The sequence below is a fragment of the Tachysurus vachellii genome, chromosome 19 (genome assembly GCF_030014155.1).
Source record: "Tachysurus vachellii isolate PV-2020 chromosome 19, HZAU_Pvac_v1, whole genome shotgun sequence".
NCBI lineage: Eukaryota > Metazoa > Chordata > Actinopteri > Siluriformes > Bagridae > Tachysurus > Tachysurus vachellii.
In genome coordinates this window covers 3,978,803-4,050,891 of record NC_083478.1, presented here as the reverse complement: position 1 = coordinate 4,050,891, position 72,089 = coordinate 3,978,803, and the positions used below count along the sequence as shown (strand labels likewise).

Sequence of the window (72,089 nt, the reverse complement as noted above, 5' to 3'; positions counted from 1 at the left end):
AAAATAATTTTTATTTATTTTTTACAGTGTCAGTATAAGTGCTAAGACAGGTAAATAACGTGTGATAATCGTTCCAAGCAAAGTAGTAGAAAGTCAGAATGCTCCGTGGCTCGACGGTTGAGAGTTAAGGATCTCGTAAAGGGCCCCAAAGTGGCTTTTTGGCAGCCCCTCACAACCTTCTGTTCAGATGAATTAATAAAACTATAACCAACGAGGTAGCGCGTCACAATACGTGCTAATCCACGTCTTTAGCTAACTGGATGAAAAGACGGACCTCGGCAGACTGGATCGTGCTGCATGTGGCTCGGTGGTAAAGTTCTGCATTAGTGAACCAAACCGTGGGAGTTCATAAGAATCATCATCATGTTTCCGTTTTCATCTGCATATTTATGATCGCTTGCACTGGATCTGACCATTGCCTGCTACCGGAACGATATTATGAGCCACGGAAGCTCAGAACATGCCTCAAAACATACACTGTGTACACCATTTGTACGTTAAACACTATGTAGGGTTTGTAGGGAGTCAAACACTATACTCCTGCAGGTTCCTTGGCAGGTTCCTTCTGTGTAGAACCCTTGGACAGTGATGATATTTAGTTTTATATTAAAACAGTTCTATAATTCAAAGAGTTCATGAGGTGAAATAAGTTTTGAAGGATGTGGCAGCTAAATGGTTAAGGTGTTAGTCTACAGATCAGAATATTGTGAGTTCAAGTCCCAGGTCCACCAAGCTGCCACTGCTGGGCCCTTGTTCTGTTGTATGCAGATGTACGTCACTCTAGAGAAAGAGCAAAGGCCATAAATGAGTAGTAATAAAAATGATAAAGTGGTTTATGAATGCAATATTTAAGAAAAGACCAAATAGTTGATTCAATTGTTGAAACACTTCAATAAACAGGGAGGAGTTTTTTTGTTTGTTTGTTTGTTTATTAATAGTACTATAGACAATTTAACCATACCACAGTGTTGTTGTTTTTGTGCTGTTTTGAATTTGCTGTATTTGATTGTCTAATCTAGCATAAATAATTTAGAACATCTGTCCCAGAAGTACTGATTTTATGCTGAATAACTAGCCATATTTGCTAGGAAACTAAGTGAGATTAGGATCCTGTTAAATTTTTAAACTGTTACTATAGCTAGTTTGCTAACAAGTTATTAAAAGTATTCGTGAATGAAACCTAAACTATTAGCTCACCTGTTAGCAAAAAGCAGCACTTCTGCCTAGCTAGCTCATCTGTAATGTTTATCAAACCTCTCCAGCAGCAGCAGCAGCAGTATTCGTTCATTCATTTCCAGCTTAGTATTCATTTATTACTCTTCAAACATATTATGTAGTCATGACTATGAATTATTCAGCAGCTCCGGGTTACTAGCGAGCTAGTTAACGTTAGGCGACCTGTCGTGGTGATGTGGTCGTGTAATACAATGCTGTTTGTGAGTGAATTCTCAAGCTTTACTCTTGTTGACCAAGAGACGACTGTGTTTTCCTGGTTTTCCTTTTTTCCTTGGTTGATGTAGTTCTAGTGTTTCCTACTTCCTTGTTTCTCAGTTCCTCAATCGTTAGAGTAGTTCCTAACTCATTGTGTTGTAGTCATGAGCATAGGCTGCTTTACGGATTAATGATGTGAATTTGGCTTCAGTGACATGTCAGTTGAGAGTTTTTACCCCTCTGTTGTGAATCATGGACGCTCAGCAATAAAAAAAACACACACAAGGCTTTTTTCTTTTGTTACTGCATCTTCACATGACACAGTCCCCTGATTCATAAAGTCCACGGGCCCCTGAGGGTCACTGATGAATAACTCAAATTTTCTTGATATGCAGGTCAGTTGAACTCAATAAAACACAAGCAGGTGTTCAGTTATGTCCATGTGGGGAAATAATCACATTCTGAATTTAATATTTTCGCCTAACATTATGTCCTGAAGATCGTTCTTCCTCTTTCACCACAGCAATTTAAGGATTAAATGAATGAATAAATATTTATTAAAGAATGGCACATACTTTTTATTAAATACGTTTAATGTTTATTGACATTTAAAGATACATTTAATTTAAGAACATCCAACAAATTTGTCTCTCTCTCTCTATCTCAGTTTTTCTCTCTCTCTCTCTCTCTCTCTCTCTCTGTATCAATCTCTCTCTCTCTCTCTCTCTCTCTCTCTCTCTCTCTCTCTCTCTCTCTCGGTTTCTCAGTTTCTCTCTCTCTCTCTATCTCTCTCTCTGTTTCAATCCCCCCCCCCCTCTCTCTCTCTCTCTCACTCTCTCTCTCTTGGTTTCTCAGTTTCTCTCTCTCTCTCTGTTTCAATCTCTCTCTCTCTCTCTCTCTCTCTCTCTCTCTCTCTCTCTCTCTCTGTTTCCATCTCTCCATCTCTCCCTCTCTCGCTCTTTGTTTCCATCTCTCTCTCTCTCTCTCTCTCTCTCTCTCTCTCTCTCTCTGTTTCAATCTCTCTCTCTCTCTCTCTCTCTCTCTCTCTCTCTCTCTCTCTCTCTCTCTCTCTCTCTCTCTCTCTCTCTAAAACAATAACAGTTAGCCTGATTTGAAGTAAATAGATGCACAAGGGAAGATGGGACAGATGAAACATTTTATTTTTTTTCTATTGCTTTTGTACACAGACATTTTATTTTTTCTTTTCTGAAGGCTTCGCATGTCAACAAATTCATTCCACAAAATTGGAACAAAAAGACTTTAATATCTGTGTGTGCTCAGAAAAAAGCAAATGTGTAAGATAAGGAAAAAAGGTTGTGAATGAAAAGCAAAACCAGCCACAGAGAGAAAGCGAGAGAGAGAGAGAGAGAGAGAGAGAGAGAGAGAGCGAGAGAGAGACAAAGTGGGGGATCGAGGTGACAGATGCTGTGTGAATGATAGAAAGCAAAGCGTAAGACCTGTCCCTGTCTTAACCTCTCCGATAGCACAGAGACACGTGAACGGACACACACATGCTCTGATACGGAGTGAAAACCCACACAGATTGAGCAGATAACACCAGAGAGGGGCTGAGAGACCAACAGAGGACAAGGAGAAGGATGGAGAGAGAGAGAGTTACAGAGACAGCTTGTGTGTTGGTGTGATTAGCCAGAGATTTGGACGAGCTTCGACATTCGTTTGTTTGACAGTTTGCTCATGAGAGAGCAGAAACATTTATACGCCAACATGTCAGAGACAGATAATAATTGATGAAAACAGTTTAGACGCAGGAAGCAGGTCAGAATGGTGAAGAAGTAAATTAAAGTCAACGTGCATCAAATACAATAAGGCCAAGTTGCAGAAGTCACACTCATTACAGTAAACTATCACTTCATCACATTATAGATATTTAAAGAGTCTTAATAAGCAAAGAACTTTTAGGATTACGTTCAAAAAAAGAAAAATGGCAGCTAGTTTCTTTTGTTATCTCAAAGTTGAAGTTAATATTGCACAACTGTGACATCTCACAACTACGAATTAATATTATCTCGTATTTAATTATTAATGTCACACAATTATGACTGAATGCTTCCGTTTCCAATACTCTGTGCTCTCATGAGATAAATAAAGTATAAGCGCATCATGATAACGGTGAGATATTAATTTACAGGATAAAAAGTCATGATAAGAAAACAATAAATCTGCAGAATATTTTCTCTTATGTGACAGAAACAAGCTTCTGCTGGGAGGAGGTGCAATATCACGGCTGGTCCCGAGCTTCTAAACAAGCTGGGACAGAGGACATATAAAGGCTACTTCTTCATCATCATCTTCTTCTTCTTCTTCTTCTTCTTCTTCTTCTTTATCCTCTTCTTTTTCTTCATCATCTTCTTCATTTTCATCTTCCAACGTTACATACATTCTTAAAGACAAGAAGCTCCATCTCGACTTTACTCTCAACTTTAAGCTCTGTCCTTATTCCAGATGATAACTTGACTCAATTTAGAGTTAAAACACTGATGGAGACTGATGAATATCTTGGTAAATAATTGAATTGTTATTGAATTGTTATGTAAAGACAGTAACAGACTGGTCCCCCTTGAAAATGAGATGCTGCATCTCAAGGGGTTTTCCATGAATAAATTCTAAACAATTCTAATAAGTAATAAGTAAAACGTTCTTGTGAAGTTAAAAAGCATTAAAGTAATACTAATGGATACATTATTATTATTATTATTATTATTATTATTATTATTATTATTAAAATTTATAAAAGTAATGATAGTGTTTACTCTAATATTTATTCATTTATTTATTTATTTACAGCATGAATTAAAGTGTATTGATTATAGGGTGTAATAAATTGTTCGTCTTCTTTACCTTTTTCTTTTGCCGCTTCTTCTTCTACTTATTATTATTATTATTCGTGCTAAGTTTTGCAATAATGATAGTCGTATTTCTTTTTAGCTATTTGATTATTTTTATTATTATGTTCACAGTGTTTTTCAAAAAAATGTAGCAAGATCAGGGAAAAATCTCATTATCACTTCATTTTTGAAAAATGTTTTCTAAAAACACCAGAGTTATGTAGTTATAGTGTGACACCGGTGACCTTGTCACTAGTGATACTGATCTCGATGCATGACGTCAGAGGGCTGAAACGCTTACATGTGACCGTAAAGTGACCTTGATTATCTCGAAATGTAATAATCTGAATAAGTCAGACATTCTGCCTGATCTACAAAATGACTGATACACTGATGAACAACATAAAGGCGCTCCGTTTCTTTGAATATCCGAGAAGGTAAAGACGACGAAGATGTGTGTTTTTTTTTTTTGTATTTCTCGTCCGCAGCGACACCTGGAACACCCTCTATTTAGAAGATGCACAGTCAAATCTAAATAAGCAGTAACCGGCACACAAAAATAAACACGAGCATTCATCATCTGTAATTCGCATGATGGTAGTGCATATATCAGTCTGTAAAATCAGATAAAACACACACACACACAAGCAGGTGGACCACAAAACTGGAACTACCACTACCATCCCTGGAGGAAGTTGATGATCCAGCGTACACAACCCCCCTCATCCCTTCATTTTTTTTTTGCACAGGCAAAACACCTCTGTATCATCAAAAGCTAAGTCAAACACTCCAGGCAGTGGTGGTGAAAAAAGTTCTGAGTGTCCCTGAGGGCAGGCAGTGAAAATCCTTCATTAGCAGGGAACAAGTGAGCTCTGAGCTGTTTCTAGGGTTGAGGCCTAATTAGTGTGTGCGAGCGTTGTATCCTGGTGCACTACTTCGTCTTGTGTATTAACCTGTCAGGATGTGAGCATTCAAAACACTTACGTCAACACGTTTCTGTTTTCACTTAACGACCATGCTAGTGAATTTTTCAGCACTGGTTGTCTTATAAAAACAAAAACACTATCACTAGCAGTCCAAGTACATTACAGCACAATGAAACATTATATATATGATTATATATCACCAAAAGTGCCTGACCATCACATTACATTGTGCTTCTCCTAAATTTGGAGGCACACAATTGTCTAGAACATCTCTGTATGCTGTAGTGTTACAATATTATTTTATTGGAACTAAGAGGCACAGACACTGTTCTCTATATAGTGTACAAAAAAAGACAGGTTGAGCTTTAAAGCCTAAATATCTATTGTCTTTCAATAGCATGTCATAAAGAGGTCATTTGGTTGAGACTAGAGTTGAGTAGATTAGAGACGAGTAGAGTCGAGTAGAGTTGAATAGAGAAACGTTCGGTAGAGTTTAGTAGAGTAGAGTTTATTATTGAGTGGAGTTGAGTAGAGTTTAGCAGAGTTGGGTCACAAATCACAAATGTGTCACAAATGTGTCACAAAAGTCACAAATGTGCAAGTCACAAGTAAGTCTCAAGTCATGAATGTCAAAGTCAAGTCGAGACTTTTTTTAATATTTGTCAAGCAAGTCTCAAGTCTCAAACTTGCGACTTAAGTCTGACTCGAGTCAAGTCGAGTCCCCCGTCTCTGAATCATTTAACACAAGTCCGAGTCAAGTCTCAAGTCATGAATGTCAAGTCAAAGTCAAGTCGAGTCTTTTTTTAATATTTGTCAAGCAAGTCTCAAGTCTCAAACTTGCGACTTAAGTCTGACTCGAGTCAAGTCGTGTCCCCATCTCTGAATCATTTAACACAAGTCCGAGTCAAGTCTCAAGTCATGAATGTCAAGTCAAAGTCAAGTCGAGTCTTTTTTTAATATTTGTCAAGCAAGTCTCAAGTCTCAAATTTGCGACTTAAGTCTGACTCGAGTCAAGTCATATGACTCCATCTCTGGAGTTTAGTATTGAGTGCAGTTGAGTAGAGTTGAATAGAGTAAAGTAGAGTTGAGTAGGGTTTTGGTGGAGTGGAGTTTTAGTATTGTGTAGAGTTAAATGGAGTAGAGTTGAGTAATGTCGAGCATAATTACAGCGGCCTGTGGATGGCATTGACTTATATAACAAATTTAAACATTCAAAAATGATATATTTTTATAATATCTGTATTATCTATTATATTTATATTTATATTCTATATAATATTTCTATAATATCTGTTCCGATTTTGGTCTACTTTCTATTTTTAGAATTCTGTTTTATAATGATTTCAGGAATATTCTTATACTAATTGTTATTAAAAGAAAATAAAAATGAATTTGTTGTACTTTTAGCAGTACTACAGCCTTATTTCTTTATTATTATTATTATTATTATTATTATTTAGTTTTATTTGATGTGATTCATTCATTCATTCATCTTCTACCGCTTATCCGAACTACCTCGGGTCACGGGGAGCCTGTGCCTATCTCAGGCGTCATCGGGCATCAAGGCAGGATACACCCTGGACGGAGTGCCAACCCATCGCAGGGCACACACACACACTCATTCACTCACGCAATCACACACTACGGACAATTTTCCAGAGATGCCAATCAACCTACCATGCATGTCTTTGGACCAGGGGAGGAAACCGGAGTACCCGGAGGAAACCCCGAGGCACGGGGAGAACATGCAAACTCCACACACACAAGGTGGAGGTGGGAATCGAACCCCGACCCTGGAGGTGTGAGGCGAACGTGCTAACCACTAAGCCACCGTGCCCCCCTATTTGATGTGATTTAGCAAGGAAATTCAAGTGTGTTGTGCAAAAAAACAAACAAATAAAAAATAATAATACATTAAAAATAAAGTAAAAAACTAATTAATTAATTTAAAGTTTTCAGTAATGATTATTAATTGATCAATGAAATTTAACAATGCTAAAAAAAAAAGATCAAAAATCTAAAATTTAAATGTATTTGTTGAAATAAAAAAAATGAACATTTCAGTGTTGGTGATTTATTTATTCAGATAAATTTGTCCATTTTTTTTTTTTTTACTTCACTAAAACAAACAAAAATCCAAACCATTTTGTCCTCAAATCTGTCTCGAATCTAATCATAGATTCATAGAATTCATAGAAAAATTCCTATTCCAAATTTCCAGGCAAATCATCATAATAAAAAATGACAACCTCCAGTACAAACGCTGACTCAACGTACGTGTACTCTCTCTTGAAATGTTCAAAAATAACATACAGCCATTATCTTTCACCTGATTTATTTTTTTACCCATAATGCTCCCTGATAATATTCCTGCGTCTGATCTCTGTGAGGCTTTGAATTCATTCTTTACTAGCTGAATTGCTATGTATTTTGTCTCTGACTTCTGAGAAGCTTGTACTTAATCTGTTCATAAAATAAATACTTTTAAAAAAAGGCAAAAAGAACCATTGACTTCCCAAATTCTGTGCGTGTGTGTTGTTTGCGAGTGTGTGTAGGCGTGTTTCAATGTGTGTCTTGCCATGGCTGAGGAGCTCCATTCACCCAGTGAAATAGAGCAGAATGAAAAGAGTAAATGGAACCTATTATTTACGCAGATACACAATCCCGCCACGCACGTCCAAAGTCCCGCCACAGACTCCCTGTCTCTTATTCTTTCCCTCTCTCTCTCTCTCTCTCTCTCTCTATCACACACACACACAAACACACACAGACACACACAAACACACACCCATCACCCTGGTGCCCCTGCAACCAGCCGCTGTCCAGTCTTTTATTATACTTTAAATGATGCTGACAGCAACAAAGCAAACACACTCACACACACACACACACACAATCAATGCAGGCCACCTGACATACTTAAAAAGAAAAAAATACTCACTGAATAAATCTTACACAAATCTCACTCTCTAATTATACACAGTGTATTCTGAGTATATTGTGGGAATGTTTTTACACACCCCATTTCTAAGAAATATTGCATGTGTGTGTGTGTGTGTGTGTGTGTGTTGGGGTGTAGCATGGGGATTCCTGAACACCTGTGCCCCTGATAAGAGTTATCACAAGTCCTGTTTTATAGTACTATTAAATACTAAACAAACACTACATCTACTCTATTACTCTACACACACATACATGCACACAAATACACAATGGGGAAATAGTGACTTTTTATCCACATTAAATTAACTAGAAATGTAGCTGAACGTGTAAATCTTTAACTACTAAAAAATACTGCGCTTTTATTGGACAATAATTCACTTCGTCATGTGATGCAATGCGGCCTAAAGTGACACAGGGTTACTGATACCACCCCAAACGTACCTACCTCCCTTCTCTTCTCTACTGTTGCTTGAAGTTAATAAGACAAAATTAAACCCAGTTTGTTGTGTTACAGAGAAACCAAAAAGCTCAACCTAATCTGTCACAAAGTCTTTCTTTAACCTGTAGATGTAGTTTTACATAATACATACATACATAGATACATAACTAATCTCTAACACTCCTTCTAAACATGCTAAACACCGTCTCCTCACAGAAAACCTCGCCATATCAGCTACTATTTCGTATTTAATATGTTAAGCATCAGTATGACTACAGGACTAGAGTCTGGTCTCAAGGTGTTTTTTTCGCTTTGGACTTTTTTCTTTGTCTTTTCTTTGCACATGCTCAAAGTTTAACAAGACGTATCACCTTCCTCTTGAAAATCTTTGGTGTGATGAATAAATGACTCCATACTAAATCTTGATTTCACTTTCATTGCGATTCTTCACTACAGACCAGACAGACTACAGTCACTGTGTAATGGTTACTATAGACTCGCTAACCTATTAAAAATAGCACATTAGCAAAAACCTGTGATTTGATTATATATATATATATATATATAAGGATCTATTATTAACGGAAAACAAAATCCAAACCCACATGGCCCTGTGTGAAAAAGTGTTTGCCCCCCTGTTAGGGTTTATCACACCTGAGTTCGGTTTCTCTAGCCACACCCAGGCCTGATTACTGCCACACCTGTTTACAATTAAATAATTAAATAAGACCTGACTGCCAAAGTGAAGTAGACCAAAAGATCCTCAATATCTACACATCATACCGAGATCCAAAGACATTAGGAACGAATGAGAAAGAAATTAATTGAGATCTATCTGTCTGGAAAAGGTTATAAAGCCATTTCTAAAGCTTTGGGACTCCAGCGAACCACAGTCAGAGCCATTATCTTCAAATGGCGAAAACATGGAACAGTGGTGAACCTTCCCAGGAGTGGCTGTCCGACCAAAATTACCCCAAGAGCGCAGTGACGACTCATCCAAGATGTCACAAAAGACCCCACAACAACATCCAAAGAACTGCAGGCCTCACTTGCTTCAGTTAAGGTCAGTGTTCATGACCACCATAAGAAAGAGACTGGGCAAAAATGGCCTGCATGGCAGAGTTCCAAGAGGAAATCCACTGCTGAGCAAAAAGAACATAAAGGATCATCTCAGATTTGCCAGAAAACATCTTGACGATCCTCAAGACTTTTGGGAAAATACTCTGTGGACTGACGAGACAAAAGTTGAACTTTTTGGAAGGTGTGTGTCACATTACTTACTGTATGGCGTAAAAGTAACACTGCATTTCAGAAAAAGAACATCATATCAACAGTAAAATATGGTGGTGGTAGTGTGATGGTCTGGGGCTGTTTTGCTGCTTCAGGACCTGGAAGACTTGCTCTGATAAATGGAACCATGAATTCTGCTGTCTACAATCCTTCCTGAAGGACAATGTGCGGCCATCTGTTCGTGACCTCAAGCTGAAGCGAGCTTGGGTTCTGCAGCTGGACAATGATCCAAAGCACACCAGCAAGTCCACCTCTGAATGGCTGAAGAAAAACAAAAAGAAGACTTTGGAGTTGCCGAGTCAAAGTCCTGACCTGAATCCTAATGAGATGCTGTGGCATGACCCAATGTGGCTGAAAAACAACAATTCTGCAAAGGACAGTAAGAGACTCATTGCAAGTTATCGCAAACACTTGATTGCAGTTCTTGCTGCTAAGGGTGGCCCAACCAGTTCTTAGGTTTAGGGGGCAAACACTTTTTTAAACAGGGCCATGTAGGATTGGATTTAGTTTCCCCTTAATAATAAAAACTTTCATTTAAAAACTGCATGTTCTGTTTACTTGTGTTATCTTTGACTAATATTACATTTGTTTGATGATCTGAAACATTAAAGTGTAACAAACATGCAAAAAAATCAGGAAGGGGGCCAACATTTTTTCACACCACTGTATATGTATTCCAGTATATATTTGGAGTCTCTGGAACTTCACAGTCACAGAAAAACTGTAATTTCATTTTAAATATAATGATAATATAATAAATTATCTGGATGTTACACACACACACACACACACACAAATACATATACATACATACAAATATATATGAGTGTGGATGGAAAGATAGATTTCACCAGAAGTGAGTCAGATCTGTAGGAGACCAGGCAAAAGGTGAAATCTCTTTCACTGTAAGCAAAATATGAAGGTGTTAGAAAGACTTCATAAATTTTACTTAGTGTGAACACACACACATACACACACACACACACAAACACACACACACAAACACATGAAATGAAAAAGAGAAGTAGTGTGTGTGTGTGTGTGTGTCTCGTCAATGGTTAGCGTAAGAATGCTGGGGTACAAAATGAAAACAACTTGCAAGTCACTTCCCCTCAACACACACACACACACACACACACACTTAAAATCTAACCATTAGGAAACAATTATAATACATATAAAAACGGCACAAAATCCAAATGTTCTGATATTCTGATATATTTGGTCTGCACTGTACACTGTGTGTGTATGCTCACAGTTTTGTGCAAATGTCTGTGTGTGTGTGTGTGTGTGTGTGTGTGCGTGCGTGTGTGTGTGTGTGTGTGTGTGTGCGTGCGTGCATGTGTGTGTGTGTGTGTGTGCGTTGAACAGAAGCTCATTTTAACAATAATAACTTGTCAGTGTTAAAGACCACAGATGAGTATTTTCTGTTCCGTGTTTAGGGAGCATTATACGAACTGAGACATAAAGTGAGTGAAAGAGAGAGAGAAAGGAGGGGAAGAGAGAGAGAGAGAGAGAGAGAGAGAGAGAGAGAGAGAGAGAGAGAGAGAGAGAGCAGAGAGAGCAGAGGGTTGATGTTGGAGAGAGTGTGAAAAAGATATGCTGATGATTTAACACCACAAACACAGCAGTGAGAGAAACAGAGAAAACTTGTAATGCAAAAAAAAAAAGCTTTATTACATCCATTCACTTGTCGAAAACCATCTTCATTGTTCTGTGCAATGTGTCATAACACAAAGTGGAGCTGAAAATGTAACATCCTTATGTATAAAGAAAAAAAGTTCCCCTGTGCCAGGTGTTGAGTCAGAAATGAGGCTTGTGCAAGGTCGAGGAGAAAGCATCGTGTTTGTGTGTGTGGAATATTATACACAGCTGAGAACATGTTTTTTAGCATCTTAAACAACTCTTTTCTGATCGTTAACACAAAACATCCTCCTATTTGTAATATAATTATAATATAATATTCCCTAACGTAGAAGTTTGACAGATGGAGCTGCAAATGCAGTCGAAGGAGACAGCGTCCTGTTTACGTAAGGAGATTTCAGATGCTCCTCTCTCATGTTTACAGTGACAACATGAGAAACTCTCTCGGTCGGCGTCAGCAAGTGGTCTCAAACTCTCACAACACACAAACACTTAAGCACAAAGAGTGGAAAGTACAGCCGAGCACCCCCTCCCCCCTCACCCCCCTTTACCACAGTGCAAAAAAAAAAAAAACTGGGAAGCCACTTCTCTGGGTTCCCCTTCTCGTGAATTAAGAGAAAGAGAGAGAGAGAGAGAGAGAGAGAGAGAGAGAGAGAGAGAGAGAGAGAGAGAGAGAGAGAAAGGGAGGGAGGGAGAGAGAGAAAGGGAGGGGGTCTGGCATTATCAGAACTCTACACTTGGGTATTGTGAGTTGGGTTATAGACAGAGTTAAACAGAGATAAGAACAAAAACCACAGAGAAAAAAGCGAGGGCGAGAGAGAAAGCAAGTGTGATAGAGAGCGAGAGAGAAAAAGAGTGAGCCCAATGGAAAGGATTGAAAAAAGTCCAAGCACAGAAGGTCGAAGAGATAAGGCCTGCACTTCTTATGTCTGAAGATGATTTGTATGCAAGTATGAAAGAAGAGACCAAAAAAAAAAATTGCAAATAATTATTTAAGATTAAGAAACCCGATCACTTTGGTTCTTTGTCACTTTGCTCGAAAACGGTGCAGAAATCCGAAAACACGACGTTACATCGATGTTAGCGGATATCCGATGCTAGTTGTGAAAATGGCATTTAAATTGTAAAAGTGAATTCAGTTATCATGCCATTGATGATTATCTGGTTTCAGGCGAGCGGTGGAAATGATTCAGTTTTGAATCAAGTTGCTAAACATCCTAATTTGGAAACATTTGTCGTTATCAAACTATCTGTTCAATCCCTAACATGTTTCAGACAGATTAAATCGAGAGTTAAGCTATAATATACTGCTAGACTTGCTATTTTTAATTTTTCACTGAAGGTCTCGTTAATAAAATTGCTACGTTCACTCTGAGGTAAACTTACCTCCTCATCAGTCCTCTTACGTTCTAAAGAAACACAGAAACGTTCATTAATACATCAGCCAAAATCCCTACAATCCTTGTACTGTAGGTAGCATAAACAAACCCACGATTTCCTCAACACCTCACACGTCCTTTATGTCCTACAGACCATGTTTGACCCACAATCACACACGTACACAGTCCTAGTTGAGAGCGAGAGAGAGAGAGAGAGAGAACGGATGACCATTTGAGCAGCTGGTGGAAGAATTTACCTCAGAGTTATGCAAAACACGTCCAGCACCAGTTAACACTGGAGCTAATTCACTGCTCACTGAGAGTCAGGTGGCCATTTTGACACACTACATGAGTTCAATCTTAAAAAAAACGTAAAGCATAATTCTGCTTAAAAAAATGGAAATGATGCTGTATGATGGGAAGATTCGTTAGATTGGTGAATTAGCATGATTTTGTCCCAGCTAGCAAGTCAAGTCGGGCTTTTTACTTCCTGCTAGATAAATTAGCTATATATGCTAGAACATTGCTTGTAAGGTCTTAAGGTTAGGCTACGAAATGAGGAATATAGTGTGAAAAAGTAATCATGTAAACTAGCGCATGTACCTGCTAATGTAAATGTGAATGCTGTAGAACAAGGATTTTCAAAAACCTTATTCACAGAGCTGAGTTTGTGCTTTATAGAAGCAGCAGCTCCTGTAGCAGATCCTCCCTGCCATGCTGCCTCAAAGCTGTGTTAGCTAACTAGCTACATTATGAGACAACTGAGAAGCTAATCTCAGCAGCAAGGGTTATCATAGGAGCGTGTGGTACCCTAGTGGTTAAGGTGATGGGCTACCAATCGGAAGGTTGTGGGTTCGATCCCCGGGCCGCTAAACTGCCACTGCTGGGCCCCTGAGCAAGGCCCTTAACCCTCGGTTGTATAAAAAAATGAGATAATGTACAGTAAGCTGCTCTGGATAAGATCGTCTACCAAATAATGGAATGGAAATTACCATTAGCTGAGATAGAATTACCCTCGCTATAATGACAAAGGTTTTTTTTTCTTTCTCCTCCCGATGACTCAGCAGTTCTGGGGAAGTAGATATCAGATCTTGGGCTTTGCCAAAGCGCAGTTTATTTGTTTCTATAGCAAGGTGAGTAATTGTAGCCATCTTACTCCTCTAGTTACACAGCTAGTGTAAGCTAAAAAAAAATCACATGCTAGGTTAAAATTAATAAATTAATTGGTTAATTAATTTAACCCATTTAATTCATATGACCAGGCAATTGTGCTAATAGCTAGAATAACAACAAAAATAATAATAAAAAATAGCAATAATTGTGTGCACAAATTAGTGATTATTGATTAGTTTTTGCAGCACTTTCTCCAACACTCGCGTTCGATTCTTTGACCCAGAGGACAAAAATAAAATTTGAGCTTGTTTTATTGTGTCCATATTGATCATTAAACGTATTTGTCATGTTTTACAACACAGTGGTGGTTAATATGATGCTCATATGAAAGTAGACACTCAGGACTTTAAGGATTTGTAGTTTTTCGTAAGTATTTCTGTTTTTCTCTAGAATACTTGGGGCAATATAGAGGGCGTTATCTTCAACCACTAAAATGCTGTATAAGGTTATACACAGAGATTAAAAACACATGTCTCACACTGAAAAGCCTGAATCATTTTATATCAGTTTTATGGGTATAAAATAATTCATTTGTTAATAGTAAATTAAAATGTTTGCCAGCAGAATGGAATGTACTGGTGTACTGGTAAGAAGGGCTAATTGTGGTCCTACCCATTAAGTTAAAAACTTTCAAATGAACCAGTTTGGTTAATTTAAATGAATTACTTTTAAATTAACAGTCTGAAACTAAAAGGAAAGCTATTCTTAAATGACTCATGTTAGATATGAGGATTTATTTCCTCTGGCGCATCGGTCACACTAATCATGTTCTAACAACAGTAGTGTTTCTTTTTCCTAGATGTTCAACATGTTGATGTCGATGTTTGTGAGTGAGTTGACAAAGACTGGACCTTAATACTATTCATTCATTCATTCATTCATTCATCTTCTACCGCTTATCCGAACTACCCCGGGTCACGGGGAGCCTGTGCCTATCTCAGGCGTCATCGGGCATCAAGGCAGGATACACCCTGGACGGAGTGCCAACCCATCACAGGGCACACACACACACTCATTCACTCATGCAATCACACACTACGGACAATTTTCCAGAGATGCCAATCAACCTACTGTACCATGCATGTCTTTGGACCGGGGGAGGAAACCGGAGTACCCGGAGGAAACCCCCAAGGCACGGGGAGAACATGCAAACTCCACACACACAAGGTGGAGGCGGGAATCAAACCCCGACCCTGGAGGTGTGAGGCGAACGTGCTAACCACTAAGCCACCGTGCCCCCCTAATACTATTTAACAAATCTTAAATAGATTTCTTTCAGCATTTAAAGTATAGTTTAAGGTGCATTATGGATGTGGTATCTTAGTGGGTAAGGTGTTGGACTATTGTTCGGAAGGTTGCGAGTTTGAATCACAGGCCTGCCAAACTAAATTTCCTGGGCCCCTGAGCAAGGCCATTACCTCTCAATTGCTCAGTGAGATAAAATGCAAGTCCCTCTGGATGAGGGGGTCGGCTCACTCACTCACTCATTTTCTACCGCTTATCCGAACTACCTCGGGTCACGGGGAGCCTGTGCCTATCTCAGGCGTCATCGGGCATCAAGGCAGGATACACCCTGAACGGAGTGCCAACCCATCGCAGGGCACACACACAGGGGGTCGGCTAAATTCTGTAAATGTAAATCGTTTATTTATGACCTCTATGATTACATACTTCAGTCTGATTAGTTATTTGATACATATAAAGGATTAAATGATTATAATACAGTGTGAAGTGGTTTAAGAAATCATCTGTCAAATGAATATAATAAGCACAAAATTTAATTATACTCTACGTTGCCTGAAGTATGTGGACTCCTGACTGATTGCACCCATACAGTATGAGCATACATTTATACATTTAATCCCTGCTTTGCTGTTATAATTATCTTCACTCATCTGGGAAGGCTTCTAGATGCGGCCATGCATCCGTGTGGATTTTTGTTCATTTAGCTACAAGAGCGTTAGTGAGATCAGACTCCGATGTTGTAAGAATGAGGAGGCCTTGGGTTTAGTCGGAGTTCCAGTTCATTTCAAAGGTCTTCGGTGGGATGGAGTCAATGTCAGGTCTCAACGCAGGACATTTGAGATCTTCTATTCCAACCTTCACACAACATGTCTTCATGGAGCTCTGTGCTTTGTGCACAGTGGCGTTGTCATGCTGGAACAGCGTTTAGGTCTCTTAGTTCCAGTGAAGAGAAAGTGTAAAACTACAGCATGCAAAGATGTTCTAGACAACTGTATGTCTCCAAATTTGTTGCAACAGTCTGGTGAAGAAACACATATAAGTGTGTGGCCAGGTGTTCACATACTTTTGACCAAGTGTAAATAATACAGTAATAATAATAAGTCTATTGAAATATAAAGTGGCTCAGCAGTGAGGGCAGAGAAGGACGGTAAAAACCACAGAATAAAACCACAGAAAAATGGTTTCATTTCCTAATGGGTATTGGCCTAGTAGTTTCCATTAAACATTTTCCCATCAGGGTCTCTCAACATTAACGGTTTCTACATACCCACAGTCACATTTCTGTTACAAATGCAGGACTTTATTACGTGTGTAATTAAATTAATTGTCATTTCACACCTGGTAGCTATAAACACTAAATGACCATGTTTGTTTTTTTGTTGTTTTTTTTTAATTCTGGAATTACTGGATTTGTGAATATCATAGTCGTGAATATTTTTCACAGGACTGTTGAAATTCTCTATCTGAATTGCCTAGAAGTCATTGGTTCATGGTCTATAACTGTGGCTTCGACTGTGGCGTTGACTGTCATTCAGATCAGTAGTTTCAGCATTTTTGCAGTATCAGAGTACATAAGACTGACATAGAATCTAAGCCTAATAATTACTCAGTTTAGGTTTTTAATCTTTCTGGTTATTAAAGAAACGTTTATTTAACCCTTATGAAAGGAGTTTTTTGCAGTACCGCAGACTAGTAACACAAGTAAATAAGGTCCATATAAATGCATGTCACTGAATATTCAATAACAGTACACCTCGTTGTTGACTCTCTAACACAACATCATCATCATCGTGGCTCTTGTAGGACACCTAAATATTCCTATTGCTATTTAAAACCATTAAACACGTCTATAAGTGCTTACATTTCATTTCACCTGGTAAATCGAAACCTTTTACTTTGGGATTAATGGTAAAACTAATCAAACACATACACACACAAACACACACACACACACACACACACATAATTGCTTTACTATATACAGTACAATAGTAACCTGTAATTGGTTTCCATGACTTTATTCAGAAGGAAAGCAGAAGTGAGTGTATGAACAATTGGAAGACTTCTTGGTTAAAAAAAAAAGAAGGAAGTAAATATAACGAAAAAAAAAATTTTCTCTGAAATACTACATCTACTGGGCATCAACAACAACAACAGCATATACACATACACACATACACAGTCAGCTTATTTAGTTGTAGTATACACACATAACCTCACATGCATACACATACTGTATGTCTGCCCCTGGGCACAATCCCACTGTGTGCCATCCCACCCAAGACCACAGACACACCCTTTACCACATCTTCACACACACACACACATACCCACACTGATCTCTGATACCACACCCAAACCCAGGGCATCTACTCACATCACACTTTTATTATAAAAAAATAAATAAAACACACACACACACACACACACACACACAAAACTGAAACCACAAACACAAACACACTCACATCACACACCTTTCTGTCCAATTCACATGTTCATGACTGTCCTCCATAACAAAGCCTTAAGCAACACAATTACATCATGAATTGTTATGACCTCATGTTATTATTGATTATTTCGTTGCGGTTTTTCTATTCCGAAAACACTTTTTTAAGGAGTAAACAGACTGGCAGGGGCTTATCAACTACAGCTGATTAAAGTTAAAGTAAAACAACAGTATCGTTACATTATCGTTCATCATTAATTGTGATATTTGATTGACATCTAAAGCATCATCATGAGGTTCAGAGAGACGAAAGGAAAAGTGATAACATGGAGGTGGATTTATTATAAAACAAACGAATAAATAAATGTCTGTGTTTTTGGTGTTTTGAAAGTTTGGTTATGAAATTAACCCTGGTGCTAAGAAGTTAGTTGCCGCTAGAGTAGCTATCAGTATAAAGGAATAGAGGAATAAGACAGTGTAGATATTAGCTTGAATGTCTGTCAAGTTAGCTGTGCTGGATAGATAAAGTTGGGCTCACATGTTCCTGGTTAGATAATAAACTTCATGATAGATGTGGTAGAAAAACAAAAAGTTTTTCCACAGACGAGCTCACACCGCGCAAGCTGATGTATCACACAGTGGATAAATAAGTGGGTGAAATATATAGATGTGTTTTTAGGTGTTTTTAGTGCAACATGTTTGTGTGGAGAAAAGATGACACTACGTCTGAATTCTGGCAAAAATGAAGAGAAATCCGGGTAAAAGTGCCGTGTTGGTTTTTTTACACGCACCGTTATTGTGTTTTAATGTGTGTGATTTTTTTTTTAACTCCAAGCTTGGGTCACGTTGCCGGATATCCGTGTGCCGTTGTATACTGAAATGGATTTGTATTGAGGTTGTGATCAAATAACGGCTGCCAAAATTGTGTCCCAACCACGATGAATTTTTAATTTCTGCCATTTTCACTTTTAGGAAGAAAAAAAACAACACAAACATATTTTGGTGTAAAAAAAAAAAAAGCTGGGTGGACACGGTGGCTTAGTGGTTAGCACGTTCGCCTCACACCTCCAGGGTTGCGGGTTCGATTCCCGCCTCCACCTTGTGTGTGTGGAGTTTGCATGTTCTCCCCGTGCCTCGGGGGTTTCCTCCGGGTACTCCGGTTTCCTCCCCCGGTCCAAAGACATGCATGGTAGGTTGATTGGCATCTCTGGAAAATTGTCCGTAGTGTGTGATTGCGTGAGTGAATGAGAGTGTGTGTGTGTGCCCTGCGATGGGTTGGCACTCCGTCCAGGGTGTATCCTGCCTTGATGCCCGATGACGCCTGAGATAGGCACAGGCTCCCCGTGACCCGAGGTAGTTCGGATAAGCGGTAGAAAATGAGTGAGTGAGAGTGAGTGAAAAAAAAGCTGTAGGACTAAATACAGAGGAAAATACTGAACACTCTCAGATCACCACAGGTACGGTGGGAAGCAGGAGCTCATCATAAAGATTAGTGGACAAACAAAGGGCCCAAGCCCTTTTTCAAAAAGCCCAAGCCTTTTAGAAAAACATCAGCTATTTAGGAGCATGTGATACTGGATTTATTTTTTTTTTTTTTGGCCGGCGAGCTTTTGTTTTGTGTTATTGATTACAATAAGGGGTTGGTGGAGGAAACGTTGTTTTGGGAACGCAGCAAATGGTTGTGTGGTTCTGTTTAGGATAAAAGAAAGGAATCTGACATCAGCTCTGTGAAGAAAAAAGTAAATGTTGGAAAAATGCACTTTTATATGGGAATGGAGCAGTAATTTTCAGTTTTTGTGTGAACAAACCAAGGAAAACTGATGACAGGCCACGTTCTCAAAAAAAGAAGAAATGCTGAAATTTTACAGGAAACAACCCATACACTGGGGGTGAGGGGAAGGGGGCACGGTGGCATGGTGGCTAGCATGTTTACTTCACACCTCAAGGATGGATGTTCATTTCCTGTCTCTGCCGTATGTGTGTAGAGGTTGTGTTTGTTCTCCCGGTGCTTCAGGGGTTTCCTCAGTGTTCTCTGGTTTCTTCCCAAAGTGTTGTAGGCTGATTGGCATTTCTTAATTATCCTCTGTGTGTTTTGCTTCTCTTTTTCTACCCATCCTGAGGCATTCAGAGATTGTACCAGCTCCAGTTGTGTTCCGCTTCATGAACATTTTGGGCATTTAAAGAGAAGATACCAACTTCATGTGGTGTTTGAGGACAACGACCTCCTAATCACTACACAATTGTCAGACTGTATCTGACTGTAGAAGGGACATTATTCATAATAACACACTTTGGTGTTTATAACAGTTTATAATCACACCCTCCAGTGTCACCCAAATGAGGATGAAGTTTCCTTTTGTGTCTGGTTCCTCTCAAGGATTCTTCTCAGACTTGTTCATTGGGGATAAATGCAAAAAAAAAATAAAAAAAATAATATAAGTCTAATATTAATCTTGCGCTTTTGTCTAATGATAATCATAAATGTAATATGATTCATTATAAATCAACTGCTTTAAAAAAAACCTTTTCTACACCATCATCATCATCATCATCATCATCATCATTACCATCATTCATGAATCAACAGAAAAAATCTCCCACAGATCGAGAACTACGATCAATAAAGCATCTAATCCTCGTCTGAACTGAAATAGTGTCGTATTGTAGCAGATTGGTATCATCACGTATCAAATCATGGCCTTCTGAATGCTGGTACGGAAAATAAACAAGGTAAAAAAATCCGGTTGTCTTTCTGATGTTTTTAGTGTAATATGTTTGTGTGGCGGTGGCTTAGTAGTTAGCACGTTCGCCTCACACCTCCAGGGTTGGGGGTTCGATTCCCGCATCCGCCTTGTGTGTGTGGAGTTTGCATGTTCTCCCCGAGCCTCGGGGGTTTCCTCCGGGTACTCCGGTTTCCTCCCCCGGTCCAAAGACATGCATGGTAGGTTGATTAGCATCTCTGGAAAATTGTCCGTAGTGTGTGATTGTGTGAGTGAATGAGAGTGTGTGTGTGTGCCCTGCGATGGGTTGGCACTCCGTCCAGGGTGTATCCTGCCTTGATGCCCGATGACGCCTGAGATAGGCACAGGCTCCCCGTGACCCGAGGTAGTTCAGATAAGCGGTAGAAGATGAATGAATGAATGTTTGTGTGGTGGTCTAGAAAACCTTTGGAATGATGCAGCACCTGAACTCTGACAAATACATTCTGAAAAATAAGGTTGGGGCCAAAATAAAATGTTTTTTTTTTTTTTTTAAAGAAAGCAGAAATATATTATTCCCAAACATTGAAAAGTTTACATTTAGGTTTTAATCTTTCTTTTGGATGAAGTAGTCCCAAGGCCTATTCTGGGAACACAGGACACACAAATCCACACGTTTCCAGGGACGCTGGAATTCGATTGTATAGATTAAATACATGATTGCAATAACATGTCATTGTCTCTATGCTGTTTCTTCCACAAATACACAGTTGTCTAGAATGTAGCTGAGTGTTACAATTACACTTCACTGGAACTAGGACGTGATGGTCCAGCGTCAAGGTGCTGGGTTCCTAATCAGAATGTCGGGCTTCAAGCACACAAGCTGCTGAGACATTTATGCTGGGTCCTTGAGCAAGGCCCTTAATGAGATGATGGCTGACACTGCGCTCGACATATGCGAAAACTTTGGGGAAAGTCGTGGCCTAATGGTTAGAGAGTTTGACTCATAACCCTAAGGTTGTGGGTTCGAGTCTCGGGCCAGCAATATCACGACTGAGGTGCCCTTGAGCAAGGCACCGACCCCCTCAATTGCTCCCCGGGCACCGCAGCATAAATGGCTGCCCACTGCTCCGTGTGTGTGTTCACAGTGTGTGTGTGTTCACTGCTGTGTGTGTGCACTTTGGATGGGTTAAATGCAGAGAACGAATTCTGAGTATGGGTCATCGTACTTAGCCGTATGTCACATCACTATAAACTAAGTAGTCCCAACCCTGTTCCAGCGTGACAATGTGTCTGTGCACAAAGACATGGTGTGTAAAGGTTGGAGTGGAAGAACTGGAGTGTCCTGCACTAAGTCCTGACTCTGAATCAACACCACTGAACATCTTTGGGATGAACTGGAGCACCGACTGAACCCCAGACCTTCTCACTCTTACAACATCAGTGTCTGATCTCACTAAGCCTCTTGTAGCTGAATGATCACTAATCCCCACAGTGACTCTCCAACATCTAAAAGCCTTCCCAAAAGACTGGAGATTATTATTATTATAATTATTATTATTAACAGCAAAGCAGGGATTAAATCTGGAACGTGACGTTCATTAAGCGTACATATGGGTGTAATAGTCAGGCGTGCTCAAACTTTTAGCCATAGATGGTCATTTTTGAATGTTGTTTTTCCATTTCATTATTGTTAGTATCCATTAAATAAGTAGAAAGAACTCTCTGAAGAATCCTCCTAAATATACCCAGTTCCTAGGAATTTTTCAAGCTTCATCATGATGTGTGATGACTACCGAGTGACGACCAAAGTGACTGAAAATATACCTGGAATATATAAAAATACGACTCAAGTTTAAACATGTGTGTATGAGGGATTTATTAAACATCGCGTCCTGAGTAATGGGGCTTTTTTTTTAGCCGTGACACAAAATAGAAACATTCCCCAAAGACAAATTGAGTTAATCGGTGTTAAAAGTGTTCTTTGAGTTGCTTGTCCTGATGTCAGAAATGTTGTGGGTCCTGAGTAGAAATTTTGGCAATTTTATATACTCACTCTCATCATTCATCTTCTACCGCTTATCCGAACTACCTCGGGTCACGGGGAGCCTGTACCTATCTCAAGAGTCATCGGGCATCAAGGCAGGATACACCCTGGACGGAGTGCCAACCCATCGCAGGGCACACACACACTCTCATTAACTCACACAATCCGGACAATTTTCCAGAGATGCCAATCAACCTACCATGCATGTCTTTGGACCGGGGGAGGAAACCGGAGTACCCGGAGGAAACCCCCGAGGCACGGGGAGAACATGCAAACTCCACACACACAAGGTGGAGGCGGGAATCGAACCCCCAACCCTGGAGATGTGAGTCGAACGTGCTAACCACTGAGCCACCGTGTCCCCAATTTTACATACAGTACTGTGCAAAAGTTTTAGGCAGGTGTGAAAAAATGCTGTAAACAAAGAATGCTTAAAAAAAATGGAAGTGTTAAACATTTATTTTCATAAATGAACAAAATGCAGTGAATGAAATCTAAATCAAATCAATATTTGGTGTGAACGCCCTTTGACTTCAAAACAGCAGCAATGCTTCTAGCTACACTCGCACACAGTTTTTGAAGGAACTCGGCTGGTAGGTTGTTCCAAACATCTTGGAGAACTAACCACAGATCTTCTGTGGATGTCGGCTTTCTCACATCCTTCTGTCTCTTCATGTAATCCCAGACACACTGGATGATGTTGAGATCAGGGCTCTGTGGGGGTCGTGCCATCGTTTCATGCTGGTTTGAAGGCAAAAGGTAGTAACACCAAATATTGATTTGATTTCGATTTTTCTTTCGTTTGCTCACTTTGCATTTTGTAAATGAACAGAAATAAACACTCATTATTTATATTTCTGAAGGCATTCTTTGTTTACAGCCTTTTATTCACACCTGCCTAAAACTTTTGCACAGTACTGTAGGTCTCTGTATTCTGTGCTACTGACGTGTGTTTTTTCACCCTGTTTATTGGCTCGACTCTGATATTATATCACGTTAATGTCGTATATCTTCATAAGGAGTCATCTTGAGAGACTGTTACAGTCACTGGATAACATTTAACATTTACACCAGGAGCTCAGTAGTGGTGCGTGAGCTGCCAGGATTAAATCCGGATCCTGTTTGGTCCGTAGCCAGGCTCTCTGTGCCTGCGGCATCCACCTCAGAGCAGGAGAGGAGAAGAAGGATGATGTAGAGCAAAAGGTTACTGCTTTTCTTTCAGTGTAATATAAGTGTAGTAACAGGAGTACACAGGTGTGATGAGAAAAAATGAGATATCTAAATCAGATCAATCAGATAACACAAACACACACACACAAATTCTGTAAAAATACTTTAGCAAACACAAACTGTGAGGATGTGATGCAGTCAGGACATGAGACATTTCTCCGAGGACATGAGGTGACGGGGGATACAGGATCCTGGAACCAGGAACCAGGATCATCATAAAGCAAGAGAAGGAAGTGTGTGTGTGTATGTGTGTGTGTGTGTGTGTCTGTGTGCGTGTGATGCGCCTTAACATTTACAAGAAGAGAAAGGAAAAGAAGGGAAGAGAAAGGAGAAAAGAGGTGATGTCCTTTGTGGTTCATGGTAAGAGGAGTACAATGTGATCGGACTGGTGGAACCGGGTCGGGATCAGGGGTGAGTCAGAGAGGGTTTGGCTTTCCTCTGCACCCCGGACTGTCCCACACCACTCCTGGATCCGGGAGTAGTCCAAACATGCTCACACACATGGCAACCCCGTCACACACGACTAACCTGTACATCCAGCCTGCCCCAATAACAAACACCATGGCTGAGAGAGAGAGAGAGAGAGAGAGAGAGAGAGAGAGAGAGAGAGAGAGAGAGCATGGCAAACAGAACAGTGTTAGAATGCTCAGTAAGTATAAAATCCAACATTCCATAAATAACATTACCACAATGGTTTGCTTCACACTGTGATTAGTGTTAATGTTATGGAACATTAAGGAAATGACATCCATGACATGAAGAAATGTTGCAGCAATTTTGTAGGAATGAGTTTGTGAACGATACATAAAAGTGTGCAGAACAATCAGAAAACAAGGCAGATGTGTAATGCAACTATAGCGTGCAGGTGTGTGTGTGTGTGTGTGTGTTTAGTGTGTGTGTGTGTGTGTGTGTGTGTGAGTGAGAGAGAGAGAGAGAGACGGAAAGACAGACAGAGACATACAAAATGACAGAGAAAGAAAGAAAGAGTGAGAAAGAGAGAGAGAGAGAGAGAGAGAGAGAGAGAGAGAGAGAGAGAGAGAGAGAGAGAGAGAGAGAGAGAGACAAATGCAGAGATAGACCGATAGACAATAAGACAGACTGACAGACAAATAAGCAGACAGACGTACAATCCAAGAGACAGACAGAGAGACGGATACAGAGAGAGACTTTGTGTGTGTTTGTGTGTGTGTATCTGTGTGTGTGTGTGTGTGTTTGTTTGTGTGTGTGTGTGTGTGAGTGTGGGTGTGTGAGTGAGAGAGAGAGAGAGACAGAAAGACAGACAGAGAAAGACAAAAACACAGAGAAAGAAAGAAAGGGTGAGAAAGAGAGAGAGAGAGAGAGAGAGAGAGAGAGAGAGAGAGAGAAATGCAGAGATAGACTGATAGACAATAAGACAGACTGACAGACAAATAAGCAGACAGACGTACAATCCAAGAGACAGACAGAGAGACAGATACAGAGAGAGACTTTGTGTGTGTTTGTGTGTGTGTGTGTGTGTATCTGCGTGTGTGTGTGTGTGTGTGTGTGTGTGTTTTCTCATGTTTACGATATTAAATGTAAATTGAGTTGATTCCCATGTAGTGCCACTCAAATGAAGACATGTAAACATACTTATAGCTCCACTTCTAAACAAAGCAATGTCTGTGGACACCCCTGAAAACACCCCCCACTTGCCTGTACACACACACACACACACACATATATGTTTACACAAAAACATGCAAATTAGTGCAAAGAATTTGGATCCTAGTTGGAGATAAGCACTCCTGGCTTTTGAGATCACAGGTCTTTGTCAGCGAGTTGTAGGATGAGTATAAACAAACAGAACACAAAGAGTGGAGACAGAGACGAACGAGACGGGGAAAAGTGAACACACACACACACACACAAACACACACGCACATAAACACACACACACCTATACTTTTTCAGTGCATGCTGGTTATGGTCTTCCTTTATAGACATGACCACGCTTCTCCCCTCAGGGTTCCACATCTTGGCTGATGGTAGTGACGTCCTCTGGTTTCTCCCCTACTTTAATCACAGCTGTATTTCAGAGCATAGTAATTATACATCCGCCTCTGAACAAGCACACGGTGACATGCAGCCATTCTCTGCATTTTGTTGCTCCTGTACAGGAAGTATAAAGTCAAACAATGAGTTCAGTGATCTACACATTGTACAGATGTAAGCCACTTCCCTCGGCGGTGTACGCCTAAAGATCACAGGGGCTCAGATCTTGATTGTTACTGTAACCTCAGGGATTTCCAGGCACAAGATAAGCCACATCTTAATCGGAGAAGGTTCCCTTTATAATTCTTTGTGAAGGTGCAAATCTGTGTCCAGAAAGCCCTGCTATTATAAATACAATACGATCATAAAACATCTGAGTTTAGCTTTGATTTTTTTTTCTTTACTTTTATTAAGTGTTTGTTAAAATGTTCAGGAGTCACGGATTGCTCCACGTTCGGGTTTAAACATAGCGTCGGAGAAGTGAGCACTGACTATAACAGTGAATACCATCTCATTGTATCTTGTTTGTTTTCTTTCTCCTGTTTTTTTAATAGCCGGTTCTCCTCATAACACTAGAGCAGCGGTGTCCAACCAGTCAGAGTCACATTTTTTACTGTGTTACCGCAAAGAGCCACATCATACACATGGGCACACGTGAACATCACCTTTTTTTCCCTGCCATTTTGAGAGCAAACTTGACACAAATTGTTTACTCAAATGAACTTGCTCCTACTGGGAACCTTTGAGGTATTTTCATCCCACTCACATGCGCGTTTGACGAAAATACCGTATTGAACTGAAGCGAAGCGAACACACACAATAAAAAGACAAAAATACAAACTTCGATACGAACGTAAGAGCCGCATGAAACCGGGCAAAGAGCCGCATGTGGTTCGGGAGCCGCGAGTTGGCCAGGCCTGCACTATAGCTACACATGCTAACACCTAAAACACTGAACAGCTGAACATGCTTGGACAAAAGTGCACTCTGCCCTCTTCCGCATGCATACGTGTAGTCGCTGACTGCCACAGTTATGTCACTTATGTCACTGTGATTGACAGGAAAGAGAGGTACGTAGTCCACCTGTACAGTGCGATTATTCATTCATTCATTCATTTTCTACCGCTTATCCGAACTACCTCGGGTCACGGGGTAGGATACACAGGATACACCCTGGACGGAGTGCCAACCCATCGCAGGGCACACACACACTCTCATTCACTCACGCAATCACACACTACGGACAATTTTCCAGAGATGCCAATCAACCTACCATGCATGTCTTTGGACCGGGGGAGGAAACCGGAGTACCCGGAGGAAACCCCCGAGGCACGGGGAGAACATGCAAACTCCACACACACAATGCGGAAGCGGGAATCGAACCCCCAACCCTGGAGGTGTGAGGCGAACGTGCTAACCACTAAGCCACCGTGTCCACAGCGCGATTATTTGTGCTCTAATAGACTCCCAGATTCTTCTCACAATCTACTGCATTACTTCAGGAGCTCAATGTTTCTTTTATCTGAGTCATGTGGATAGACACGGCCAAGCTTACAGACAGACCTTAGCAAGTCTTTTCATGTATTAGTTTTTAGAAAGCACCTTATCCACGTCAGGTTGCAGCGGATCCAGGGAATATCGGATGCAAGGTGGAAATAAAAACCCTGGATGGGACATCAGGTCATCATCGGAGCATCAAACACACACTCGCTCACACTCTCCTTCACAGATAGCGGATATTTAGCCTAGCAGAACTGTCTAACTGCATGCTTTTTGGAGATGGGAGGAAACCACAGAACTTGGAGGAAACCTGCACCAACACAAGGGGAACATGTGAAACTCCACAGACAGTAACCTGAATTCAGGAAACCCTGGAGCTGTGATGCTGCAACGGAACCCATTGCAACACCGTATCATACATTTGGGCTTACACTGAAAACGAAATTTGCCATTTAAAAAAAATACTGTAGTATCTTTCCCAACGAAGTATACTCTGATTTCATGACGTTTCCGAGCGTGTTATTTCCTGCTGTCTCAATTCTGGTTTGACTCTGACCTTCTTTACTGGTTAACATGCTCTGCTTTAGCTTGTACATCCTGTTCATCTGACTTAAATCTATTCCTGAGCCTGTTTTTACTTACTGCATTTGCATCTGTCTCATCCATAAAGACAGGTAGATGATGAAACCAGAAGATGCTGTGCACACACAAGCAACTGTAGGAACTTGGATGAAAAAAAATCTAAACAAATAGACACAGGCTTACAACTAAGATTTACTCATTAATGCTTCCAGAAACGAATAAACGTCTTAAATCTGTCACGTTATGACGGTGACAGCAGTGAGGATGTTTATGTAAGGAACTGCAGAAGTACCAGGAAGTGCAATCATAGGTAAAAAAGGTAGAAAACAAGAGAGCTTGTGTGAGATCTCATTTTTACATAATTCTTCTAAACTTCCTTCTAGAATCATCTAATTGCAGTTGATGTTCATTTACAAACCAAATGACCTCAAATGAAGGGTTATGGTATGATGATGGCCATTTCGGTATTCCTACATTTAAGCGACGGAAGGAGGCTTTCTTTAGATGCTGATCGTCTTTCTCTGGGTAGAAATACTTCGGATCAATGTGGGAGAGTTCGCTTTGTTGTTGCTGTCTCTTGGAGGACAATTAAAGCATGATCTCAGACGATATTGAGACAAAATTACTCACTTCACAAAGAGACCTGGGTTTCCGGCTCTTTTTTTTCTTTTTTTCTCAATATTCACGTGGCTTATAGGTGTTACAGAAGATCATACAGGAGAAGAGTTTCAATGGAAGTGAACAAAACAGGATTGGTTGCTTCTTTAAACTTTATTGTCATGTGTCTATCACGTCAGCTCCATTAGGTGTATCGAGCATACTTTCCCATACATCCAGGGTGCTGGATATCGCAGCGCTGCCGGCTTTGTACCCTCATCCCTGAGCCTCGTTTTTGTACATCGCTCTGGATAAGAGCATCTGTCAGCTCACTCGGTGCAGATATCAATCCCAAGACCCTCAGAAAAGCAGCGAGGTCAAGAGTGTGTTCTCGTGGGAAAGGGGCAGGCCGATACTCCCGCAGCCGGGACACGGAGATGGAATCCCGTTATTCCAGTTCCTGTTCTCTCCGTGCACTCCGAGTTCTGATCCTAACGTGTCCGGACTCGCCTGTGGGAAGGCTCGCACGAGGACTGGAGCATGAGTGTGCTGCAAACCTTGCTACGGTTCATGTCAGTGCTAGCAGTTCCCTACAATCAACTCGAGTCTTTGGTATCAAAGCGCCACGTCATTCTATTATGCCATTATTTGTTTATTCAGAAGGGGAAAAAAATGCATTTTGTAAGACAGGATTGAAGAAATACTGTACATAGGTCCATGGGCTGGTATCAGAAAACATATCTGAGCAATTTAAGAGTTTAATCCTAACATTTCACCAAACATTTTCAAACATCAGACCCAGACATGCTTGGCTACGTTATTAAATACAGGTACACCTGCTCTGTTTTATGGTTTGTTTTTTTTTTGTCTCCATCTCTTCCTCTTTTCTTATATCTCTCTTCCTCTCTCCTGCGCTTCTCCTTTCCTCTAAATTCCAGAATCTGAGAGGAAAGCGGGGGCAAACAAGACAGACAGGATTTTACACACAAGTTTTGCCAGATGACAGAAATGAGGCTCCCTCGTGCCAAGCACAGGAGGTTTTAGTGCCAGGAGGTTTCTCGAACCAGCCGACGTTGCATAAGGTTGATCAGAAGAAAAACACAAATTAGCTTTCTTCCTTCTGGTAAATGAACTCAGAAATATAATCCAAACAAAATATCTAATCACAAATGATTTACATGTACGTAATTAATACCATACAGTATATGGTAAAATATACAGCCTTTTTACCCAAACAACTTTTACCCAAAGGGACATGAATAGCAGAAGTCATTTGTTGTTTAAACTTTTAAACAAAGGTTAGAGATTCTTTATATGGTTATAGGTTCTAGCGTTCCTAAAGGTAAGCTCTTGTTCTTTGTAGAATTTTGGAAAATTCGCCCATAGAGAATGAAACTGAAGAACGCTCCAAAGGTTTTACATACCAGAGTCATTCCTGATACCAGAAATCAGAATTAAATCGTCAGTGATGTTTATGCAACAACAATAAAAAACAATGTGAGAGCTAAAGAAAGCTTTCGCCAGCACTCGCGCACTGGAACGTGGAGGGATCTCGATATACGTCTTGTCTTAATAGTGTCTTGAAGGACAGCAAGTCAAACCCAAGCTCAGTTGAAGTTTGTGCATTGCTACTGTACAGTATGTGATTTATTTGTCTATAAATAAATGATCGATAAAAAAGGTTTTAAATTGAATGCGAGGTGGAACGACTTACAGGAATACTGAAGACTCGGTGTGCTCTTTTCTCTGGTTGAATTTATGGCACGTGCAAATACCGTAGGTTTGCGTTTAGACGCACTGGAAGTTGCTTCTGCGATACCTGGCTGTAGTACTTTTGTGTGTGTATCAAGAAGATGCCTTTATTTTGTCACATATACTGTACATTACAGCACAGTGAAATTCTTTCTTTGCATATCTCAGCTATGGAGTTCGAAGGTCAGAGCACAGGGTCAGCTATGATACAGCACCACTGGGGCAAAGATGGTTAAAGGGCCTCTGTCAAGGGTGTAACAGTGGCAGCTTGGCAGTGCAGTGCAGTGCCTTGAACCCTGATCCTTCAATCAGACCGCTAGAACTGCCACTGCTTCATATCGCCTGTGTGTGTGTGTGTGTGTGTGTGTATGTGTGTGTGTGTGTCTTTTGCTGCCTTCTTGGCCAGGTCTCTCTTCTAAAAAGAGATTTAAGCTCAATGAATATTTACCTACTTAGTAGTTAAAGTTTGGGAATTGACCAAGACTCAGGTCTAATTTTGACTTTGATAAATCTACATGACTTTAGTTTGCTGGAATGAAGATGACAGATGACAAGGTAAATCAGTCGGCTATATCCTGGATCCGTTAAAATAAACCAATGCCGCTTAAGTAATCAAAAGTCTGAAACTCAAGAATGACTGAACAGACACCTGAGTCTACTGCTCTGGATTGAAGCTCCCAGGTTATATTATTTATATCTTGTTTAATTACTCTACGCATGCATGGAACAGTTCCAGTACTACTTTACCGGTAGTTCTTGAAAGGTGCAACTGGCTTTCCCAAATATTCAGCCAAAATCCTGGTTTTTAGAGTAACAGCCCAGACCTGAGGGGTGATGATATTGGCTGTTCTCCCAGACAGGACCTGTATTAATTGTTCTATGCCTCGTACCCATGATCTCCTGAGGCCCTTATAAGCATCGCTCCACTTCTGCAGTAAGTCAATTATTAGACAGCTGTGCTGAGTAAGCGAGTAATAATTAGATCAACTTTAAGCATCGCGGATCTACAATGGTGTTATAACAGTACTAATAATTTCACTCGTGGTAATTATTTCTTTCTTCACACTTCACGTTCTGGATTAAAGTGGTGATGAAATTATTTTCTGTGCTCTTATGTGAATGAAACAAACAACCAGGTGGTGTGTTGAGACCTGATTCCACTGCAGAATTGGTTATTTTCCTTTAACAGTATATTCCAATGTGTGTTATTACTCTTATAACTTTCCAGGTTTGACTTTTCTTTTTTTTTACATGCTTTGCTTCTTCTTTGGTTCTTCACTGGAACTTAAGAGAGTTTTGCAGAGAAACCTTCTGTTGTGGGCTTCTACATAAAACCTTTAAGGGTTCTCCACAGGGAGAAGCTAAGGAACCTGTAAATCTTTTATCCTACACATTATGGGTTCTACTAATGGTTTTATGGGTTTATTAGACATTTTTTATTATTCATTCATTCATTCGTTCATTTTCTACCGCTTATCCGAACTATCTCAGGCGTCATCGGGCATCAAGGCAGGATACACCCTGGACGGAGTGCCAACCCATCACAGGGCACACACACACACACACTCTCATTCACTCACACAATCACACACTACGGACAATTTTCCAGAGATGCCAATCAACCTACCATGCATGTCTTTGGACCGGGGGAGGAAACCGGAGTACCCGGAGGAAACCCCCGAGGCACGGGGAGAACATGCAAACTCCACACACACAAGGTGGAGGCGGGAATCGAACCCCCAACCCTGGAGGTGTGAGGTGAACGTACTTACCACTAAGCCACCGTGCCTCCCACATTTTTTATTGGTATAAAGAAATTAATTAATTTATCGCTGTGAGTCTGATCTAAATTAAGTCAAGACTCTGTTGGCTTTCAGTATGAGACGTGTGTTTTTCCCTTACACTGAATTTTAGTGGTTGAAGTCAAACTTTAGATGATTATGAACAAGCACTTGGGGAACCTCAGTGAGCAGAAATGGGTCTTGTATTTTGCCCCTAGTATTCTAGGGAAAACTTAAATGCTTAAGAAACACTACAAATTCTTAAAGCTCTGAGTGTCTATTGAGCTGCACGAGCAGTTTTTAGCCTCTGGGGAAAAAAAATTCTCAGATCTCTGAACTTGTATCCCAGACTATTAGTAAAATGATCAGGTTCTATTGGTCCTAAAAGGCTTCTACTTTAAATCGTCTGTGATAGCAACACCTTCTGCTGCAGGTTTCTACATGGCTGAAGGTGAAGTGAAGTGACATACAGTACAGCTAAGTACGGTGACCCATACTCAGAATTTGTTCTCTGCATTTAACCCATGCAAAGTGCACACACACAGCAGTGAACACACACTCACCTTGAACACACACCCAGAGCAGTGGGCAGCCATTTATGCTGCGGTGCCCGGGGAGCAGTTGGGGTGGGGTCGGTGCCTTGCTCAAGGGCACCTCAGTCGTGGTATTGCCGGCCCGAGACTCGAACCCACAACCTTAGGATTAGGAGTCAGACTCTAATCATTAGGCCACGACTTCCCCAGGTTCAGCTGAAGACCCAGTGAATGGTTTCTAGATTTGACATTTTATCCTCCATTCTTTCTTTTTTTTTTAATTCCGCACATTTCTTTCCAAACAAAGAAACCGTCTAAGGCGTCATCCTCAAGGGTGAATAGTTAATAGTCCTTCTGGTCCTAAAGAAATTCTGCTTAAAATCCTGAAATGTGAAATCAAAATTTTAAGAGTTTTTAAGAGTTAAGCTCAAAGACTCTTTAATCATTCTTAGACATTTTGTCCTGCATTCTTTTAGGAAACAAGAGTCCTTCAAGGTATCTGGACAATGAAGAGTTTGTCACTTCCTGTTAAGGTTATAAGTGAAAGATTTGGGTTTTAGATTCGACCTTGACAAAACTCTTCTCAAGGTGATTTTAACACCTTTATATGACTTTTTTTCTTTTTTTACTTGCAAAGTTCACAACAAACGAAGAGGAACTTCTGGAAATTTCCCTTTTCTATTCTCCATGTTCAAGATATCAGCCTTGAAGTAATACAATAAGCAGACTGTGTTGATGTAGCTTTTGTTTAATGGTAAAGAGAACAAAAAGCACACACACACACACACACACACACACACACACACACACACACAAAACCCCCTTGAGCTCTTACTGATTAAACCAGACAGTGTTAAATGTTTAACAGGACACGTTAAGGAACATTTTAACTTCAGCAAAAAAAAAAAAAAAGTTCTCTCTTCAACAGGTCAAGTATAAGTGATACACCTTTGTTTTACACACAAACATACACACACACAACACACACACACACACACACACACACACCTGGCAGCCCTGCCTTTTAGCTTATTGACACACACTCTCTCAAATCACTTATTTGCATAAGCGTTTGCAAGTCAAACGAGTCTCTCAGTGTAGATGTGCAGGGGTCCCACACTCCACACGTTCTGACACAGCCTCTCCTCTCACTAATGCCAACAATAACTTTACGACACCCAACAAAAAACCCCTTAACCCACAGTAGTAACACACAACCATAAAAACAAACTATACACCAACATAACAAACTAAACACGTAAACCACGTAAACCACAAATAAAACACAAAGCTCTAAAATGCTCAACCACAAAATTAAACAAGCCACGTGACGTGAAATCGGCGCAGGAGTCGTAGGACAAGGTGCCCGGGCTGTTCGGGATGAAACGTGTATACACAGAGTGTCTACGGCACACGCCAAGCAGAGTTTGTTTGTATCAGGAGATGTACTGAACCATTGTACAGTACAATCTGATCTGTAGTTGTAGTGTGTATTAATTATTTTTTTTTTTTTTCCTTCTTCCATTCATGTGGTGTGGAAGAGGGCGAGGAAACGCATTCCTCTCGGCGCATGAGATCTTCTCGTCCAAGGAAGGTCCTTTTGGATTGCCATTCTGGGAGTGAGCCGAAACCAGCGGTAACGTGACTGAACGTGTAAAAGAAGCGCAGTTCAGTTTCAGGCTCAAAAAAAACACACGCACGCACTCGTCTTTTTGGATCTGGCGCACCTGGCTGACACACGACCACCTCGCCGGCACGCCTTCGCCCAGAATCCCTTCATTTGCACGCGGATTTGCAAGTCAAATGATATGCTGTGTTCCCGGTGCCAACTCAAGGGTCGTGGAATGCGAGTTCCCTCCTCAGTCTCCACTGGTGTGCAACAACACACACACACACACTCACTCATAACACAAATAAAAGATCCGGTGTGTTGCCTGGCATAGGACCACGCGCACTTGTGGGTACTTCATACAAGCTAAACTTCTTAATTCTTAGTAGAGCTGTTTGGAAGTAACAATTGTGTATTAGCACAATTTAATAGTATTTTGCTCTTCATTTTAAGGCTAAATCACATGTCCAAAACACAAGGATAGAAATCTTTGACAAATTTGACCTTGTGGGAAACATGTTTTTGTTTTTTACTGTTTCCTTAAAGTTAATGAGGTCATGATTAGGGTTAGTTTAAGGTGTAGGCATAGTGTTAATTAGCTACATTAATAATTATGTCACTGGTGGGTCCACACAAAGATACAGAGACAAACATCTGTGTGTGTGTGTGTGTGTAAGAGAGAGAGAAAGAGAGAGAGAGAGAGAGAGAGAGAGAGAGAGAGAGAGAGTGATCATTTGCAATGAGGCTAATATTATGAGTCGGTGTGACGCTCCTTTAATCATTGTTCTCTCCTAAGGCCTTGGGCTCTATGACACTTTATTAAAGATCATTACAGCAGCCAGCTGAGAAGCAGCCAGACGAGCTGAAGGATAGTTCGCCCCAAAAGCTAACACTGCTAATGAGCGATATACAAACTAGTTAAAAAGATGCAAATGTCGTCTGTGTTGACTGATGTTTTTATCTCAGGACCTTTATTTATCTTATTTCTGTTGCAGCTGCTCCTGTGGTAGGAGGATGACCTTGGGTGAAGAATTGATCAGTGTCTCAGGGTGACATCGATCAATGTCTCACATAAAGTGTTGGGGGTCTGATTCCTGCCAGTGTGTGTGTGTGTGCATGTGTGTGTGTGTGTATACTGTAGTTTGCATGTTCTCCCTGTACGTCAGAAGTTTCCTCAGGGTACTCTGGGTTTCTCACCCAATCCAAAGACATGCTTTGTAGGGTGACTGGTGTGTGTGTGTGTGTGTATCTGTGTTTGTGATGGATGCCAGTTTGGGGAACTTTGAGGCTGAGTAAGTGTGTGTTGTAAGGTGCTGTTATTAGAACACAAGGTCAGCTATGATACAGAACCACTGAAGCAGAGACGGTTAAGGGCCTTGAACCCTGATCCTTCAATCAGAGTGCTAGAACCACCACTGCCATTGCCTCATATCCCCTGGGTGTGTGTGTGTGTTTGTGTGTGTGTATGTGTGTGTGTGTGTGTGTGTGTGTGTGTGTGTGTGTGTGTGTGTGTGTGTGATCGTGCCCTGTGATGAGTTGGAAGTCGGAAGATGTTTTTTTTCTTTATTTTTAATGACATTGATATTGATGGATGAGCTCACATTTAACAAACACCGAATGAAAGCAAAGTATGTTTTAAAAAACGAATACTTTATATTTACTCCACTTATCCACTCTTATCCAGAGCGACTTACACTTATCCCATTTAATACCACTGAGCATTTAAGGGTTAAGGGCCTTGCTCAGGGGTCCAGCACAAGGCTGATTGCATGTTAAAAACTCAACCGTGTGAAACGCAGCCTGCGTCAGCAAAGAACGGCCAGAGATTGTTGCATGTTGCACGGGTCAAGACGTATTTTTTGAATTTAGAGAATTGAGTTGAGATGAAATGAGACGAGATGAGACGAGATGGTGGGAGTGAGAAATTAACCCTTGCCTTCCCAGAATCGTTCACTTACTCATATAAGTAGTGAAATGACTCTTACTGGGAAAGTCCCAGCTCTGAGCTATAAAAAAAAGGTTATACAAATACACTCACGCACACATATGGATAAAAGTGAAATGCGACCGATCGATTCTCAGACAACGATGCCGTTGTGTCATTAACAAAAACGAATAAAACCCGTTTACATTTATACCCTTAAACGCACAGGACCCGCAGATCCGAACGCGTCGTTTTTCTTCCCTCTCTTTTAACTCCACACACCATGAAACTTCTCTGAATTATTCATAATAATTCATGTCATGAATAAATAAAAAGCTTTAAGAGAAATAAGTGAGTAATAATAAAAAAAAATATTAAATAAGAAACAGTTTCAGAAATGCACAAACTCCCCAAACCAGCACCCGAACTCATTTGCATATAGATCTAATCGATTCGAATAATCAAGATGATTAAGTAGTACAAAAGCTGTGAATATCGGAAGGCGCAGGTTGTCAGGATGTGTGAGTCACGGTGTTATCGGCGTGTTGGTGCTACAGGGAGCAGTTTGTCATCCTGTCAGGCACCTTTGAGAGCTTTGTGTCAAGTGTAAATATTTAGAGTCTAATATACATACAAGCTTACTAGCAGATTAAATCACTTAAAAAAAAAAAGTTTGAGCCGTGTGAGGAGACTTTATTAAAAGGCTTGTGGCCGTACAGGAGCTGCGATTAAACGCTGATTAGCATCGGATTGTTGTTTTGCAAAATTGTGTGTGGGCATGTTTGGTGGTAACCATGGAATATGTAACAGTTTTGACGTTATGGTGGGAAAAATGCACCTTTAATTAAGAGAGAGTGGTTTATTCTTGGTTTAATAAAAGCACATGTACTCACACACCCCAACACACGCGTGCACACACACACACACTCCAACACACGCACACACACACACACACATACACACACACACAAACACATACACACACACACACACCCCAACGCACGCGTGCACACGCACACTCTCACACACACACACTCACACACCCACACACACATACACACACACAAACACACATACAAACACACATACACACACATACACACACACACACCCACACACACACATACACACACACAAACACACATACACACACACAAACACACATACAAACACACATACACACACATACACACACACACACCCACACACACACATACACACACACAAACACACATACACACACATACACATACACACACACACACCCCAACGCACGCGTGCACACGCACACTCTCACACACTCACACACACACATATACACACACACACACTCACACACGCGCACGCACACACACCAACACACGCGCACGCACACACACACACACCCAACACACGCGTGCACACACACACACATACTCACACACACACACTCACACACAAACACACATACACACACACACCCCAACGCACGCGTGCGCACACACACACTCTCACACACACTCACACAAACACACACTCACACACACACTCACACACACTCACACACACAAACACACATACACACACACACACACACACACACATACACACACACATTTGTCTTACTATCATTGTAAGTCAGAATTAGGAAAAGAAAGCACACAGCAGTTGGATTTAAAGTCACATGTCACTCATTTAAAGTCGCTCAGTTTATTTTCAGTCCTATATTTATTATTTATTATTTTATTCCTGTCTCATTCCAGTAGCTTTATGAAAAGCTCAGAGTCAATTCTTTGGGCCCTGTGGCACCACATGTTCTGTAAACAAGAGCGAGAGAGAAAAACACACATCAAACATCTAACCAATCAGGACAAAGAGGAGTCTCTACTGGTTTGTCAATCATGTTTCCTAACTTTCTAACTACATTGTGAAGCACCAGGAGAGAACTGACAACATCACAGCGCCGAGCCGAGCCGGATAACACGGTGTCTGATAAAGGTTCGGTGTTCAGGATGCTCAGGTCACGTTATTCCACTCAAAAATATTGGCACCCAGCAAATTCAATAATCATAGTCATTATCTTTACACAGGAAATTTAAATGACATCTTTTCCGTCCATAAAAAAAATATATTTTATTTATAAAAACTGAAACAAATATGGATCACGTATTTCTAGTCTTTATATAAAAAGATATCGATATATAAATCATAACAACCGTTTTGCAGTTGTGCCATCCTTGTGTGCATTAATAATTGTGTTAGTGCTGTTTGTGTGTGAGTGTCTGTGTGTGCGTGCATGCGTGTGTGTGTGTGTGTGTGTGTGTGTGAGTGAGTTCGAGTGTGTCAGTCACCTTTAACCTCTAATGTTTTTTTTTTATTATTTATTTACAGTGTCTTCTCCACCTGCTACTCAAACACCCGGAAGGCCACTGGGGTCTCTCTCTCTCTCTCTCTCTCTCTCTCTCTCTCACACACACACACACACACACACACACACACACACACACACACACACACACACACACACACATATGACAGGTAGTGAACCCCTACAGGGAATTCTAATTCAAAGCAAATGTTCATGAGGAGAACAAAGCCCGGGTCACGTGATCTGATGATTTTCCAGTCGCCCCTCTCAGAACAGTCGAAATCACTAGGTGAGATTTGGATTGCAAATGTGCTCATACAGGTATGCAAATCCTGCTAATACCAAGTTAGCAAGTCTGTCTCCTCCCACCGACCCACTTCACTCTAGTCTTGTCATCACATTGTCTCCCTTCAGACATAAACTCTGTAGCTGTGACTTAAAAAATTCCCTAACATTCTTAATGGTGTTTGGCGCCATCTACTGGTGGACGTTTTTGTCACTTATCACTATTTAAATATCTGCAATTCTGAATTCTGACGTCACATATTCAATATTCAAACGAACTTCTGAGCATTATTTAAACCATTTATTTTAATGTGTTAGGATCGTCCTGACCAATCACACTTGCTTCTTTGGATCACGTGATCTGAAGCTTTCCAGGTCAAAACCTTTAAACTGTGAACACAGATATTTCACTCATGGGTGTTAAGTAAGGAATATAACACAACCGGCCATGCAGTTATAGGTAAGTAATCAACAACAAGCTGGTGTGCGAAGTTCATTATTGTCACATGGATGCTGAACTGTTTTATTTCACGTATATTAAATAAAGAACCACACACAGTAAATAGAGAAAGTCGTGGCCTAATGGTTAGAGAGTTTGACTCCTAACCCTAAGGTTGTGGGTTCGAGTCTCAGGCCGGCAATACCACGACTGAGGTGCCCTTGAGCAAGGCACCGAAAACCCCCAACTGCACCCCAGCATAAATGGCTGCCCACTTGGCTGTCCAGGTGTGTGTGTTCACTGCTGTGTGTGTGTGTGTTCACTGCTGTGTGTGTGCACTTTGGATGGGTTAAATGCAGTATGGGTCACCATACGTCACGTCACGTCATAGTACTCTTTATCTGATTATAACTACATTTAATTTTGTGGACAGTTTCCATCAAATAAATTCCTCCTCCATTGTTGCTGTCTACCATACAAGTTAAAGAGTCTATACGTTGTTGTTATAGTCCACCGTCGTTGTAGTTTAATGCTTTGTATTTATTCATTTGGCTGCTGTTTTTATTTGGAGTCACTTGGGGTAGAATGAAAAGTATGACCCGGTGCTGAAAGGTCCGACTACGACACTTTGACATTCCTGAGATTTGAACACAACCTCCTAGTAACTAGGACTCGACATTATTCCATAATCGTCAATCTTAAGATGTGAACATAACACACTTCTTATCTTCACAAGCCACAAGCAGACTGATATGCAAATGTGAGATTAATGTGAGAGAAAGAGAGAGAGAGAGAGAGAGAGAGAGAGAGAAATACAGATGCACTACTAAACTTAAACACAAAACAGCTGACGTGAGCAGAACCCAAATCTTTAAATAAGAACGTTCCATCACGAAGGCACTTCTGACCGACTGACAACGCAAGAGATGGAGCGGAGGATTAATCAGATTTTAGCGTGTAACCATTTCCTGTCTTGGTACACCAGTATATCCTCTTCATGCTAACCTTTAGTGATTGCAAGGATGTGGTTTACAGAAACAAACAGCACACGCCACACAGGGCATTTATTCCATTACACCCCCAGCCACACACAAACATACACACAGATCACAAACACATCAGTGTGCCACACTTGATCAGTTCAGGGTCAAGTACAGTGTGATGTATTTCTGAAGGTACTTTTGCCCCCAATAAAGATCAGGTGTAGGTCAAATATTGCTTTTTACACTCGACCTTGTGCTATCGACTATGTGCGATTATGGTGTTAATTAATTAGTAAGAAAAGATACAACAGCTAATGTGTTCCTTTAAATGTTCAGAGTAACACTACAGCTCCTGATGGCTGGCATTTTCAGTGTCACTAACTTCTTAAAATAAAGTCTTGTGCATTTGCTCAAGTCAGAATCCAGCATAATGCACAGCAATGGGATTAAGTAACAATCGCCATTAAATACAGGCTCAGTTTATTTTCAGTATAAATATACAGTATATTTCACAATTCTTGTCACATTCCAGCAGCCTTAAAAAAAAAAATCTGTGGTAAAACACGATACTTTAATCCCCGTGGCACCTCAAGTCAAGAAGAGACGAAGTCAAGAAGCTTTTATTGTCATTTCAACCACATATAGCTGGTGGTGCTGCATAAAACAACACCGAGCTAAGGACTGGAAGTAAGTTGTCCTGGCTACATAAAGTGCATCGTGTGCAACCAGTAAGTCAAAAGACAAAGACAGTACGAGACAAAAGACATTGCAGACAATACAATACAGAGCATTCATTCATTCATCTTCTACCGCTTATCCGAACCACCTCGGGTCACGGGGAGCCTGTGCCTATCTCAGGTGTCACCGGGCATCAAGGCAGGATACACCCTGGACGGAGTGCCAACCCATCACAGGGCACACACACACTCTCATTCACTCACGCAATCACACACGACGAACAATTTTCCAGAGATGCCAATCAACCTACCATGCATGTCTTTGGCCCGGGGGAGGAAACTGGAGTACACGGAGGAAACCCCTGAGGCACGGGGAGAACATGCAAACTCCACACACACAAGGTGGAGGCGGAAATCGAACCCCCAACCCTGGAGGTGTGAGGCGGACATGCTAACCACTAAGCCACCATGCCCCCTCAATACAAAACACTACAGGGCATTGTGCAAAAGTATAGGGTCGTAAACATTATGCAAAAGAGCGTTGTAAACACAGAGGGTTCCTGCAAACATATATACTCTTCTGTTCTACCAGCAGTCGGATGTGGTATTGAAATGCGGTGTTCAAAAGAACCCATAAATTGGACAAAAACAAACATCTAACCAATCAGGACGAAGATGAGTGTTAATGTGCGTGTCAATCGTGTTGTCGAAGTTTCTAAGTACTGTACATTCTGAAGCACTGGATGAAAACTGACATCATAGCATCAGCGTCATAGCAAGATCGACTAATGACTAACAAGGCTCTGTGGTCAGTTTGACAATGTCACGTCACTCCACTGACTTACAGTGGATATCGGCACCCAGCAATCATTACTCATAATCATTTTCTTTTCACTCATATTTGCAACATTTACAGCATTTGGCAGACACCCTTATATCCAGAGTGACTTACATGATCTCATTTTTATTCAGCTGAGCAATCGAGGCTTAAGGGCCTTGCTCAGGGGCCCAACAGTGGCAGCTTGGTGGACCTGAGATTGAACTCACAACCTTCTAATTGGTAGTCCAACACCTTAACCACTAGGCTACAACACTATGTATTTAGAAACTACGTACTTAGATATTTTCTTCCTAAATGTCACATTTTCTGACACAAAAACAATATTTCTAATAAATACAAACACAATAACAATTCTTGTATGATTAAAATCTGTCATCATCTTCATCACACACGCACACACACACGGCCAGCTTTTGCTGCAGGTGGGTCAGGTGCTCTTGTGAAGACTGATGACATCTTTCTGGTGACATGAAGGTATTGAGCAGGAAAAGGAATAAGTATGAACCTAAGAGACTTTCTCTTACTTTTTTTTAATATTTTTGCACAATCAAACAGACAACAGGGGGCACGGTGGCTTAGTGGTTATCACGTTCGCCTCACACCTCAGGGTTGGGGGTTCGATTCCCGCCACCGCCTTGTGTGTGTGGAGTTTGCATGTTCTCCCTGTGCCTCGGGGGTTTCCTCCGGGTACTCCGGTTTCCTCCCCCGGTCCAAAGACATGCATGGTAGGTTGATTGGCATCTCTGGAAAATTGTCCGTAGTGTGTGATTGCGTGAGTGAATGAGATTGTGTGTGTGTGTGTGCCCTGCGATGGGTTGGCACTCCGTCCAGGGTGTATCCTGCCTCGATGCCCGATGACGCCTGAGATAGGCACAGGCTCCCCGTGACCCGAGGTAGTTCGGATAAGCGGTAGAAGATGAATGAATGAGTGAGTGAGAAACAGACAACATTCGAAACAAATGGTAAAAAGCAAATTTGCAAAATACACCTCTAACTACGTGATCATGTAGAAGAGCTGTAATGATGAGCACAAGCAGGACAGCCAGGAGAACTTGTTTATTTCTTTTTGTTCATTTTGAAAATGGGGTCATGGCTGAATGCTACATGGTTGGAAATGAAAAAGAGACATTATCTTACATGAACGGAAACAAGTCCACATGTTCACACAAATACACACACACACAAATACAGCAAGCAGTATCATATTTGCTACTTTCAAAACGTTTGTGACGTCAGTCGAACGCTGAAACATTACACGAAGTAGAACAATACGCACATGGAGTATTATTGCTTTTCTGAAAAAAAAAATAAAAACAAACAAACAAAAAAAAAACAAGAAGAAACAGGCCAAGCAGTGCAAATACACAAATATAAAAAAAAAAATCAAATCAAACAATATAAAACATTTAGATGCATTGCATATAAAAGGTCCATGAGGTACGGCGTGACCTAAATTTAGAACGGTCACCTTATATTCACAGCTAACTAAAAACACCAGTGTAACAACCGCAGAACTTTACAAAATACATATTAAATCCCTCCACAGCTGAAAAAGCGATGAATAAAAAGGCAGCTCCGTTTGTCCTTATACGGAAGAAAAGTACCGCAAAACTGTGGGGGCTGAAAGAAAGTGAGAGCAAGAAAAAAAATCATCAAAGGCTCTTTGGCAGATTATTTTCCGTCGCATTGTTTCCTGTCTGCCCCGTGGATTAAAGGCGACGAATGTTTTTGCCCCTGACTGCGTCTCTTGTAGAGCGGAATCTGTAAACAGACACACGCACAAAAAAAAGATAGTAATAATTAAAGTAAAATCATGTCTATGGGCAAAGTCTAATGAGATCTGTAGTGAAACAGTGCCATCTGGAGGTATAATTCAAATTCATATCTGAAGCATCTAGAGATCTACCAGCTCCAGTGGGACTCTGCGATCCTAAAGAGGAGATGTGAACTCCATGTGATCTTTTGCACCAATTCAACATTTATCAGACTGTATATTTATAATCACACCCTCCAGTGTCACCCAGATGAGGATGAGGTTCCCCTTTGAGTCTGGTTCCTCTCAAGGTTTCATCCTTTACCATCTAAGGGAGTTTTTTCTTGCCACTGCTGCCTGAGTCACCTCAGACTTGCTCATTGTGGATAAATACATACACATTGTGAACTAAATCTATCTAATATTAATCTTGTATTTTGTATTCTATTAATCTTTATATTATTCTTTATAATAACAACCTTTTGTTCTATGTTTATGTTCTGTAAAGCTGTAAAGACAATGTCAGTTGTGAAAGGCGTTATACAAATAAACTTGAATTGAATTGAATTGAATAGAATATCTGCTCGTGGCAAAACTGAGAGATCTTCTGTAGCGTGCCCACCTTCCGATCCGAACCACATCACGTACCCACGTTAAAAAAAAAGGCGACATGAATCAACGATGTTCAGCTCCTCAACGAAACTCAAACCTTCTACACAGGGTTGTGGCCTTTTAGGGAATCACCCAAGAGCTCATATCATTAAGTCTGTTTCTGCTAGATATGGTATAGATTATTCATTCATCATTCATTCATTTATCTCAGGCGTCATCGGGCATCAAGGCAGGATACACCCTGGACGGAGTGCCAACCCATCGCAGGGCACACACACACACACTCTCTCATTCACTCACGCAATCACACACTAGGGACAATTTTCCAGAGATGCCAATCAACCTACCATGCATGTCTTTGGACCGGGGGAGGAAACCGGAGTACCCGGAGGAAACCCCCGAGGCACGGGGAGAACATGCAAACTCCACACACACAAGGTGGAGGCGGGAATCGAACCCCGACCCTGGAGGTGTGAGGTGAACGTGCTAACCACTAAGCCACTGTGCCCCCGGTATAGATTAATTGTTGTTAAAGTCTCAATTCTGTCTAATGAGAAGGTTTATTTGGTTTATTTTCCAAAACAGCAGCAGCTAGACAGGTTTTTTTTTAAGAAATAGTTACGGTTATTTATTATGGTGATGCTTCTGTGAGGAGATGTTGTTATGTTTTCTGGAAGGAGTTTGTGAAAAACAGCTTGTTTTCCAACACGGGAAAGTCTTCATGATGGAGGGATTTGTGGTTTTGTGGTTAAGTTCAAGAGAGAAATGAAAGGGAGGATTGTGAGGGGATGATCGTTTGTAGCTGTAACGCTTTATAGATGTTTATAGGAATGAATTAGTTTCTAACTGAACCGTAAACAGGTCAAAGGTTATGTTGCTGTTATTGGAAAAGAATAAAGTTCAGGCCAGCATTCGTGTCGCTTCTTCTCCTATAAGAGCTTTTTCGAAAGGTGTCGATTTCGAACACGACTGCTAGAGGCGTATAAAAACAGAGGAAATCTGAAAATCTGTAACGCTGTTGTGAAACGTCGGACATTTCGATGTAATGCGATATTTAAAAAACTTAGTTCCCCTTTTTTTTTGCTATCAGCAGGCTACAAAAGCAGCAGATTTCTTTAGTTGATTTAAACACGCAACCCCTAATGCACTCTGGAAAGGTGAAAATTGAGCGGTCGACGTTGGCTGCATTCCAATACAGTTTTAACGCACCCTTGTTGACTTCCCCTTACAGTTTCCCCTTGGGGAAATCCCCACCGCTATCACGAGGGGTGATCCTAAGCTTTCTTCAGCTTGAGAAGTCTGTTAGTTGAGCACTTTGATAATCAGAAGATCGATTCAGAAGCAATAACAGTATAACAGCAGATGAAGCTGAAGAACAATAAAATAAAAAGAACAAATAGTCTTAAAATTAACCGTTTGAATTTATGTAACATTGCTGTGACTTTTTACATCTCGAATAAATCCTCTTTAAGGCTGATAAAAAAAAAAAAAAAATTAAATCATCTATAATAACAGTGTGTACATCCCCATATATTACTATATCCCACAGCGCACCTGCTCGGTTCCTAGAAACACAGAGCTCAAAACCTCTTACTCTGGGTGTGTCGGGGCTACTGAACGGCGAGGGCTCGGCCGAGCGGTTCTCCTTATCAAACGAGTTGTCTCGATGCCTGTGTGCAAACTTCCTCTTCAACGCCTCAGCAATAAGAGCAGCAGGATCCGACGCGCACACGTTACCTCTACTCCTCCTTTTCCGTGCAGGTGTTCCTCCTGGAGACCTGAACACACCATCACAACACACACACACACACACGTTTCAGGACATGAGTCAACATCCTGTCATGTTGTTGACTACAGTCCTAAAGTTTACAGTCAAGATAAAGACCCGAGAATCAGCCAAAGGAGGGGCATCCTGACATATTTACATTCATAACCTATTATTTACTATTAAAACTATTCTAACTATTCTAACTATTATTTACTATTAAACTACTTCATATTTATTTCATAATATAATGCGTTTCATAAAACGATGCTTTTTTTACCTGACGATAGTCTGTATTACCAAAAGCATATAACATAAGCACAAGAATATACGTTTTATTTATATTATAATCACCACTAAAGGTAATATGTGATAAACTGAGAAAATTTAGGTCATATTTATGAATATTTCTCTTTTTTACCCTTAACTTATTGCTAAAGTTAGCCTGTTAGCTAGCATGAGGAAACCTGACATGATTTAGGGTCATGTTTATAAATATTTTTAATCTTTACTACTAAAGCTAGCCTGTTAGCTAGTATGAGGAATCCTGACAATTTCTGAGAGGATTTTAGGTTGTGTTTATCGATATTTTACTTAAAAAAAAACACACTCAAGTGGTCGTTTCAAACAGAGAAACGACACTGAAGTTAAAAACCGTTGCGAACGTTAGCGCACCTCTCTACAGTGCGAAGTTTAACCTGGTTCAAATCCTTCAAGACCTCTAGCATGGAAGGAACTGCGGCTGATGAGGCCTCACACACTCCAGCTTTATCCTTCCTGGCTGCTTTTCTCTGTTTAATCACGTCAGTCACAGAGACCTGCTTGGAGAAAGCACCCAGGGGAGGAGGAGGAGGAGGAGGAAGAGGAGGAGGAGGTGGTGGTGGAGGTAGAGCAGCCAGGAAAGGAGTGGAGGTAAGAACAGGAGCAGGAAACCGTGAACAAGGAGTGGAGGGATTGTTCAGAAGGGAACCGTCTGCTGAAATGAAAAAGAAAATGTATTTACACACTAATCGATTCATCCAAGAGGCTTTAATAGTTCTGGTAACTATCTTATAGCATAAACAGGATAAAATTTGTGGCAAATTTTTTTCTCATCACATATAGAGTAAATAAATAGTAAACAACTAGCACTGATGTGGCATTTTAAGGCATACAACAATCATGAAATTTCAATTCATTAGCGATTGGGCGGTTACCTGATGGTGTGGTGACGATCATCGCAATCTGAGCTCGTAATTTCTGTAACTCGGCCTCCAGTGCTTGGATTTTTACAAAAGCTTCTGGTTGTGTGCTTGATGCCTGCGCAGCGTGTAATTTCTGTTCACGAACAGGTCGTACACACACAGAGGCTGGAGTTTCAATGCCGTATGACCGTCCCTGTTTCCTCAGCGGGACACAATTCCTGAATAATAGTTGCAATATAACAATGTGAAATGCTTTGCTTAAAGACGAATTACAAACATTTTTATGTGATTTTACGAAGAACCTTAACCTCACAGCACCATCTAATGACTAAAGGAGCAAATATCCGGAATATGTTTCCCGATTAATTGCATTTTGCATAACAGGGAATGTGTACATCTGATTTTTGACTGAACCCCACTGTTTCCTTCACTGTATTCCCCAAATGTCACCGAGTTTATAGTGAAGCATTAAATAAATAATTTAAGCATAAAGTTCTGTTTTCAGACCAATTACCTGAACTTAGTGCAGCTGTCTCCTTCGTCCTCGGCAAGCCATAACACATCCGCTAGCGATGGAATGGCAGGAGCATCTACGGACACCTCGATATGACCATGTCTCCTGATCGTCTGTAAAGGAACCTGATAAGGCAAAGAGGAGCAGAAAGGTCAAAGCTGTTCAAGGTTTCATTTAGGGTGTCTAAAAAAAAATCAATGCAGTACTACAGGTTTCCATTGAACTCATTGTAATATATTAGAAAGTGAAGAAGTACTGAAAATCTGCAAAATTTTAAGCACTTATAGAAGATGAGTAAAAATAAATAACATTCATTTATCAGTAAGTACCATATCCTGGTCAGTGTGGCAATGCAAAGCTTATTCCAGGAATACACCCTAGATGGGATGCTATTCCATCACAAGGCACATGCACTCACGCACACACACACACACACACACACACACACACAAAGGGTAATTTTCTGTAGCTGATACACCAACCGATATATTTTTTGGGGGTGTGGGAGGAAATTCATAAAGACAAACGTAGCGCATGCAGAGAAAATCATCACAGACCCAAGAGTAACCCGAGATCAATGTCAAACCTGGGATCCTGGAGCTGAAACAGCTTGATTTATACAACATGTGGGCAAAATTCAGCAGACAACTGACCAGTACACTCATATGTAGGGCTTCCTAAACTGTTGCCACAGTAAAAAGCACAAAAGCATATCAATTCCACTGTGCACAAAGCAAGCTCCGCAAAAACATTTTCAAGGCTTACATGGAAAAACTCAAGGGACCTGAACGGAGTTGTGACTGAATAAGCCACAGCCACATTGTAAACTCAAGCTGAAAGCCTTTTTCAGACTTCTGGAGGATATTATACAAGCAAATCTTCAGAATAGGTGCAATCGGTCAGATATTCATATACTTTCAGCTATATAGGCTCAACCTTTCAACTTACTACACACTACTTACTATGTTCAATTTAATTCAAATGAATTTATATAAGGGGGGCACAGTGGTTTAGTGGTTGGCACGTTCGCCTCACACCTCCAGGGTTGGGGGTTCGATTCCCGCCTCCACCTTGTGTGTGTGGAGTTTGCATGTTCTCCCTGTGCCTCGGGGGTTTCCTCCGGGTACTCCGGTTTCCTCCCCCGGTCCAAAGACATGCATGGTAGGTTGACTGGCATCTCTGGAAAATTGTCCGTAGTGTGTGATTGCGTGAGTGAATGAGAGTGTGTGCCCAGCGATGGGTTGGCACTCCGTCCAGGGTGTATCCTGCCTTGATGCCCGATGACGCCTGAGATAGGCACAGGCTCCCCGTGACCCGAGGTAGTTCGGATAAGCGGTAGAAAATGAATGAATGAAAACGAATGTATTTGTATAGCGCATTTTTTACCCTTGACATCGTCTCAAAGCAGCTTTTTTTACGGAACATAAACATAGAACAGAAGGTTATTATAAAGAATAATATAATACAAAAATTCAAGATTAATATTAGTTATATTTAAACGTGTTTGTATTTATCCCCAGTGAGCGAGTGTGATTTGACTCAGGTGACTGTGGCGAGGAAAAACTCCCTTAGACGGTAAAGGAATCAAAGGGGAACCTTTGACAGACTCAAAGGGGAACCTCATCCTCATACAGGTGACACCGAAGGGTGTGATTATAAATATACAGTCTGATAAATGTCGTATCGATGAGGCGGTCGAGGTCCTCAAAAGACCATACCATACGCTCAGATCAGTAGACATGTCAACAACGTACCTGAAAATGAAGCCGAGGATACAGTGTCAGAGGGAGATTTGTTCCAATCATGCGGACGATGCTACGATACTGTCCACACAAAGTGCTCTCCCAAACTGGAACCAGCTGCAATTAAGCAAATGGAGAAGATGTCAAACCCATTTACAGGTATTTTGAAGAAGCAACCAGACTGGAAATGATTCATAAAGCATTATTTCACACTCACCATGTCTTGTGGAACCCCAAAATATTCTAGGACACATCTCATCACATGGACGAGGTCTTCAAGCAGAGACATGATGACTGGGATCTTGTGTTCCTGATGCAGAACAGAGTGACAGCAGGGTTTGTGCAGTGAATCAGGGCTGAATCACAAACACTGCAGCAACACTGGCTTCCTACACGTGGTGCAGGAATATCAAATAAACAGTAAATACAAATACACAAATATATAACCGTTAATGATCAACATCACCTCTGAAATATACTCACGTGTGCTTGCTATGCTACAAAACTCAAATAAAGCCGTTAGGAGCAAAACCGTATCCGATTGGACAACATAAAGCTAGATTTGATTCCATCCAATCAGAGTAACCTATCTATCTATGTGGAAGGAGCACGTCGACCAATGGCGTTGTGTGAAAACGAGTGCGAAGTTTGTATTTGTGGTCAGCGAGGCTGTGACGGAGAAGCGGTAAGGAGCTTGAATTAAAAGTGTTTAAGTGTTATATTGAACACAAAATAAACCGAATGTAGTAAAATTCGACATGAAAACAAACCCTGATATGTGTTAATGCGGCGTACAAAAGGTCACGTGAGCTATTTAAGGCAAATGAACACGGAGTTGTTGTTAGCATGAATGCTAACGTGACGTGACGTGGCGTGGGGTCTCGAGCGCGGCTAACTGGTCTCGAGCGCGGCTAAGTCTTTAAACTCAGCTTATTTCTTATGGCTCGATGATTCTAACAACAAACCCGTTTTAGTTACCGGTTATATCGTATGTGCGGGATAATAAGCGGTTACAAAGGGTTATATAAGTATTGTTTTAAGTTGATGCGAGGTGGAACAAACGGTTTATTTTACAGGTTGGCTAATGCTAGCTCGTTATAGCTACATTATCCTGTCACAATTTGAGCTGAGAGATGGATAGATGGAAGGGAAGGATAGATGGAAGGATAGATAGTTAGATAGACAAATGGAAGGGAAGGATAGATAGATGGATAGAGTGATGGAAGGATAGATAGATGGAAGGATAGATAGATAGACAGATGGAAGGGAAGGATGGATAGAGTGATGGAAGGATAGATAGATGGAAGGATAGATAGACAGATAGAAGGAAGGATAGATGGAAGGATAGCTAGATGGAAGGATAGATAGACAGATGGAAGGATAGATAGATGGATGGAAGGGAAGGATAGATAGATGGAAGGATAGATAGATGGAAGGATAGATAGATAGATGGAAGGATAGATAGATGGATGGATGGAAGGGAAGGATAGATGGATAGAGTGATGGAAGGATAGATAGATGGATGGAAGGGAAGGATAGATGGATAGATGGAAGGATAGATAGATAGATGGAAGGATAGATAGATAGATGGAAGGATAGATAGATAGATGGAAGGATAGATGGATGGATGGAAGGGAAGGATAGATAGAAGGAAGGATAGATAGATGGAAGGATAGATAGATGGAAGGATAGATAGATGGATGGAAGGGAAGGATAGATGGAAGGATAGATGGAAGGGAAGGATAGATGGATGGATGGAAGGGAAGGATAGATAGAAGGAAGGATAGATGGAAGGATAGATGGAAGGATAGATAGACAGATGGAAGGATAGATAGATGGATGGAAGGGAAGGATAGATGGAAGGGAAGGATAGATGGATGGAAGGGAAGGATAGATGGATAGAGTGATGGAAGGATAGATAGATGGATGGAAGGGAAGGATAGATGGATAGATGGAAGGATAGATAGATAGATGGAAGGATAGATAGATAGATGGAAGGATAGATAGATAGATGGAAGGATAGATGGATGGATGGAAGGGAAGGATAGATAGAAGGAAGGATAGATAGATGGAAGGATAGATAGATGGAAGGATAGATAGATGGAAGGATAGATAGATGGATGGAAGGGAAGGATAGATGGAAGGATAGATGGAAGGGAAGGATAGATGGATGGATAGATGGAAGGGAAGGATAGATGGATGGATGGAAGGGAAGGATAGATAGAAGGAAGGATAGATGGAAGGATAGATGGAAGGATAGATAGACAGATGGAAGGATAGATAGATGGATGGAAGGGAAGGATAGATGGAAGGGAAGGATAGATGGATAGATGGAAGGATAGATGGATAGACAGATGGAAGGATAGATAGATGGATGGAAGGGAAGGATAGATGGATAGATAGTTAGACAGATGGAAGGGAAGGATAGATAGATAGATAGACAGATGGAAGGATAGATAGATGGATGGAAGGGAAGGATAGATGGAAGGGAAGGATAGATGGATGGAAGGGAAGGATAGATGGATAGAGTGATGGAAGGATAGATAGATGGATGGAAGGGAAGGATAGATGGAAGGATAGATAGATAGATGGAAGGATAGATAGATAGATGGAAGGATAGATGGATGGATGGAAGGGAAGGATAGATAGAAGGAAGGATAGATAGATGGAAGGATAGATAGATGGAAGGATAGATAGATGGATGGAAGGGAAGGATAGATGGAAGGATAGATAGACAGATGGAAGGGAAGGATAGATAGATGGATGGAAGGGAAGGATAGATAGATGGAAGGATAGATAGATGGATAGATGGATAGACAGATGGAAGGATAGATAGATGGATGAAGGGAAGGATAGATAGAAGGAAGGATAGATGGAAGGATAGATAGATGGAAGGGAAGGATAGATGGATAGACAGATGGAAGGATAGATAGATGGAAGGATAGATAGATGGATGGAAGGATAGATAGATGGAAGGGAAGGATAGATGGATAGACAGATGGAAGGATAGATAGATGGATGGAAGGGAAGGATAGATAGATAGATAGATAGATAGATGGAATGATAGCTGAAAGGATAGATAGATAGTTAGATAGACAGATGGAAGGGAAGGATAGATAGATAGATGGATAGAGTGATGGAAGGATAGATAGATGGAAGGATAGATAGATGGATAGACAGATGGAAGGATAGATAGATGGATGGAAGGGAAGGATAGATAGAAGGAAGGATAGATAGGTAGATGGAAGGATAGATAGATGGAAGGGAAGGATAGATGGATAGACAGATGGAAGGATAGATAGATGGATGGATGGAAGGGAAGGATAGATAGAAGGAAGGATAGATAGATAGATAGATGGAATGATAGCTGAAAGGGTAGATAGATAGATGGAAGGATAGATAGATACAAACAACTTTATTGTCATTACATAGTACAGGCACACAGCAACGAAATGCAGTTTGGCATCTACCAGAAATGCAAATAGACAAGTGCAGATGTAAACATATGTAATATAAGATAATACATGTAATGTAAATGTTTTTGTATGAAATCTGGTCCTTTCTCTTATCTAGCAGATAACCAGCATGATGGATGCGATGTCAGTAGTGACCCAGCTGAGGGATCTGGCGTCTGAGCCTCAGAATCGAGAGGCTATAGCAAAAGACGAGGGCTGTTTACCTGGTCTTGTGTTGTTTTTAGACCATAAAGACCCTCAAGTAGTGTTTGCTACTCTGCAGGTATGAATCTACATGGTTAGCAAAATTGGACAATGTGAACTACAGTAATGGACAGAGAATGTATGAAATAAGCTAGTTAGCGGATGTGTGTTGAAACAATACATGCTGTGACTGATTTCTTCAGACCCTGAGGTACCTGGCAGAATCGTCTCAAAACATCAACTCCATGAAGAACGAGCTAGGCATGATGGTGAGCCTGGAGACTCTGATGGAACGGTAAGTTTCAGTTCTGTATTATTTTTATATGAAATCCTGACTAGATTGCTTGTGATGATCCTTTGCTTGTGAATTTTTTCCCGTAGAAGTGAACTAAATACCGACATCGCAGATCTTGCTAAAGAGGTGTATGAAGTGTTGAGTGCTCCAGAGAGGACGGAAACTCTCACAACTCCTGTGCAGCCCATGAGGAGAAATAAGCCTCAGTTCTTCATCAACAGTTCCAATAAAAAGGCCAAAACAATCACGCTTCATATACAGGGTTTGGAAGGGACGGTAAGTTTGTCGATCTTAGTTTGTGCATGTCTTAATGTGGATTTACTATTGCAGTCTCTTTACACCTGACACAGATTTAAAAACGACAATGTTAATGAAATATAATGCGTAATGTAAAAGAGGAAAAAAGATGAGCTCTGGTATCAAACTCAACATCTACCAAGTAAACAGAAAAGATGTTTGTAATAAAGCCTCCAGTAAGTGTACAGCATTTAAGCTCACCACACACACACTACCATGTCAGTGTCACTTTTGTGCTGAGGATGGTGCATTTCTGAAATGACATCTGGCCAGATGTAGTCCTTTTTATTGTTGGCTACATCCACTATACGTCTATATTTATAAATTACGAAAGGAGTGTAGGTACAAGATCAGTAATAGATAATATATCGGCGCACAGATTTAATAAGCAATGAATAATTCAAGGCTGTATATTTTATTGTGCAACTTCTTGATTTTGTGTGTGATATATAATGATACAGGATCAACGAGGTGTGTGTGAAGAAGCTCTCCTCAAGGTTAAAGGAGTCATCAGCTTCACTTTCCAGATGGCGATGAAGAGATGCACCGTGCGTGTGCGTGCAGACCTGTCAACCGAGGTAGATCTTCTGTTTTTCACTTCTCACTTACCCTTATTTGAAATAGTAACTATTTGATATCAGAACTTGTGTGATTCTCATTAATCCAGTGCACTTTCTCCCATTCAGAGTCTGGCATCAGCCATTGCTGCCACTAAAGTGCTTTCAGCTCAGCAAGTGGTGAAGAATGAAGGTGGAGAGGAGGTAAGTTGCTGTTGTCTGATGACCTGTTTACTGACACCTGCCGCAAGGCACCCGCTAGAGCACAGTTCTCATCTTCGCATGCGTAGTCAGAAGTTTCCCTTCTCAACACACCTTATATGACACAAAGTCATATAGCACAATTGAAACCGTGATTTTTGACCTAAAGCAGTTTAAACACACCCCAATATGCTCAGGGGCAATTCCCACCCACTAGTCAGTGGGTTCAAACACTCAAACGCCCGTGATTATCTAATGTCACTGTGATTGACAGGAGAGCATGAGTGTGCCTTTTTCCCCCCCACACAGAGAGTATAGCCAATTTTGCTCTGTCTAGACTGTTGGGTTTCAGATTCATTGAGTCATTGCCTCACTGTTTTCTTAGCTGTCCCCAACCACTGAACAGCAGCAGTTTATCAGAACTCGCACTTTATTGATAGCAATTTTGGTACTTCTGTTCCGATGATTTACGCTATTAAACTCTTCATCCTAAAACCAATAACTGACCATGATTTATTGTACTGACTGCAGGTTTTCGTCCCTCTCAACACTACAAACACGCACGTAGAGGAAAATCACCACCTGCCAGATTATCTACCAGAAGATGAGAGTCCTGAGAAGGAGACCAACCGTGCAGTTTCCCGCACCGCTGCCAAACAGGATGCCAGTGGAAGCTGGTTAAGCTCAGCAGCCAGCTTTCTCACAAAAACGTTCTACTGGTGAAGCTTTGAGCTGTAACATGTGTAAATATCTGTACCACACAAGGACTTTTATAATGCAGGTTGCTAAGTGAACAAGATCTAGACTCTACTCGGCCATTTTTATGAACATGCAAAGTGGTATTATATTATGATATATAGTGCTACAGGTCTACTGCTCGATGTCTGGATTAACGGTTCACACTTTTATATGTAACATTTCAGAAACGATTGTTGTGTTTCTGTTTTTAGTTGTGTGTTATTTCTGATTGACTGTTACCTGTTGTGTAAATACATGCCTGTGGACTTATTTTAAAGTTTATAAAGTCTCATAACCTTTTTTTTAAACAAGATTAGTCCAATAATAAAATGAACGCATTTGAGAGCATGGACTGTGCAAATAAAACAGATTCTGCTGTAGAATGCTGTTCAATATTCTGTAAGTTATATTCATCCCACTTTTTGAATGAGCCAAATGTTTGTGGACACCTGACTGTCGCATCCGTGTGTGGGCCTTATCCAAACACAGCCTAGAAATGTCTATAAGCTGTAGCATTACAATTTCCTTTCACTGGAACAAAGACACAAAGCTGTTCAAGCATGACATCACCCTTGTGCTGAAGCTCAGACCTCCTCAAACATCAGTAATGATCTCAAATCTTCATAGCCATGCTACATAATCTAGTGGAATGTCTTCCCTAAAGAGTGGGGGTTAATGTAAGGAGATTTTGGAATGGGCTGTTTAAAAAGCATATACTGTGTGGGTGTGGAGGTCAGGCGTACGCATGCTTTCGGCTATATAGTGTACGATTCACCTTCATACACTGAATCACGTTAGAGGCTTAGTGATTCGATCTATAGGGGTTGCAGCATGTGTGCTTGTGCCCTTAATAAAATATAGAATATAAATAAAAAGAATAAACCAAATATTAATCCCAACTCTTCAGGGTAGTAAATTTTTTTTTTTTTACTATTTAGCCCTTAGGTCTTATTTAGCTCCGTGTCTCTTTATGGAGCACCAGGTCCCTGAGGGACATGGATTCATTTCACTCTATACTGCATGAGCTATTATAAATCACAATAAAACCTTATTGACTTGGGCTTTATATGAAAACACACACACACACATTTAACAGGTTTAAACATTAGATTTGACATACATTTAATTATGAAGATACAGAGATCTGTTTATTTGTTAATAGTTCTTATCATATAGATGTAAAAGAAAATAAATATTCAATACAATTCAGTCTGAAGTATCTTAAAAAAACTGGCCATAAGTGATCATGTTCCATTTAAATCTATCACACAAAAAGCATTACTGTTACTATGACTGTAAAAACAGCATTGATTAAAGTAGTTCCTTTACGAAACAAGACAAATCTGAGTGTCATATGCAATATAATGACGATGTAATAATAAATAAATATATATAACGGATTCAAAGATTGGTAATTATGAATGACTAATAGGGCGCACGGTGGCTCAGTGGTTAGCATGTCCGCCTCACACCTCCAGAGTTGGGGGTTCGATTCCCGCCTCCGCCTTGTGTGTGTGGAGTTTGCATGTTCTCCCCATGCCTTGGGGGTTTCCTCCGGGTACTCCGGTTTCCTCCCCGGTCCAAAAATGTTAGGTTGATTGGCATCTCTGGAAAATTGTCCGTAGTGTGTGATTGCATGAGGGAATGAGAGAGTGTGTGTGTGTCCTGCGATGGGTTGGCACTCCGTCCAGGGTGTATCCTGTCTTGATGCCCGATGACGCCTGAGATAGGCACAGGCTCCCAGTGACCCGAGGTAGTTCGGATAAGCGGTAGAAAATGAATGAATGAATGAATGACTAAAAGGTTGCCAGGTACAACAGTCTTATTAGGATCATTTGTCTGTCAAGCAGCATGATTGGATTCCTTGTGTTCAGTACAAGCTGGAAAAACAGAGTGTAACGTATTTTACGAACAAAACATAAATTCCTTGAAAAGCAAAGAAAAAAATGTAGTATGTTAATTTTGCTTGTTGACCAAAAAAGATATGATTAAATCATAATTAAAAGATCGTCTACCACAGTGATATTAAATACTTGAATCTGATTGGTCGGAAAGTGATCACTTTCTGAATGATATCATTGTCTTCACCCTTTTACATTATCGTTTCATTCATTTTAGCCCTTTCAGGGAGGTTGTATGGAAAACACTCCACATAATCTCAGCAGTATAATAAACAGGTTAAAGAGGCTGTTGTACCTTTAGTGATAACAGACTTGAATCATTTCTGTCATGCTTTTATAAATTTTAAATTGTAATCAATGGCATTTTAAACTTTACTTAACGCATCTTACTTACTTGAGTTGATCCAATTTATAGCTTGGATCTTCCAGTAGGACGTTCAGCAGCTTTGTATCCGTGTCTTTAAGGTTATTTTCGCTAAGGTCCAGTTCTTTCAAGACAGAGTGCTTTGTACTCAGAACTAATGCTAAAACTTCACAGCTTTTCTCTGAGACTCCACAGTTAAACAGCCTGCAATGAGAAGCAGCCATTTTATTCATTCATCACAGTCCCATGCTTGAATGTTATTTTTAATCTTTTTAATTACACGTTATTACCTCAACTTCTCCATTTTGCAGTTTGGATTTTCTAGTCCGACGGAAAGAGTCTTGACTCCCGAGTCCTGCAGATTATTTCCTCCCAGATTTAATACTTTTAGGCTTGAGCTTTCTTTCGTGAGAACCGACGCAACGGAATCGCAGCAGCTCTCAGTTAAGCGACACTCGTTTAGCCTAGAAAGAAGAAGAAAGAACATCAGAAGTATAATCTGTGCATTTGCTTTGCTATTTTGGTACAATTTAAAACTACAGCATACAGTGAAGATCTCACTCTAATTGGGATATTTCAGTATTCAGCACAAGTCGTTTGATCCCGGCGTCTGTTAGTTTGTTGTTTCCCAGGTTCAGCTCTCTAAGACGGATAGGATTCGAGGTCAGAGCTGAAGCAAGAGCAACACAGCCGTCTTCTGTGACTTCACTCTGTCTTAGCCTGTACACAGAGGTTTAGAGACGTTTCCAGCTAATTTCGAGTACTCGTACACCAGGGGTTTCATGGCACCTTAGTAAATACATTTACACTTTACCTGAGTGTGTGCAATCTGCAGTTAAAATCCTTTAGCACACGTGAGAGAGCTTTCAGTCCACAGTCTCTAATGGGGTTCTCACTCAGGTCCAGCTCTTTAAGTGTTTGAGGATTTGCAGTAAGAGCAGAAGCCAAAGCTGTAGCTCCTTTTTTGGTGATCTGGCAAAATACTAACCTGCAGAAAGAATTGTCTACTTCATTTAAATGACTTCAGCTCCCAGGCTACACCTCAACCTACAAATATGTTATGTTCAAGCTCACCTGACTTCTAATAATGCACTCTCTCTCTCTCTCTCTCTCTCTCTCTCTCTCTCTCTCTCTCTAGCTATCTCTCCCTCTTGATCTCTCTCTAGATCTCTCTCACTCTCTTTTTTACTCTTTCTCTCTCTTTCTCTCTCTCGTTCTCTTTCTCTCTCTCTAGCTATCTCTCCCTCTTGATCTCTCTCCCTCTTGATCTCTCTCTCTCTTGATCTCTCCCACCCTCTTTTTTACTCTCTCTCTCTCTCTCTCTCTCTCTCTCTCTCTCTCTCTCTCTCTCTCTCTCTCTCTCTCTCTCTTTCACTCTCTCTCTCTCTCTCTCCCTCTTGATCTCTCTCTCTCTTTCACTCTCTCTTTCTCTCTCTCTCCCTCTTAATCTCTCTCTTTCTCTCTCTCTCTCCCTCTTAATCTCTCTCTTTCACTCTCTCTCTCTCTCTCTTTCACTCTCTCTTTCTCTCTCTCTCTCGCTCTCTCTCTCTCTTTCACTCTCTCTTTCTCTCTCTCCCTCTTAACCTCTCCCTCTCTCTTTCACTCTCTCTCTCTCTCTCTCTCTCTCTCTTGATCTCTCTCACTCTCTTTTTTACTCTCTCTCTCTTTCACTCTCTCTCTCTCTCTCTCTCTCTCTCTCTCACACACACACACACAATATAAAAAATATACAAAGTTTATACAAAAATATACTGCTATCCTTTTTTCCCCTCTCTTCTCTCATCCTCTGTTTTTGTCATTCTGGTTCTTATAGTTTGTTTTCACTGTTTCAATAAAATAACTATTTTCCAACTGCATCCACTTTTGCTGCCAGACAGATGCGGATCGTCTAAATACAAGAACACGTGACAAACATCTTTAGCTACACATCACAGAATTAAACATAGACAACCTAATCAAACACAATCAAACACCTAATGGATATTTAAGATTATTGTTACTGTAAAATAGGTTGTCCATAAACATCTACTTTAAGCTCCATGCTAAAAAAAAAAAGGTTAAAAAAAATCAATCTGCAGGTTTATATTCCAAACAACAACCAGCTTTTTCTAGATGCCTGACGTAATGTATTATTGTTAGATGCAGAATGAACACATCAGATGTGAAGTGAAAGGTTTAAATGGACTGTGACCTCAGAGTCTCCAGTTTACAGTGCGGACTTCTCAGACCAGAAGAGAGAAGCTCCAATCCCGTGTCCTGTATTGAGTTTCCGCTCAGGTCTACTGCTCTGAGACGAGCAGTGCCGCACCTGAAAACAGAAGCGAGAGCCTCACAGCTTTTCTCGGTGAGCAGGCCATAACTTAACCTAAAAGTGAAAGAAAAGAAGTGCAAATTGTTTAATTCATATAGCAAATATTTATATTATGCATCAGGTGTATGTCTAAAAGAAAATTCCAACCATAAGACTTCAAGTTTGGAGCGTGGATCCCTCATGACATCAGCCAGCTGCTCAACTCCTGGGTCGTCTCCTGGATTGTTCCAGTGGAGGTTGAGCTCTTTCAGGTGTGACGGATTCGAGATCAGAGCTGAGGCTAGTGCTTTACTTCCTTCTGGAGTAACTCTGCAGTCTTTCAGTCTGGAAGTGAAAATTTAAATCACAAAATATGGTCACATTAACCCTAACCCTATCAAGTTCGATTTCAAGAAGTCTTCAGAAGACTGCCGTCATCACCAGCTGATATACTGACCCGAGTATCTCAAGTTTGCAATCCGGATTCTTTAGATGACTAGCCAGCAGTTGAATTCCTGTCTGCCTCAAGCTGTTCTCACTCAGGTCCAATACTTTAAGGTTTGGAAGTCTAGGAAGAAGCTCGGAGACCAAAGTGGAACAGCCCTGTGGTGTGATTCTACAATATGACAGTCTGCAAAGACAAGGAAAGCTTGAACTTTAGCTCCAATTTCATGCTAGTTACATATTCTTCATCCTGGCCTACGACACTGATTAACCCTCTAACACAAAATTGTTGATATAATATTGCTAGCAAGAAAATGTTTTGTAATATGCTTTTCGAAAATGAACAGTAACTCTTACTGATAGACATCTATTTATGCAGCTCTACTATTAAATTATATAATGTATATGTATAATAATACAGACAAGTAACAAAGTACAGGACACATGAAAACCTATACACTTTGTGGAAAAAATGTAATTTGCAAAGAGTGCTTGGACCCCATAGATCACTACCTGGGTCTCACTCACTCACTCTCACTCATGTTCTACCGCTTATCCGAACTACCTCGGGTCACGGGGAGCCTGTGCCTATCTCAGGCGTCATCGGGCATCAAGGCAGGATACACCCTGGACGGAGTGCCAACCCATCACAGGGCACACACACACACACTCTCATTCACTCACGCAATCACACACTACGGACAATTTTCCAGAGATGCCAATCAACCTACCATGCATGTCTTTGGACCGGGGGAGGAAACCGGAGTACCCGGAGGAAACCCCCGAGGCACGGGGAGAACATGCAAACTCCACACACACAAGGCGGAGGCGGGAATCGAACCCCCAACCCTGGAGGTGTGAGGTGAACGTGCTAACCACTAAGCCCCCCTACCTGGGTTTATATGTCTTAAAATATTAGATGATCAAACTCTTCCTTTATTCCAGGCCCTGCAGTCTGAAAAGCAACGTATTTTTACCTCAGATTCTTTAATTTACTTTTGCCATTTCCCAGGCCTTCCGCAAGAAGCCTCAGCCCTTTGTCTCCAATAGAGTTACTACTTAAATTCAGCTCCTGTAGGTTGGAAGAATCAGAGCTAAGCGCAGAGCCCAGCGCTTTGCAGCATCTCTCGGTGAGTCCGCAGTTATCGAGCCTGAGAAACAAAGCAATAATCTGTATTTAATTTGGACAGATATAAAACAAATTTGAAGAATCCACTGGTTCTTCGGAGATCATCATCAAAAGGATACAAATCCCCAGCTTTCAGACTTACAGAGCGGTTTCTGATGCTTTGACCACAGGCATCAGCCTCAGGAGAGCTTCATCTGATCTGATATACTTCTTGAGGTCAAACACGTCAAGTTTTGTCTCAGACGTCAGCAATACAAAGACGAGGGCAGACCACTGTGTGAGGGAAAGTTTGGAGGAACTTTCTGAGTTTATGTACTGTTGAACCTCCTTCACTATAGAGAGCTCATTAAGCTCATTCAGACAATAGAAGAGATTGATAGACTTCTCGTTTGAGGAGTTCTCCTCTATCTTCGTCTTGATGTATTCGACCGTTGCGTCTGTGTTTTGAAGGCTGGGATCAACCCGTGGAAACAAGCTGCGCAGGATGTTCTGGTTGGACTCCAGAGAAAGGCCTAAAAGGAAACGGAGAAAGAGATCCAAGTGCCCATTTTCACTCTCTAAGGCTCTGTCAATGGCGTTCTGGTGGAATTTGTTCAGTTCTTGGGTAGCATCTGTGGTATTGCAACTTGTCTGGTTAAAAAGGTTCCGGTTGTAGCATTTACACGTGAGAAACACGTATAAAGCAGCGAGAAACTCCTGGATGCTCAGATGCACAAAGCAGTACACTTTATTCTGAGTCAAGGCACATTCCTCTTTAAAGATCTGTGAGCACACTCCTGAGTAGACCACAGCCTCCCTGACGCTGATGCCACAAGCCCTGAGATCATCCTCATAAAATATCAGGTTGCCCTTTTCCAGTTGCTGAAAGGCCATTTTGCCCAGTTTGAGAATCATGTCTTCATCAGATGACTTCTCATCCCTGTCAGAGTACCTGTGGTTTTTAGTTCTGGTTTGGATTAGGAGGAAATGTAAGTACATTTGAGTCAGTGTCTTAGGAACTTCTAAGCAACTGATGGTACTCTCTAGAACAGTTGAGGAAAGCCAGCAGAAGACAGGAATGTGGCACATAATGAAGAGGCTCCTTGAGGACTTGATGTGCGTGATGATTTTGTTAGCCAGTGTCTCGTTGCTTATTCTTTTCCTGAGATACTCCTCCTTCTGGGGGTCATTAAATCCTCGAACTTCACTGACCAGGTCGATGCACTGAGTCGGGATAAGACCGGCTGCTGCTGGACGAGATGTGATCCAGAGGAGTGCATCAGGAAGCAGGTTTCCATTGATGAGGTTGGTCAGTAAAACATCAAGAGACACTTGTTCTGCTGCATCACACACTCTCTGGTTGTTCTGAAAATCTAAAGGAAAGCGGCATTCATCCAGTCCGTCAAGGATAAAAAGAACTTTACGACGCTGAGGAGCTGTTACTTCGACAGTACCCGTGTTAAAACGCTGAAGAAGCCCGATTAGGCAGAACGTCTCCTCCTTCATCAGGTTAAGCTCACGGAATGTAAATGGATAAATCAAATCGATGTCATGATTAGCTTTACCTTCAGCCCAATCCATGACAAATTTCTGTACAGACACTGTTTTTCCAATCCCAGCAATTCCCTTTGTCAGGACGCTCCTAATTGGTTTGCGGTGCCCATGCGTGTGCTTGAATATGTCGTTGCATCTGATTGGTATTTCTACTGTGCTTTGGGTCCTGGAGAGCATTTCAATCTGCCTCACCTCGTGTTCCGTTCGGACATTCGCGCCATCACTCTCAGTGATGTAGAGCTCTGTATAAATGTCATTCAACAACGTTGAATGACCCTTTATTGTCAGGTCATGGTAAATGTGCTGAAATTTAGCCTTGAGTCTGTTTTTATGCTCACGACACAGCTTTAATTGAGCATCTGTAGAACTGCCGGACGTCAAGCCAACAGCATGAATCCTAGATGGATAGAAACAATATTTATTCCTGACGGTTTATATATAACATACTATATTGTTATTTTGAGGCCCTGATTCTATAAAGGGTTGTGTGTGTATAACTTAACACCTCAGTGTCTCTCGTATGAGTATGATGAAGTTCTTGTATCCTGTGTTTGCTTTAATAATTGTGCAGTTTGATGTGTTGCTAGTGTAAAGAACAAAATGTGGTGTGTTGCCTCAGAGCTCCAGGTTTGATAAATTGTCATAAAATGAGTGTGTGTGTGTGTGTGTGTGTGTGTGTGTGTGTGTGTGTGTGTGTGGTGCCTTGCGATATACCTGTGTATCCTCAGTTCATGCCCAGTGTCTTCAGGATAGGCTTTGTATTCGTTACTGAAAGTAGGTGAGAAATCGAGGCAATTATTATGACCCAAGGTGTCAATGACATGCTATAACAGGTCCTACTTGGTCCATATCATGTCATTTTTTATCACTGTACAACATTCACAGACACATAATCAAAAACATCTTACAAGTCATAATATTGCTCCATGAATCTCCCTAATTGTAATCATTATTAATCACTGCATATTTAATACAGACCTCACTTTAGCTGATATCACACAAGAATATCTGACTAACTGTATGACAGATATGTCAGTCATTTTTGGAAAATCTCCCAAGCCAATGGTCATTAGTTACGATCGAAGTGTGAATATCGATGAGGGTCATTTTCAACTCCCTTACTATGTCTCTTAGGTTTATAACCAATAGCAATGTAGTAATTCAGTGCTGTACTGATGACATACCTTAGGCCTTTACAAAGTTTTTTGGTTGGTGGAGTCTCAGGTTCAGGCAGTGATGATGGATGTGCGGTTCTGATTAAAAAACAGTCAGGTACAGATGTGATCAGACCAGGCTGCTGGCGGACACTTAAAACACCACATGTAGCCCAGATTAACTTTTAATTATACTCTTAATTAAATTAAAATAACCTCAGTATTGTTGAGGTTGGTGAAATTTATCATGTATCTGATTTCAGTAACGTGGGCACGGTGGTTTAGTGGTTAGCACGTTCGCCTCACACCTCCAGGGTTGGGGGTTCGATTCCCGCCTCCACCTTGTGTGTGTGGAGTTTGCATGTTCTCCCCGTGCCTCGGGGGTTTCCTCCGGGTACTCCGGTTTCCTCCCCTGGTCCAAAGACATGCATGGTAGGTTGATTGGCATCTCTAGAAAAATTGTCTGTATTGTGTGAGTGAATGAGAGTGTGTGTGTGCCCTGTGATGGGTTGGCACTCTGTCCAGGGTGTATCCTGTCTTGATGCCCGATGACGCCTGAGATAGTCCCGTGACCCGAGGTAGTTCGGATAAGCGGTAGAAAATGAACAAATGAATGATTTCAGTAACAGACGCATCTATATAAGACCTCTGTGGAAATTCATACCCTTGGAGGAGAGGATCTGTTTTTTTAAATGCAATCGGCTCCAACATCGAATTCGAACTCTTCACAGAGACACAGCTGGGTTCGTCCCACTTGTCCAACCTTGAAATCCCAACAAAACACCGACTCATCAAGTATTCTCCAGTTAAACCATTATAAAAAAAGTTACACACCAGTATAAACTGCTTACCTGGGAGCTTCAGGAGTAGTTTCTCTACAGTAATTCATTGTATTTGCATCTGTATAAAAAATATGACATACAATTTACACTTACATACACTCACTGTCCACTTTATTAGGAATACCAGTAAAAAAGAAGATTAATGGACCTTCGTTTCTTATAGATCCATTTAAATTTGATAGCTTCATTTTTCAGATAAGCGGTAGAAGATGAATGAATGAATGAATGTCTGCAAATGATGTTGCATAGATCACATCACTCGTTCTATTATAGACCATTAAAAACAGCAATAACGTACAGGACAATAAGCTACTAAATGCCCACAAATGTGAATGTTGACATAAGAGAAATTGAAAAAAATAAGAAGTTAATGCCATGAAACAAACCACAGGAATTTCCCCAAACTATAATAAATCAGTCATGTGCAAACTGTATGTTGCAACTCAGGGTGCAAAGGACCGTGTTTGTGATTTAAAGCAGTTTTACGTCATCCTCCATGTCGTGTTGGTGTAATCTTCAGACAAAAGATGTCATGTATGTTTTCACCGCCTCAGTGACACAAACGCTGCTGGCACTGACTACACCGTGCTATTTTTGCACATGAGGTACCTTCATAATGGATAAATGACTCATTAATATCATGCAGGATATTTTGCAATAACGAAAGATGTTAAAGGGCAGTCATTTTGTCATATTCCCTCTGGAGCTGGTGTTAGTGTGATATACTGAATGTGTTATCAAACGAGTTCACATTTAAATGTATTATAAAAATGTTGTCATGAGCTAGCAGGCCTGAGCACATGTGTAGTATGGGCACCTCGTGGTCAACGTGAGAGAAAGTAGAGTGAAAGTATAATTATATTGTTTCAGATGATTTGATTCTTTTACCTCAGTTTAAGAGGAAGTATTAACATTGTGCATACTTGATTATATTTATGTTTCAGAGTATCCTATTCTTGCAAAGAGCATGTGGAGCTAAGGAAGTGTTAAGTCAGTTCTGTTTGTATTTCTGGTTACTACAGTGAAGAAGCAGCGATACACACATGTATTGATACTGTCAGATAATGGGTTTTTGCTATGTATACATTCATGTTGATTCTAAATTAATACACCGTCACGGAAGTCATCACTGCAGCGTTCTCTGTCATTATTTAATTAATCCTTTCGGTACTTCTACACAGGTACTACATTAGAACCTACAGTAATAAAGCACAATTATTCATGTGATTGTAATAATTTAGTTAACGAATTGCTTTAACATTGCGGAATGTCAATGAACAAGTTCTTCTTATTGTTTGTTATAGCAGCTATAAACAGACAAATCCTCACCCGAAGGACAGCTGGTATAAATGGCCTAGCACAGCTAAGCTCTCGCTTAGCAAGACATCTGTATGAAGTTCCAGCAGCCCTCTGATTATCTACTTTTCAGAAATGTTTATTTAAGACAGATTATTTTTGCTTTTGTGGAGCCAAATCCAACAGCAGCACCAACAGACGTCAGTAAAATACACAGAATGGTATGAAGACGTGTGGCTGGGGCTGATTTCTTCCAAACCCAAGGTGTAGAGTCATGCAACTTATCAGAGACAGTCATGTCAAGTCAGAGTGAAACATGCTGTAGATTTAATGCTCGTTTGGGCCGATTTTATTTATTTATTTGTTTATTTTAACTCTTGTTTTGTATTTCAACACATCCGTAACAAAAAGATCAGTAAAATCTAAACACGAAACCTGAAATTAAGGTATCAAAACTGCCCAGAGTATGTGTTGTATAAAATATGTACCAGGGTTCATGACCAGTGTTGTATAAAGTATTAGAAAGCAATACTTGAGTAAAAGTACAAGTATCGTACTAGAAAAAGACTTTGGTAGAAGTGAAAGTTACCTTTTAGAATATTACTCAAGTAAAAGTCTTAAAGTATCTGATATTTACTGTACTTAAGTATGAAAAGTCAGTTTCTGATATTTAATGTACTTAAGTATTTGAAGTAAAAGTAAAAAGTAAAATTTCAGTGATTTTCTGTAGGCATAAGAGCAGGGGCGGTTCTAGGGTTTCATCTTTAGGGGGTTTTTAGCCCTCAGTGAGAATTTAAAACAAGAAGAGTTTTATATTATATATTATATGACTACATAGTAAGCCAAAAGTTATGGTGTTATTAAATGGCAAAAGTGGACACCAAAATTTTATGCATGATGTAATGATGTCAGTCTTGAATCAGATCAGTTCATGTGTGTGCATTCTCTACAAACAGTGTGTCTAATGAATGCAGTCATTAATAAAAAAAATATTCACAAGACAAAAACCAAATCAATAAATGTTATTTTTATTTAGTATTGAATGGATTGTTTGCATTAATATTTTGTTTGTGCTACAACTCTGGTAATAAGAATAGTGACATTTCACTGCTTTTGGTTGCCGTCTTTGCAGCTTTCTGCAGATTAACGTTATAGATAAACGCCTCCATTGGAGCGTAATGCAATCTAGGAGCAGTGATTCGCCAAACCTCCCTTATTGCAGTATTACATTTCTTCTGATTTTATTTTGTAGTAACGAGTAACGAAGATGCTTAGTGGAAATACATCGGAGTAAAAGTATACATTTTATCTAGGAAATGTAGTGGAGTAAAAGTGAAAGTTGACATAAATTTAAATAGCGAAGTAAAGTACAGATACGTGAAATTTCTACTTAAGTACAGTAACGAAGTATTTGTACTCAGTTACATTACAACACTGTTCATGACATTATTGTCTCGTATTTAAAAGGTCTGATCATCAGCAGTGATGGACAAGGTGCATCTGAAACTCAGTCACAAATGTAATGAACTTATTTTATGGCGCATCTGGACTAAACAAACATGGTCCAATTGATTTACAAAATACACAAAAGGACAGTCCGCAGAAACACAAGCTTAATGTCACTTGGTCTGGAAGAAATGGTTTGACATTCAGAGGAAACATGAAAAATTTCAAATAAATAAATAAATAAATAAAGTGTCATTGTAAATCTACTGATAAATATTGTATCTAATATCACATTTAGCCATAATTGTTCACTAAACACTGTTAAAAAGTCAATAAGAACAAAAATAATCTAAAAAATAAAAATAGACTCGTATCATAAATGTAAAAAAAAAATTCCCCTTAAAAATGATACTATATCAAGTGTAGACAGATAAAAAATAATAAATAAATAAATAATAATAATAATAATAATAATAAACAATTATAATAAAAATAAATAATAATAATAATGAACAATTATAATAAAAACAGATAAATATATACTAATAATAATAATAATAATAATAATAATAATAATAATAATAATAATAATAATAACAATAATTAAAGCTGCAAGCAGCATTTCCCGGGGTTCAAGCGTTTAAGGCCTTTAGGGAGTTTAAGGCCTTAAAGGATTTTCAAAACTTTGAAGCCTTTCATGACTTTAGGGCCTTTCAGGCTTTTAAAGACATGTGGAAACAGATTTGATGTTTTCTAGACTTTACGCATCTAGATCAATTATGAAAAAGACCATTTAGAGCTAATGCAATCCATTGGAAATATATGGTTTATATATCTTTTCAACAATTATAGTGCACATCACATTATTCATTTATATTATACAGGTCACTTGTATTACACTGCTCATTTACATTACACAGCTAACTTGGATCACACAGCTCACTTTCATTACACAGGTTACTTATATAACACTGCTCAGTTTCATCACAGTGCATACTTTCATCGTATAGCTCACTGGCATCGCACAGCTCACTGGCATAACACAGGTCACTGGCATCATTCAGCTTATTGGCATTAGACAGGTCACAGGCATCATACAGTTTACTGGCATCACACAGCTAAAACTCTTTAGCGCCAACTAGTGGCCGATTTCTTTCAAATTTCTTACAGACCTCTAGGACCACGTGTCGAACATGCCCACCGAGTTTCATTCCGATAGGCCTCCATTAATCTTGTCTAATTGGTGCTCAAGTTTCATTGGCCGATACCGGCCATGTTTTTTGAGACACGCCAATGTCCTTACATAGACTCAAGGCAATTTGGACAAAGACACTGCACACCAAGTTTGAAGTCAATCGGACCAACACTTGCATAGTTAGAGCTTTTTTTAGTGATTTTTCTGTCATAGCGCCACCAAGTGGCCAATCGCCGCGGTTTTTGACCTGTGACCTCAGTTTGACCTCTTTCACATGTGTCCCAAGTTTGGTGTTGATAGCTCATTTGGTTTTTGAGTTATTGCCAGTTTAGCAAAAGTTGGCTCCAACAGTGTTCGAACATTTGGGGGCCCCTTAGTGACGATGAATGAAAATTGAAACTTTTTCCGATAATTATTGACATTGAGACTCCAGAGAATATTAATGCACTGGATTGGTCTCAATCAGGTGAAAAACCTAGGACTAGTTCGCAAAAGTAGGTTTTTCACCTTATTAAGAATAATTAATGAACAATTTGATTGACAGCATTGGTCCAAGAGGCAAAGTTGTTCAGTATGTGGAGACCTATCAAATGATATCAATATTGTGTGTATTTATTAAGCACTACGTGATTACATTGGCATAAAACTCTTTAGTGCCAACTAGTGGCCGATTTCTTTCAAATTTCTTACAGACCTCTAGGACCACGTGTCGAACATGCCCACCGAGTTTCATTCCGATAGGCCTCCATTAACCTTGTCTAATTGGTGCTCAAACTTCATTGGCCGATGGCGGCCATGTTTTTTGAGACACGCCAACGTCCTTACATAGACTCAAGTCACCTTGGACAAAGACACTGCACACCACGTTTGAAGTCAATCGGACCAACACTCGCATAGTTAGAGCTGTTTTTAGTGATTTTTCTGTCATAGCACCACCAAGTGGCCAATCGCAGCGGCTTTTCACCTGTGACCTCCGACTGACCTCTTTCACATGTGTCCCAAGTTTGGTGTTGATAGCTCATTTAAATCTTGAGTTATTGCCATTTTAGTAAAACTGGCTCCTCACAGTCCAAACGTTTTGGGGCCCCTTAAGGACCCTGAATTAAAATTTCAACTTTTTTTCGATAATTATTGACAGCGAGACTCCAGAGAATATTACTGCACTGGATTGGTCTCGATCAGGCGAAAAACCTAGGACTAGTTCGTAAAAGTAGGTTTTTTACCTGATCAAGAATAATTAATGAAGAATTTGATTGACAGCATTGGTCCAAGAGGCAAAGTTGTTCGATATGTGGACACTTATCAAATGTTATAAAGCACTTGAGATTTGGTCATACGGTTTAGGAGTTATGGGCACAAACGCGTTGAGGCCGATTGGCCGATTTCGCTGAGTCCTTGGGCCTGAGTAACTGTGACCAGTACTACCATCTGACCAAGTTTGAGCTCTCTAGGCCTTACGGTTTGGGCTGCACGATCGTTTGTAGGGCGGAATAATAATAATAATAATAATAATAATAATAATAATCCTACCGAATACAATAGGTTTCCAGCGCTTCGCGCTTGAACCCCTAATAATACCCATGTAATGTAATGAATGAGCCATAATGAAAGTTTACTGTGAGTAAAGACTCTGTTGTATAAACTGAGTTTACAAAATCACTTTTCTTCACACAAAACGTGCTCAGGTATTTCTAGCTTTACTAAAATAAACAAATAAATACATACACATGTAAAACTCAGCAGTTAAACTTTAGAATGATTAGTAATCTGAAATCCTACTTACAGCTGAAGTCAATGCTGGTCAGAGCTGAAATGGAGCAGGGAGGAAAAACTCGTTTAACTCGTCACTCCACTTTCTTTCACTTCCCTGAACTTAAAGTTGGTTTCTAGTTTTCAATGTTTTTCTTCTCCACTTTAAATGATTCATTTATTAGCTGATGAATCACTGTGCCGGTAGAGGGCGCTGCTGAAGCATGTTTCTACAGTGTTCAAGTCTCCTATTGTAAAGTCACCATAACTGGGATATGTAGTTATGGAAAATCTTAAATTATAGTTTGACACATTTTCACTCTTAAAAGCATGATATCCTTATGTATTTTGTATATAAGCAACTGTTCACACTTATTATTATTATTATTATTATTATTATTGTTGTTGTTGTTGTTGTTGTTGGTGGTGGTGGTGGTGGTGGTGGTGGTGGTGGTGGTGTTGACTTCTCCAAACTTCTATATCCTTAGACCATCATATTATGTTGAATAAAATGCCTAATGTTCCAATATGAACCAATTTTCATGACATTGGTGTCTAGTATTTAAGCTGCTAAAACATCTCCATCTACCAAAAACTCACCACAATCTAAAAGAAAGGAAAAAATATTGTCTCTGTGTAAATGTCTTCTTCAAAAGCTTTCAAATGGTCATAATTTCCTGTATTTTTGTTCAGAGTAAAAAGGTTCAAATAATTTATCTAGTACAACATCTGAAAAAGTGCTTTCTAAAATGGGATACGATGGTTCTCCAACACCAAAGTCTTGTGCGTCCTTAAAAGTCCCTATCATAATATAGATAACATGAAGGTCCTACATTATCTCCTCGTGTGACTCCGATGTATTCAGTACTGATTAGAAAGTTCAAACATCTCAGAACTCATCACAGTATAAAGGACTATGATTCTTCCCATACGAGATCATTTGTCTCCATTCTGGAACAAACATCTTCTTCTTTAAAGAATACAAAGATGGTTGAATTATTTATTTATTTGATTCAAAGCTAATGCAGTAAACCCTCCCATTCGACGCTGTGAATGTCCGACCCCGTGATCCAAGGTTTGGTCAGTATGTAGCAGGAAACTCTACAGGAGGAAAAGCTGCAAGACAGAATGAAGCCTAAATCTCTTCTGGAGACGTGGGATGAAGATCAGAACGAGAACAGATATCACCGATATGTTTTCTCAAGGAAATATGAGACTTTAGAGGAGAACGAGAGCCAGGACAAAGCCGAGGAGGAGAAGAAAGCAAAAAAGAAAACAAAGTACAAGAAATATAAAAAGGTAATGCACATCTGCACATTTTAATCATTTAATGGTGAGGAATTATTTAGCAGGAGAACAACTTTAAATATAAAAAACAGAATGCTGTGGAGTCAGAAAAATGTAGCACTGCTGATGTGTTGTCTTTTATTCTTTACATATACCACACGTATCTTAACATATTGGAATTTATTTATTTTATTTTTACATTTTTTTTGTTAGGAGTAGGTTTGTATTGACCCATGAAGCAGTACTGATGATTAACAGAGTTTTGCTTTGTGTTGCAGAATGTAAGGAAAGCTCTGCGCTACAGCTGGAAGTGTCTGTTGTTGGGACTTCAGAACTTCACTGTGGGATATTGCACACCCAACGTTCCTACTGCGTTCGTCCCTGAGTTCAGACTAAGCTCAGACAAGACGAGAGCAAATCATTTATGAGAAGTCAGCCGGCCCAAGGAGACGATTCGGTGTCCTGGGTGGCATTGAGACTCTCGTTTTTAGGATCTATTTGGAAAAATTGGAGCAAAATAACACTGGTTCGGTTTTTA

At 40.4% G+C, this 72,089-nt stretch overlaps 4 protein-coding genes across 10 annotated transcripts in view; 2 read left to right on the top strand and 2 right to left on the bottom strand.

Moving 5' to 3' along the window:
* Positions 1-42,645: 42,645 nt before the first annotated feature.
* mtfr2 (mitochondrial fission regulator 2) lies at positions 42,646-49,805 on the bottom strand. 5 transcript variants are annotated; one of them, XM_060893810.1, is made up of 8 exons: positions 49,658-49,805; positions 49,392-49,484; positions 49,187-49,291; positions 47,433-47,557; positions 46,931-47,136; positions 46,410-46,710; positions 45,564-45,747; positions 42,646-43,365 (listed from the first exon to the last, which is right to left on the bottom strand). In XM_060893810.1, exons 2-8 carry the CDS (start codon positions 49,461-49,463, stop codon positions 43,276-43,278), a joined length of 1,083 nt encoding a protein of 360 aa, XP_060749793.1. In that variant the 5' UTR covers positions 49,464-49,484; positions 49,658-49,805; the 3' UTR covers positions 42,646-43,275. The 5 variants fall into 5 exon arrangements, with proteins under 5 accessions (XP_060749793.1, XP_060749796.1, XP_060749797.1 ...); XM_060893813.1 differs by lacking the exon at positions 49,658-49,805 and having other exon boundaries at positions 46,410-46,629; positions 46,663-46,710; positions 49,392-49,641; XM_060893814.1 differs by lacking the exon at positions 49,658-49,805 and having other exon boundaries at positions 46,410-46,629; positions 46,663-46,707; positions 49,392-49,641.
* armc1l (armadillo repeat containing 1, like) lies at positions 49,738-55,207 on the top strand. Of its 2 annotated transcripts, none has more exons than XM_060893815.1 (7): positions 49,738-49,859; positions 52,748-52,912; positions 53,037-53,128; positions 53,215-53,404; positions 53,887-54,003; positions 54,112-54,186; positions 54,715-55,207. In XM_060893815.1, exons 1-7 carry the CDS (start codon positions 49,794-49,796, stop codon positions 54,904-54,906), a joined length of 897 nt encoding a protein of 298 aa, XP_060749798.1. In that variant the 5' UTR covers positions 49,738-49,793; the 3' UTR covers positions 54,907-55,207. The 2 variants fall into 2 exon arrangements, with proteins under 2 accessions (XP_060749798.1, XP_060749799.1); XM_060893816.1 differs by having other exon boundaries at positions 49,761-49,859; positions 52,751-52,912.
* Positions 55,208-56,042: 835 nt separating this feature from the next.
* On the bottom strand, positions 56,043-70,340 carry nlrp12l (NLR family pyrin domain containing 12-like). Of its 2 annotated transcripts, XM_060893807.1 has the most exons (15): positions 70,299-70,340; positions 64,588-64,636; positions 64,401-64,499; positions 63,767-63,835; positions 63,297-63,350; positions 61,192-62,979; positions 60,898-61,071; positions 59,934-60,107; positions 59,645-59,821; positions 59,378-59,551; positions 58,001-58,174; positions 57,748-57,906; positions 57,477-57,650; positions 57,217-57,390; positions 56,043-56,801 (listed from the first exon to the last, which is right to left on the bottom strand). In XM_060893807.1, the coding sequence occupies exons 2-15, from the start codon at positions 64,623-64,625 to the stop codon at positions 56,792-56,794; spliced, it is 3,438 nt and encodes a 1,145-aa protein (XP_060749790.1). In that variant the 5' UTR covers positions 64,626-64,636; positions 70,299-70,340; the 3' UTR covers positions 56,043-56,791. The 2 variants fall into 2 exon arrangements, with proteins under 2 accessions (XP_060749790.1, XP_060749791.1); XM_060893808.1 differs by lacking the exons at positions 56,043-56,801; positions 57,217-57,390 and having other exon boundaries at positions 57,514-57,650; positions 57,734-57,906.
* A 990-nt stretch (positions 70,341-71,330) lies between these two features.
* si:dkey-126g1.9 (required for drug-induced death protein 1) overlaps positions 71,331-72,089 on the top strand; it is a 2,150-nt gene continuing 1,391 nt past the window's right edge. Inside the window, exons 1-2 of the mRNA XM_060894124.1 lie at positions 71,331-71,563; positions 71,830-72,089. The exon at positions 71,830-72,089 is cut by the window's right edge and continues 1,391 nt beyond it. Of these exons, the coding sequence (XP_060750107.1) occupies positions 71,393-71,563; positions 71,830-71,979 (321 nt within the window). The 5' untranslated portion in view covers positions 71,331-71,392 and the 3' untranslated portion in view covers positions 71,980-72,089. The remainder of the gene's footprint in view (positions 71,564-71,829) is intronic.

Coding starts and splice junctions, on each gene's coding strand:
- mtfr2 (XM_060893810.1), bottom strand. CDS start 49,463: ATGTCTCTGCTTGAAGACCTCGTCCATGTGATGAGATGTGTCCTAGAA. Junction 49,292..49,391: donor TTGGGGTTCCACAAGACATG/GTGAGTGTGAAA, acceptor GCTTAATTGCAG/CTGGTTCCAGTTTGGGAGAG. Junction 47,137..47,432: donor GACAGCTGCACTAAGTTCAG/GTAATTGGTCTG, acceptor ACTATTATTCAG/GAATTGTGTCCCGCTGAGGA.
- armc1l (XM_060893815.1), top strand. CDS start 49,794: ATGGCGTTGTGTGAAAACGAGTGCGAAGTTTGTATTTGTGGTCAGCGA. Junction 54,004..54,111: donor GTGCAGACCTGTCAACCGAG/GTAGATCTTCTG, acceptor TCTCCCATTCAG/AGTCTGGCATCAGCCATTGC. Junction 54,187..54,714: donor AGAATGAAGGTGGAGAGGAG/GTAAGTTGCTGT, acceptor TACTGACTGCAG/GTTTTCGTCCCTCTCAACAC.
- nlrp12l (XM_060893807.1), bottom strand. CDS start 64,625: ATGAATTACTGTAGAGAAACTACTCCTGAAGCTCCCAG. Junction 57,907..58,000: donor TGCAGATTGCACACACTCAG/GTAAAGTGTAAA, acceptor CTCTGTGTACAG/GCTAAGACAGAGTGAAGTCA. Junction 57,391..57,476: donor TGCAAAATGGAGAAGTTGAG/GTAATAACGTGT, acceptor TTCTCATTGCAG/GCTGTTTAACTGTGGAGTCT.